This window comes from Magnolia sinica, chromosome 2 (genome assembly GCF_029962835.1).
Source record: "Magnolia sinica isolate HGM2019 chromosome 2, MsV1, whole genome shotgun sequence".
Lineage (NCBI taxonomy): Eukaryota > Viridiplantae > Streptophyta > Magnoliopsida > Magnoliales > Magnoliaceae > Magnolia > Magnolia sinica.
Genome location: NC_080574.1, coordinates 135,966,893 through 136,038,981, shown reverse-complemented (window position 1 = coordinate 136,038,981; position 72,089 = coordinate 135,966,893). Strand labels below are relative to the sequence as shown.

The 72,089-nt window shown below is 41.6% G+C and overlaps 2 protein-coding genes and 1 long non-coding RNA gene across 3 annotated transcripts; 2 read left to right on the top strand and 1 right to left on the bottom strand.

The window, feature by feature from the left end:
• The first annotated feature begins 19,890 nt into the window (after positions 1-19,890).
• On the top strand, positions 19,891-46,395 carry LOC131237799 (uncharacterized). The gene is made up of 4 exons (XM_058235793.1): positions 19,891-20,088; positions 20,867-21,456; positions 21,557-21,676; positions 46,159-46,395. The coding sequence occupies exons 1-2, from the start codon at positions 19,891-19,893 to the stop codon at positions 21,413-21,415; spliced, it is 747 nt and encodes a 248-aa protein (XP_058091776.1). The 3' UTR covers positions 21,416-21,456; positions 21,557-21,676; positions 46,159-46,395.
• Positions 19,955-46,395, top strand: LOC131237800 (uncharacterized). The gene is made up of 3 exons (XM_058235794.1): positions 19,955-20,088; positions 43,377-43,567; positions 45,314-46,395. Exons 2-3 carry the CDS (start codon positions 43,406-43,408, stop codon positions 45,863-45,865), a joined length of 714 nt encoding a protein of 237 aa, XP_058091777.1. The 5' UTR covers positions 19,955-20,088; positions 43,377-43,405; the 3' UTR covers positions 45,866-46,395.
• An 11,267-nt stretch (positions 46,396-57,662) lies between these two features.
• Positions 57,663-58,929, bottom strand: LOC131230723 (uncharacterized). Its single transcript, XR_009164071.1, has 2 exons — positions 58,047-58,929; positions 57,663-57,973 (listed from the first exon to the last, which is right to left on the bottom strand). It is a non-coding gene; the product is annotated as an uncharacterized LOC131230723 (long non-coding RNA).
• Positions 58,930-72,089: the final 13,160 nt, after the last annotated feature.

The window sequence follows — 72,089 nt, the reverse complement described above, 5'->3', positions numbered from 1 at the left end:
CATGAAGTTTTTAATGGTAAGCATTCAATCACCGTTGTTTTTTGTGGTGTGGTCCACTTGAACTTTGGATCTACCTCATTCTATGGCTCATGCCCTCAAAATGATCTCTCCAAATGGATGGATGGTGTGGATACAACACATACATCATGGTGAAGTTAATCTGACTAAATTGAGGGCACGATGCTTGATATACTCTAACTGCCTATGACGCTTGATACGCTGGTGCAAAGAAATTGTACACTAGGGTACATTCAATTAAACTGACTAAATTGTGGAATCCATTATCGCTAATTTATGTTCCCAAATAGGACACTTGTTTGGTTAAATATGACCTTTGGATATTTTCATTTTTAACCGTCCAATAAATCTAATAGTAGAATAATCAAATAAGCATTATTTTTGGTTCATTTCACACTTAAGTTAGGACCAGTAATTTGGAGAATTTAATTTGAATTATTGTATGCCACGTATGCAATTTGTAAGTAATTCCTAAGTGCTCGAGTATCATCCATCAGGCATTGCCAGAGTATCAAAGTTTTTCACTATCAAAATTTTGCAAGTTAGTTGTGAAGCATTGAATATCAGTACATATAATAGGCTGTGCTATGGACGTTAATAACACCTGTCTGGTGATCCTAGCCACGGATTGAATATTTTTTTATTTAAAAAAGGACGGTTAGGATATGTCCAGGCAGTAATTGATAGGTGGGTGAAGAATCCGGATGTCATGTAGGAAGTTAATTACTTGATATCTGAGATATTGCGTGGACCCTAATCCACGTGCCAATAAGTGATGGGGTTTTCCTCCTCAGTTCATAGGAGAGGTTGTGCATCACATATGTCCTAAATCTTGTTGGACTGTGTTGCTCGACCGGTCAATGGGGCCTGCTTGACTGGTCGAGGGTCGCTCGACTCAAAGTTCAGCAAGCCATGATTTTTGGCCTCGACCAGTCAGGTTCTGTTCGACCAATCGAGGCTCTGGCTCGACTAGTCGAGGGTTACGCAAATTCAGTCCGGATTTGGTGTGGACTGCGTAAATTTGAGGCGATTTTCGCAGAGGTGCGGAAGGAAAGTTGCCTAAACTATAAATAGGGATCCCTAGGAATTTTCTAGGGTATTAAGAAGGATTTCTAAGCTATTTTGCTAAGGTGTTTCACGGCCAAGGTGAGAGAGAGAAAAGAGAGAGAGGAAGCTTGTGGAAGGGAGGATTCTGCTCGTAGAGGTGATCTACTGCGCAATTGACGTCTCAGCGCTTCTACGGCCTCGTGATCGGTGAGATCTCTTCATTTTTTTTATTCTCTTAATATTCATCCACTCCTATGTGAGTGAAAAAGGTTTGATTCAAGTAGGGTGTGCTTGTGATCGGTTGTAACACATCTTAGTGTGGATATCAGCCCGCAGTCCTTCTGAAAACCGCCGCATTCTCATCGGCTCATTCGCTAGGATCGATGGAGCATATCTAGCTAGCTCCGTGGAGCAGTTCTTGTATTCAACCACAGTCATTCCTCCTTATCGGAGGTAGAAAAACTCACCCTCATTTTCATTATGTTAAGTGAGGTGGAAGTACTTTTCATGGAAACGAGTTTCGAACGTGTCCCACATCCACACATGTCACGCGGGGACGGTTCATAAGATGTTATCCCACCAAAGACTAGCCTCCTTTTTGAACATATACATAACCAGCTCGACTTGCTCTGCTTAAGTATAGTGCAACTGCCTCGACATCTTGGACATGCGATCCAACCAGTACTCAACCTCCTCGGGTCTATGAGTACCCGCAAAAGTAAGAGGGCGAAAGCGCTCAACTAAGCCACTAGTATTCACAATTCCAGTGGGCTTCACGGGTGGCATAGGCGGGACCATGTTCATGTTTTGGGCAATGGCCCCCGCAATAGTGGTAAAAAACTGTTGTTGTTGCTACATCAGGAGTATCATTTGCTCTAACCTATCAGGGGGAGAGGCCGCCTGAGGCATGTGTGGCGTCGATGTAGACGTGCGGTTCTATCTCAGAACTGGTGGTGCACTAGGTGTTGGCTCATTGGTGGGGCTAGTGGCCGGCTGTGAATCCAACATTGTCTCAATATTCGGGCCCAAACTGGGGTCCGTATGGCTATCGCTCGGGGGAGGTGCCCAGTCAATTGATCCGCCAAGTGGGAGACGTGCCATATTCTAAGTGGTTTTAGGAGGCATTCCCTATATGCAACATAGGGTACACTGTGTGTAAGATTTGGATAATATTACCTGCTTTTCCCAAACACTCTATACATTTCATATCAAAAGACGCTTCACGCATTTCATTTAACCAAAATTTGTCACGATACATATGATGTAGCATTACATGAATTATGACAGAGAATGCATATGAGGTAATTTAATAAAAAGTGTTAACACTGAGTAACCTAACATCCAACTAAGCCTACCATGGCTATTTCAAAGAAAATAAGAAACAACAACAATACATAACTAGTCCTCCGACTCTGGCGAAGGCGGAGGTGCACCCTTATCCTGCATACAGCACAGGAGGGCCTTCAGGGTGCGAGACATTCTTTTGAACTTTTGTTTCAGATAGGCAACCTTTTGCTTCAACTGGGCCTGATTTTCTTCCATCTTGGCCATGCGGGCTTCCAGGGTGGCTCGATCATGGCGGTCTCCATGTGTAGTAGGAAGTCCCCCATCTGAATCTTGGGCCTCCTCTTCTTCTTCCTGCTCTTCCTCCTCACTGCCTTCCTCCTCACTACCTTCCTCACCATTTCCTTCCTCATCCTCACTGCCTTCTTCCTCTCCATTTCCTTCCTCATCTTCACTACCTTCTTCCTCTTCACTCTCTTCTTCTATTTCATCCCCGTACTCATCGAGTCGGGCTTGGCGTTACCTAGGGCCAATTCCCATATTATTGACCGTAGTCTCACTGATAAAGTGGATTGACGCAAGATTATCCATATGAAGTCTGAAGCCAAAATTTCAAGCGATCTTGCAGATGAGTCGGCCAAAAGGGAGTGAGGTGTCTCCCTAGTAGATCGTGCGGTCCTAATTATCTGAGATAAGGCGAGTGTAGGTGGGCATACGTTTTCCCCTTGTCCAACTCTGTACAAGAAGTCCACCATGAAGCGAGTGCATTCTGTGTGATTACTCCACCTAGGATACACGTTATACGTGCATATGTGGTGGAGTAGGCAGAAGTCTGCTATCATGCGTGTTAATGCAAGGCTATTTTCTCGCCTCCAATGAGTTAATCGGCTGCAAAGGAAACGTGTGTGGCGATCTTTCTCTCGTCCACTAGCGAGATGAGTTCCACTAGCATGTACCACCCCACGTTCAATTCCCATGATACGGGCCATCACATCCACATTGACTACGGCTCCCTGCCTCCCCAAGGGGATAGTAAACTGAAGAGGCTCCAGAATCGGGTTCCGTACGTGGGTATAGAAGGCTCGTACAGTGCCTTCACTTGCATGAGCCTTTCCTTCAAACATGGGACCCCACTCGGTATCCAACAAAAGGTCAATAACTGGATACAACTCAAATAGTTTCTCATCAATATGAGCTTTAAATACAACTTTGCAGTCGTGGAACTTACCAAGTCTGGCACCCGTCGGTAGAGACCTTTCCAACTGGATTTGAGGATTGAGGTCCCATTTCGATCTTTGCTCGGCACTTGCACTAGTCTCAACGCTCACCTTCTTCTTAGATCAGCTTGGACAACTAGGCCCGGCCTCCTCCGGGGTTGCTCTCTTCTTTCTCATAAGGGAAAGGAGCGTTGAGATTGAGAAAATGACGATGACAAGCTCAAAGAGTGCCATGGAAGTGGAGAAGCTTGGAGAATGGGGTGGACTTGAAGGTTTGAAGGTTATGAGACACAAAACGTGGGTTTTGTGCCCAAAGGAGTGAAAATAATGAAGGTGGAGAGTTGTAAGAGATAGATTTAGGGGAATGGTGGTGGATGAGTGTAAGATGTGGAAGAAATGAAAGGTTTGAGTGTATAGGAAATGAAATTTAAGAGGGAAAAAGAATTTTTTGAGGGTTTGGAGGTGTTGGAGGGTTAGAAGTGGGGTGAAATGAGCAAAGGGGAAAGGAGAGGGGTTAAATGGGTGGTCTCACACGCGGGAGGGCCCCACATGGGCGGCCAGTCGGTGGACGCCGCCGCGCCCCCTTGGGGTGTCCGGCAGTGGCTCCGCCCTGGGGCAGTGGCCACTTCCTCCCGGGGTGTCGTATGCATAGGTGGGACCCCTGGGCCCCACCGGAATTTGTGGTTTGGGTCCCTAGGCCCGTAGGTCACTTTCTCGGTCCAACAAGCTTGTATGCGTGCCCTTTGGCCTGTTTCAGGTTGGGATTCACTAACTTATAGTTCAAACCTGTCGATTGACGGCTTAAAAAGGACTGAGATCAATTCACATGATCTTGGACGCGTAAAGGCTACGCTACAGTACTCAATCTCGGCCGTCGACGAGATTTTGGGATCATATAATCGTTTCTAAATTCCATCGCCCCCTTCCTAAGCCATAGTGCATTAGAGTACATTGTGTTACCTATAACCCAGGTCCGATTTTATCCAAATTATGCTCTGATACCAACTTATAACGCCCCAGATTTCGAGGGTCGAGCAAAGCTCTACTCCTGAGATCCAACACATCACTTATGTAACATGGATGATGATGTTCAGATTGCGTCCATATGAATGAGTTAAACATGAGTGAGATTATACTAAAACGATACATCATACTCTAGAGATAATTTAATTTAAGCAAGCAGAAGACTGAAACATATATATTTAAGTATGTAAGTGTTTTACAACCTCCAGAGTATGAGTATGTTACCGGGCCAAATATATACATGTATTATTCCAAAACTGATAAAATATCAAAATGTAAAGTGTCCAACTAATCCATATGTCCCTATAATCCCGTTGAATCAGCACGAGGTCTATATAGACCCGCCTGAGAGCTGAACGTAGGAGAATTCTTCCTCCTCATCTATGAAGTCCAACTCTGCTGCATAGGCTTCCCCATCACCTACATTTAAACCAAAGTCTGATTGGTGTTTTAAAACACCGTCCTAGGGTGGGAGTGAGTGATTAACTCAGTGGTATTATAAGACAAAGGTTAACATGTTATCAAGTCAATCAAGCAGTAATGATAAAGCAATACAATAATCACTTCCTAACTACTCTTGTTAATGCAGGAATGAAGTGCAGTAATGATGCATGCCCTTGCACAAAGCTCCCTCACAAGTGACTCCAGTAACTAAGTTCGCGCATGACAACCTCCCTAGAGTGCACCTTCCTCGCCAAAGCACATGCAATGCGGTGCATGGTCGTGTTAGCCGAGTACTTAATTAGGCTCATTCATACAACAGATTTGGGAAGCTAAGGTACCTCCCTTTATATCATTAACCCAAACAGTGGATCCATCTAGGGTCATCAATCCTAGTTAACCACATACGATAGACAAGTTATAGGGCATCACTTCTAATAAAAAGCAATCGATAGACAAATTCAAAAGTTTATACTTGCGGTCACTACGGGAAGGCTCGTCACCTCAGCGTAGGCCGACAGCTCGAACACGGTGTCCTATACCACCATGCCCGGCTCACGAGTTTGGGTTGCTCACTGATCACTATGGGGAGCCTCGTCACCCCAGCGTAGGCCGACAGCTCGACTAAGGTGTCCCATACCACCATGCCCGACTCATGAGTCTTAGAGGATCGTGGTACCATGGTTGAAATGGGCTTTTATATTGGTAAGTGGTACTTTAGATTTAAGCAGTGATATCCATATATGGTAAGCACATAATAGGTCAATCAGTTGGTTTGGCAAATTCGATTGGTACGAGCACACATTGACTTAATTGACATGGAGCGCATAAGCACCCCCTGTGGCCTAACCACTGTCGACAATCGTCGTGCGACCCGGATTCATCGAGTTACCCAATGTGGTGAGACTACTTCGGCCACCTGTACATGGACTGTTACCGATTGCCTGGGCTACATTGTAGCCCCAATCTTACTCAAATGAAATAGATAGATACATGTGATAATCATATCAACATTTAACAAACAATCCAAATCAATTCTTCATTTGAGCATTTCATCAAATACATTGATCATGTTACCAAATACTAGCATTTTATCAATCATTTGCATAAATGCGAAAATGATTACATGAAAGAAACTATACATATGATTATGGTGATCAAGAATCCTATCTTAATACTCTTAATAAATACAAATCATCAACATCTTCTCATTTAGACAATTTATCAAACATCTAGGCTACGCCTCACCAAATATATAGACTAGGTTAGTTACAACATATATTTTTGCAAATTCTTATACAAAGAGGTTAGCATGCATATGGTAACAATGAATCCTAGATTAGTAGGCATAGAAAATACAAATCATGTTTACATGTTCATTCAAACATTTCAACAAATACATGGGATGCATCTTTTATTCAACATAGTTCAGCATGTATGTTATATCGATCGAAAACGTCATATCTAAGACAATATGGTAGCAATCAAGTCAGACATAAATCATTAGCTGACATTGAAAGCATTGAAAATCATAACCTAAACATTTATAGTCCGCGCCTTCCGTCGGAATACTCGATTCGGACTCGGTTCGAATTCTACGTTCCCGAAAACAAAACGTCAATCACCTAAACAACAAAATAGGTTAGCTAGTTCATTGATTTCGCTATCTGGATTTCTAAATCAAGATTAGGGTTAGATTTTTTTATTCAAATTGTAGCTGAAACGGATCGTGTAGCTAAATGGGGAGGTGATTTGGTGCATAGAGTTGTGGGAAGGAATCCCAGCAACGATCTCCCAAAATCTCTCTCCTCTCTTTCCTCTTTTCTCTCTTCTCTCTCCTAGGTTTTGGAGAAATTCGTATGGAATAGAAATGGGGTGAAATAAGGGCTATATATAGGCCCAGAAGTAATGCAAATGGCCCTACGGCCCTGGTATACTTAGTTTATAACCAAAGGGCGTCTGTTTTCGACAAACAGGGTACATAGGGAGGCCCATTATTCACTTACGGCCTAGGGTAAGTTTCCTGACAATGGATCTATGCCAGGATATGATTTCGACACGATTGGATAGGCTGATCGACCGTGAAGGACCCGTGTTAAATCAATGGTCGAACTTACTCGATCAGGGCGACAAGTATACAGATTTGTGTAACGAAATTTTCCCTTTCCATGGGTGAAGTTTGCTCAGAAACTGACGGTTCAAAATCTTCAATTTCACCCGGAAGCGAATGACCCAATTTACTTAAGTTTCATTTCCTTTTCTAAAGATATTCGCGTTTCTCACACACTTTAATCAAGGCTCAAGTTGTGCGTTTTTGGACACCATTTTGGGCTCGATCCCGCGATGGTTGTCAAGCCTAGTAGGATGGATATAACCTTATAGTTTTGCGGTCATCGGACTTTCGACATACGGTCTAGGTCTGATACGGAGTTTCAATGTACTCTCGAGAGCGATAGGATCACGGGATTTCTCCTAGGTTTTTACGTAGTGTTGAGTTAGCGATTTTGATGGTTCTGGGTCTTACCATTTGTGTAAATGGTGGTTTGAGCTAAATCCACCGATTATTTAGTTTTGCACTTAACTTATTTTCGCATAAATTTCTATGGGATACGATCCTTAGGTATTTTTGTCTGAGGTGGTACTCGGGCCTTTGTACGGATTTTTCCGAGACGTTATACAGGAGCAGCATGTGGTCTATTGCGATAGTCAAAGTGCTATACACTCAATCAAAAATTCAAGTCGGCACTCCAAGTCGAAGCACAAAGAGATTCGGTATCACTGGATCAGGGATACTTTAGAATAGAAGGTGTTACAGCTTTAGAAGGTCCACACGAACGATAATGGATCAGATATGATGACCAAGGCATTGCTTAAGGGTAAGTTTGAGGTTTGTAAAAACCTGCATGGCTTGAAGAAGGTGAATTCCTCCTGAGTTGGAAAGGGAGAAATTTGATGGAGTTTTCCTCCTCAGTTCAGAGGAGAGGTTGTGCAGCGCAGATGTCCTAAATCTTGGTGGACCGCACTGCTCCATCGGTCGAGTAGCCTGCTTGATCGGTCGAAGGTGCCTGCTCGACTCAAAGTCCAGTAAGCCATGATTTTTAGCCTTCACCAGTCGAGGTTCCGCTCAACCAGTCGAGGCTCTGTCTCGACTAGTCGAGGGTTACGCAGATTCAGTCTGGATTTGGTGCGGACTGCGTAAATTTGAGGCGGCTTTCGTAGAGGTGCAGAAGGGAAGTTGCCTAAACTATAAATAGGGATCCCTAAGACTTTTTTAGGGTATTGAGAAGGCTTTTTAAGCTATAGTGCTAAGGTGTTTTCACGGCCATAGAGAGAGAGAGAGAGAGAGAGAGAGAGAGAGAGAGAGAGAGAGAGGAAGCTTGTGGAAGGGAAGATTCTGATTGTAGAGGTGATCTATTGCGCAATCGACGTCTCAATGCTTCTACGTCCTCGTGATCGGTGAGATCTCTCCGTTTTCTTTATTCTCTTATTGTTCATCCACTCCTGCGTGAGTAAAGAAGGTTTGAACCAAGCAGAGTGTACTTGTGATCGGTTGTAACGTTCTACTTTATAGTGAATTGTTGCTCTGGACTAAGTCCCGTGGTTTTTACATCTTTGAGGGTTTTCCACGTAAAATCTCTTGTGTCGTGTGGTTTATGCTTTGATTTATTTCATTGCTTTATTATATCCCATAATTCTAGTGTTTTGGGAGGCGAGATCCTAAGGTTTGTGTGCAATGCTCCTAACAATAAAAACATTTGTACTTGCTTGCCCAAGCTCGACTCGATTCGGATCGAACCCAACTTGAATCAAACTTGGATCGATTCAGTTCGGTGACTCGGTTACTTTGATATTGCTGTTACTCATCAAGTGTTTGATGAAATGACTCATTGAAGTATGGTTGGTGGCAAGGAAGGTATGTATATGAAACAAATACCCATTTTTTTCTTGATTTTTATGTTGTTTACAAGGCATTTGATGAAATACTTGTAAATTCATTGCTGCTATTTTACATACAACCAAATTTTGAAAGTGTAGTGAACTCGGCTCGATCTTAGCTCGAACTCAGCTTGAACTGGCCCGAGCTGCTGACTGAACCGAGCTGAGTTGGCCAGTTAGGCTCGAGGACTGAGCCGAGCCAAGTTCGAGCTGAGGTCAGCAAGTGGCCGATCCGAGTCAAGCTGTGCCAAGTTCGACTCGGATCGACTCGTGTACACCTCTACTTAACCCAGATCGAAGATTTACATGATGTGACCCCACACCTTCAAGATCATATGGCCGAAAAATCAGGCCTGTTCACTCTAATGTCAGCCATCGCACACAAAGGGAATGGACGGCGAGAAAAATTTCATTTAGTTGTCCATTTGTTTTGAGGACTCTTGCTTACCTTAGGAGGGAAAGTTGCCTCATTTTTGTGCTAGATAATCAAAACAATGTGGCCCATCTCATGGACGGCCTGTATATTGGACATTCAGTTTAGTAATTCATGCAACCTTTGTCACCAACGAAAGTACTCCTTCCATTTTATAAATCACACGAACACCTTAGTTTTCTTCGCTGCTCAATGTTTGCGTGCCCAACCGTTAGTCAACCGATGACTATAAAAGTGGACAGTGTATTTAGGACGCCTATCTCTTGCGAAAACCTTTAGCATGAAGTTCCCACCATGTTTGTGGGAAATCCACCCGTTCATCTGTTTGGCCAGTTCAGTTAAGGACACGCGGATAAAAATGAGGTGGATCCAAAACTCGAATGGGTCACACGAGAAAAAACTGAGAAAAGAAATACCTACCATTGAAACCTTCTTGGGCTCTGCTTTTATGTTTATATGCCATCTAAACCGTTTATAAGGTCACTACCACTGGGATGAAGGAATATACAAAAAAATTTATCCTGACACAATGCTTTTATCGCTACAAGAATGTTTCAACGGTTCTCACTCAATTTCCACTGTTTCCTCTCGTGTGGCCCACTTGAGTTTTAGATCTACCTCATTTTTTAATTGCATATACTAAAATGGGCTCTCCAAACAGGTGAACAGGTAGATTTCTCAAAAACATGGTGGTGGGCCCCACCCAACATCCTCACGCAGAAACTTCCTGGAAAAGGCTTGAGCAGAAAATCCGCCTCCCGGTATTAATTATGCCTGAAAAGTTACGCTCATTGGTGCATGAATGGTAACTTTTGCTTCCCACGGATGGAAAATATTTGTTTGTTGCAATGTGATTGAACCACATCATTATATACAAAATTTAACGCAGCATTGTTAACAATGTTAGCGATGATGTAACCAATCACAACACATAACTAAAACAACCTGTTGTTTGTGGCAAGCAGATAATCCGGATTATGTAAGAATCATACAATGTGTGAGGCTTAAAACAAGTCATCAGGGGACCATTCTTTATTTTAAATAAAAGTTATAGAGTAATATCACAAGGTTAGTGTTATTATATACAGTGTATAAAATATAAAGATTGCAAGAATTATAGATTGTAAAGTATCTAAAGAGAGCAGAAATTAAATTCCAAAGTTGTTTGAACAATTGCCGATTGAGGAGAGTAAAATCAGACCACTGATACCACTAGCAGAGAAAGACATTAACATTTCTCAATACTTTAGAATCTTGTTTTATAAGGTTAAGACTGTTTGTGGTGAGAAATGGCAACGGAATCTTGTCGTTTGGCTCGACCGTAGTCGCAAATTCGAAAAATGCTTTTAGTACAAGTTCAAACAAATGCAAGTCCAATCAACAACGTGTCCGGGATTAACTTTATTTCTGCTAATGTCTCCCGTTGATGGCAGATCCGGTCCGTGAAAATGGTGGGGCATACCTTGAAGATCACCTGACAGAAAAATTGGCATAATTCGCACATTAGATGGGCCATTCATGTCAATTGAGTTCTAACATAAGATGTCCACAGTGTAGCCTACCTGATGAATTGGTCATCCTGGTTTTTATTCCAGGTGATCTTGATGATTCGTCCCACCATTTGAACAGCTCAGATGTTATCAGCAAATGGCGAATTGGTGGGGAAGAGACCAAATTGCTCACTTAAATGTCTGTATGTAAGTTATTTATTTATTTATTTTACACACACTCGCACCCCCACACACCCATGCTCTCACACCATGGTGGTTTTTCACCCTCATTTGATGCATTATACATTTATAAGGTTGTGCAAAACATGTGTCCCACCACGAACTTGTGCATTGCAAAAACCATAGTGACAAATCTCATTGGAGGAAATTTCTCCCGAGATTTCGATGGTTTTCTAGGAATATGATAAAAAATAGTCAAAAATAAAATATTTAAATAATTATTAAATAAAATTAACATATAAATATACATTAACCTTTTTTAAAAAGTTTTTACTATTTTTCGAGTTAATAAGATCTTGTTGGAATAAAAACACCGTGGCTTGAAGCTTAGCCTCTAATGTATTTCTCATGATATTACTGTAAGATTTTCAAAATCTTCACTTCTCCCAAAAGGTTTTGGGCAGAGCTGTACATGAGTCAAGTTAGCTTGGTCAACTTGCTCGACCCGACTCAAAAGAGCTTGACTTGCCTTGGCTTGAAACTAGATTTAGTTAGAGTTGAGCTAGCTCTTGGAGCTCGGAAAAATTTCGAGTCGAGTTCAACTTGGCACAGTTTGAACCCTAATGTGAATAGACTCGGATTGAATCGGCCCAATGGCTCGATCATTTTGATCTTAATACTACTTGTTAAGTGTTTAATAAAATGTCTCAATGAGGTGTTGTTTCTTTTTCTGTCATTATATCAGGGTATTCCCAAAATGGGTATATGAGAGAAGATTGAAGAAATTAAATTCTTGTAAAAAAAAAGAAAGACTTTACAATATCGAACTGTCCTCGTATCTTGATCTTAATGTTGCTTGCCGAGTGTTTGATGAAATGCCTGCGAAATGTTTTTATTGATTTACATTCAAAGTGTGGAAGATTAAATATGCAGTATATGTATTTGAAAAAATGTCATACATGCTCGAACTCGGCTTGAATTGGGTGAGCTGAGTTTGCACTAGGGTTGGTTGTTAAACTCGACTCGAATCAACTCATATACAACTCTAGTTTTGGGTACCATTTTCCATAAGGTCAAGTTCTAAGGCCCGTGGGGTCATCATGATGTGTGTTGAACATTTGCCGGATATTTTATATGAACATCTCATGATGGGCCACGGGCCCAAAAATAAGGCTAACGCCTTAGGAATAATTTAGAATAAATGTTGACCCATTAAAACCTTCCTAATTGTTTGTGGAGCTACTAAGATGTGCTTGATATCCTTCCTCTCTATTGTGGATGCCCACGTGGACGAGGTTCACAGAAAATTTATGCTATTTCAAAACTCAAGTGGACTCCATAAGTGATTTTAGATGTTTCAGGCATAATTTCACACCATTCCAAATGGTGTGGCCCATTGAGTTTTGGAATAGTCTGAAAATTTTGGACATCCCATGACATGGAGGGGACTGGACAATTGCACGGTTCAGATGTCCTACATACATCATGATGGGGCCCACAGAATTGATCAACCTTATGGTACTTTTTTGCAAATATAACCATGCACCAAACCACCAAATACATGTTTTCTTTTGTTTTTTTGGCTGAGGTGGGTCTTAGCATCACACGTGTGACACATGTGGATGTTTGAAGATGAACACAACACATATTGCCGATGTGGTATGTTATTAATAAATATTAACACATCTGAAACGTTTAAAGATGGATAATGGTTTGTATAGAGCCGGGCAGAATCCGACTTGATTCGGCGAATCTGACCCGATCCGAACCGAAGGCCTGGATCGGTGCGGATTGAGTAGGACCACTCAGATCCGATCGTACATTGGATCGAGTTCGGATCGTCGTCAATCCGGACCGATCCGATTTGAAATCCGAACGAACCCTAACCCCTTTTTCTCTATCCGAAAGAGGCGCCGCACCCACCCATCTCTCCTCCTTTCTCTCTCGATTTCTCTCCTCTCCTTCATTGTCTCCTCCTTTCTCTCCTTCTTTCTCTCCCGGTTTTCCACATCTCCTTCTTTCTCTCTTCCTTTCTCTCCCTCTCTCTCCGTAGACCCAACTCGATCAGACTAGATTCGGTTTCCCAAACCGAGTCGGACTCAGTTCGAGTTAGGCCAGCAAGGATTCGGACCGGATCGAGTCAGCCTTGCTGGACTCAGTCCCGGATCGGATCAAGTTTGGGTCAGGTTCTCGAAAAATCGGATCCGAGTCAAGTTGATCCAATCCGGTCCGACTCGACTCATGCCCACCTCTATATGTATGATCCAGTGCGGCTGGAAAATCTGAAAAGCAAACAAAAGAAGCGGCGTTTACATGAAAACAACATTTGCCAGAACATGTTTCCACGAATCCAAAAAGTCTCCAGATTGAAATTCAAGCCCGCAAGCTGCGCCCCATGGATTGTTATATATATGGTCCACTTCAACAGAAAGGCCCATCATTAGATTGGCTATAGAAAATCTATCAACGGGCCATCGAGATTCATTGACGGTCCTAAATAAAGGCCATAAAACACACAAAACAAAGATATAAAACCTCATCCTATCAAACCACTTAAAGGAGTTACATAATTACATATAAATAACATGACATTAGACCCTCCTGGGATAAATTGCACCATGGGTGCACATCCATCAGTAGGGTGGAGGATAAAATCCTGGCGGAGGGGGAGCATATGGATCAAACCGTTGGGGTGGCGGTGGGCCCGGTGGACCTGGCGGAGGTGGGGGACAGACGAAAGGACCAAAAATTGGAGGTGGTGGATCACGTGGGCCAGGTGGCGGCGGCGGAGCGTAGGGACCAGGAGGCCCTGGAGGTGGTGGCGGACCGTATGGGCCTGGTGGCCCTGGTGGGGGTGGTGGAACATATGGGCCTGGAGGTCCAGGTGGGGGTGGATGGCTGTGGTGGGGCATGTCACCAAAGTACGGTGATGGTGGGGGTGGCGGACCAGGTGGGGGTGGATGCCTGTGGTGGGGCATGGCACCGATGTACGGTAATGGTGATGATGGGAGAAGAAATGTTGTAGTAGAGGATGTGAAGATGGATGGCTGTTTATAAAGGGTGGTTGAGACTGTTGTAGGATTTTATGAATGGTAGTTGGTTGAAGACTATCCGGTCTGAAACGTGACCATCTTTTCTTTCGACCATGACCGTTGAAATATGATACAGTTTCTAGTAGAGTACCTTGATTGCGAAGTGTAGCACACTGCACCGACGTTGGGGCTGTTTGTTGCTGAAAAAGCTCTGTGGGCCCCACCATGATGTAGGTGTTTCATCTACACCATCCATCCATTTTGCCAGCTAATTTTAGTGCACGACTTGAAAATGAGGCAGATCCAATCTCAGGCAGACCACACCATAGGAAACTGTGGTGATTGAACGACCACCGTTAAAAACTTCTTAGCGACTTGATATTTGTGTTTTATGTTCATCCAGGTCTATGTGACCTAATCAACAGGTTGGATGGCAGGTAAACGTTACAGTGGGCCCTATGAAGTTTTTAATGGTAGGCGTTCAATTACTAGAGTTTCCGGTGGTGTGTTCGAATTGAGTATTGCATCTGATTCATTTTTGGTATAATTAACTAAAATGAGCGTAAAAAATAGATGGACGGCGTGGATAGAACACATACATAATGGTGGAGCCCATAGAACATATCCAGCGGTACCCAGTACTGACGCCGGTGCTGTGTGCTACACTACGCAATCTGGGTCCAAGTTGGAGTTGAAGGTTTGCTAGTCGCAGACGCACCCCTTCCACACGCTCTCTACACACGGCATTCGGGAAAACTAGGAACGTGTGTGGGACATCCGAGCAATTAGTAAGGTGGCCCCGAGATTAAATTAGCTCATCAAGAAGGCCACGTGTATTTTGAAATTGAACCAATTGCAATTTATTTTAAACCGTTCATTCTTCTTTTACAGACACGGCTCATCCGTTGGGTGGAACGGCCAGATCTTTATACCGGGTGGGGGCACCTTATGGACGGTTCATATATGTTACACGCTTCGGAATGTGCTGTGGGTGTATGTGCAGACATAGCATGTGGGCCTGCATCCCCCTTAAACTCGAGAAGAAAGGAACTTTAGTTGGGCGCTTATATCTTAGTTATTAAGCATTCCATTTTCGCAAAAGTAGCATATATCTACCAAATCCAGACTGTTCATCTACTGGTCTTACCATCGACGGTCATACTTCAACCACGCTAGTGTGGATGATCTTAGCCATTCAATGACCTCCCATGAATTACGAGTGGACGTTTAAAAAGGGCCAAAAAATGGCAAACTTCAAAGGGCAGAAACATTTAAATCAGCACATAGGATCGTCTATTCATGCAAGCGGCCAGATTTCGCTACAACACATGTTCTACGCAGGGGTTACGGCACCAGACCTTTATGGGGCCCACAGTGTTGCGTGTGTGCCATTTACTCCGTCAATCAGGTATGTTATTTGATACTAGGCCATGGAGATAACAATCAGTCAATCAACACTCAGGTGAGCCACACCACAAGAAACCATAGTCAGGAGTCTCCACTCGGCAAGTCGACACGACCTGATTTGCGAAGATATTACTCCTCATTGGTTCGTGTGGATTGTTCTTATGTTTCTCGTCATTGTATTCGATGATTTGTGTGGTGTAGTTTACTTGATCTTTGTATCTACCTTATTTTTTGTCCATGCCCTAAATTAATCTCCGAAAATTGGATATACAGTACGATATGATACAACTTAGCAATCTCAACACACCATGCACCACACATTTGGCTTCCATCCCCGGTGACCTAACGGGGGAACATGTTATGTGACACATGGATGAACGTGATGGGGTCGATCACCGTCTTCCTTAAGGGGATAACTACTCCGAATCCACGAAGCTTCTCTGGACTCCGCAATGGAGACTTCTCGAATCTACGGGAAAAAAAAGAAGTAAATAGAAATAAAATTTATAAAATTCGTAATTTAATTGATGAATGAAATAAATGAGTTCACAACCCTTTAAATCAAGATATTAAGTCATGAGATAAGTTTCGGAATCAAACATTAACTAAAATTCTTAGAATATTTCTTAACTTATTATAAATAGTAAACTTATTATTTATATAGATGGTGGTGATGTTTACAAATGGGTATGGTTTTCGGTCAAAAATAGTAAGTTTCCTATTTGGCTGAATCATGACGTTCTCCTAATTATTCTAAGCATTTTCATGTTGGGCACAATTTTTAAAGCCCAATAGATGAAGAGTTATACTCAAGCTAAAACTTACTAAAAGTAGTAAAAATGAAAATAAAACGAAAATTCGACCATTGATTTGATTGTATTTCTCAAATTCAACATGCGCAACCTAGCATAGTAGGGTTGGGTGGCTAAAGTAGCTTATCCTACCCCAAAATTATGTATGGTATGCCGAATAACTCATTTCGGATTGTGAGATACACCCGATTTAAAGTCCTGACGGTCTGGATCACTTCCGTTTGCAATCGAGCTTCTTCTGATCCATCTTGGCCATGAAACTGTCTGCGACCTACTCTACATCATTACACTATTAAAGAGGGGACGCGGATGGGATGCTACCTCGATCAAGAGGATACCAAGGGATGTACTGGTAGGGACTCTGTTGGGCCCACCATGATATATGTATTTTATTCAAGATATTCATCTATTTTAAAATATCATTTCAGGGCAAGAGTATTAAAAAGTAAAATAAAATAGATGCAACAAGTGGAGCACTGACAATTGCATCCACTGTTGAAACCATCCTAGGGCTCACTGTGATATTTATTTGTCATCCAACCTATTCATAAGGTCACGTAAACTTGGACTAAAGAAGACAAAAATATTAGCTTGGCCCAAAACCTACCTCAATTTTAGGCTAATGCCCTAAATTGAAGTGCTAAAAATTCGTGGACAGCTTGGATAAAACACATGCATCGTACTAAGCCCAAAAATACTTGTTCAGGTCACTACGGTAGTACAGCCCCTTTCAAGGACGTGGATTGGGTACTACCCCCACTATAGCCTAGCTAGAAACTGATCATGCCAGCCCCAAGGCAATCACCCGATGTATGTGTTTTATCCGTACCGTCAGCAGTTCGTATTGCTAACTTAATTCATGGCATGAGCTTAAAATTGAAGTATACCCGAAGCTTAAGTGGACCCACCACAGTAAAAGTGGAGATTGAACATACGCCATTGAAAACTTCATAGGTAAGATGATACTATGGGCCTTAGGAAGTGGACGTCATTATCGTTACTGTCCAACGTGAGACTGGCTGGACGTATACGTGTGATTTCAACGTGGTATGAATAAACTAAAGGGAACCCACAAACGGTGGAATTGTCAATCAATCAAAATCGGACGTCCGTGGTTGGTGGACAGTTGTTTAATAAAAATGTCTGCCTCGCTGAGAGTTAGATAATCAAATAAAAGATATTTTCGTTCATGATACATCTAGCTGCCCTCCGCTGGATGATAATCCATCTAGGCCGGGTTCTGTGGAGCACATCGTGGTGCATGGATTTTATCCATGCGGTCCATTCATTTTATTTATTTTTTTCAGGTTAATTAGTTTAGCCTATGAACCGTAAAATGGGGCAGATTCAAAGCTCAAGTGGACCACAAAATTGGGGATTGAATGCCCGCCATTAAAAACTTCTTGGGAGCGGTAGAAGATTCAGATCAACTTGACATTTGTGTTTTCCTCCATCTATATGACATTATGAATGGGTTGAATGGCAAATAAACATTACTGTAATCTCTAATAAGGTTTCAACCATGGGTGTAGTTGTCTGTGGTGCGGTCTACTTAAGTTTTATTATTATTTATTTATTTATTTATTTATTTTAAATTTATTTATTTAAGATGATAATGTAAAATTATATGAGAAAATTAGATGAATATAGTTCATAAAACCATACATCACGTTGGCCCCATAGAGCCTATGTTTGGACAGATCGAAATCCACCTACTCCGGGTAAACCCAGTTTGAATGGGCGTGGATTGGGTACCACCTCCCCCACGACCTGGCTAGAGATACAGTTGAAGTGGACCACACCAAACCACAGGGGGTGAGAATTTGAAAGCCCAACGTTGAAAACTTCTCACGGGGCACAAAAGTTTTGTATCAAGTTGATATTTATGATTTCCTTTTATGCAGGTCTAGGTGGCCTTGTGAACAAATTGGATGGAAAATAAAGATAATAGAGTGACTAGCAAGTTTTCAACGGTAAGAATTCAATCAATAATGCTTCGTGTGGTGTGGTCCACTATAGCATTCAATTTTACTCATCTTCCAGTTCATTCTTAAAATGATATTTCAAAATGAATAGACGGTGTGGATGAAACATAGACATCATGGTGGGCCCATAGATCCCTTTTACAAGACCGTCCGCCTCTAGCTATTAATGGTGGAGGTCGTTGCCAATCGGCACCCGTCGGATCCGTTTACTTCAGCTCATGTATATTTATAACTATTTGAGTTCTTGCGTGTAATCCATCTACTTATCAAACTGTTAAAGTTCCTCTTTAAAAGAGTGGTTATCGACCGGAGACGACACGTGTAGTTGTAAGAACAGCAATGCGTGACCGGAGACGACACGTGTATCCGAAGAGCACAAGTGGCAGGATCACGTATAACACGAGGCTTTCCCATCTGGTGGGCCCCGTCATAGATGGCTTATGATTCAAAAATCAAATCTTCAGACCATCTGGTGTATCCGCCATGGTCAATTTTCCGTACTCATGTTTAACGGTCAATAGCTTTTTTTTTTTTGTACCGTTTATTTGAAGGAAACCGAGCCAACGGATGGGATCATTTGTTCTTTTCATTTTTCAAAAAAAATTATGTTTCCATCTACAGTAGGGTAAACAAAATGGACGGCTCCGATTGATAACTTAGCCCTGTCAGATGTGCTGTGAAGATACGACTCTACCGGATTCTGCGTCCGCCGGTTCTACATTATCATCTCCCGAGTCGAATAAGTGCGTGGGGCCCATTTCTGGTCCTTTACTTTTCGGCATTTGGAAGGGACTCTTAAGTGTGTGTTTACCACAAGTTTATTAAATTGCCAGAGTTCATCCAATCCCACATGTCATACAAGCACATCAATCCAAACCGTCCATATAGGGACCCTGTCATCCGTGAAGCATGAAAGAAACACCAACCATGGAATCTTGATATTCACCATTAAGTTAATAAAACAACTGAACATTTGTTTCTAATCATTCAGTTGCCATGAAGCAGAAGGTGTGATCATCCATCATGGGGCCCACTGTTTGGACGGTTTAGATCGCCGAATGTGTTCTGCATAAAAGGGCGTATGAGCTGCCACTTGTAAATTATAATAAGCTGAGGCGTTAGTAAACGTTATAGGATTCTTTATCGTGGAGGAGTTGTAGGATACTCTGGCTGCGTACGACACTTGATACACAGGCACTCGGAATCTTTACACGTGGCATGCATTAACTCTAAGTTGGAATCAACTTTCATGAGTCACAGTTCCGAAATCAGACTGATGATCAATGGTAAATTGAGATTCGTTGACATCTGTTTGTGGAAAAAGATCATCGAATATCTTTTCATATTAACCATACAATAAATGTCCACCAATCCGACGGTCAGATTAAAGAAAAAGCATAACCTTTTTTGCTCGTAGTGCATCTAATCGAGGAAGCATAATTTGGACAGTTTAATTTGATTTGTTTGCCACGTATGCAATTTGCAAGCGCCTGCGCGTCATCCGTCAGATTCTTCCGGAGTATCAAAGTTTATCTCTGTCGGGAAGATGGTATTATTGGTATATATGGAATTGCACAGAGATCACATGTGGAGATGGGGAAATGCTAAAAAGCGCCGATCGATGGAGGAGCGGCGCCTCGACCTGGTGCTGGTACCCTTGGGACTTTTGGTGATGGCCGTGTACCATGGATGGCTTCTATTCACTTTCATTCACAACCCGAAACGCACTGTAATCGGCCTCAACGCCCACGCCAGACAGAGATGGGTCAGATCCATGATGGCTGTAAGCTTTCTCTCTCTCTCTCTCTCTCTCTCTCTCTCTCTCTCTCTCTCATGGCAGTTCAATAGTCATTGGTGAGCCATGGCCCAAAATTAGGTCGATCAGATGGCCGCTACCGTTTGATTTGGGACAGAGCCCTGAAAAGCTTATTAGGTTTTGTATGGTTATCCATACTCTTGCTCGGGTGGTAGACTCTCAGGAGTTTCAACACCCGGTCAAGGGTTCGAGTATCCATAGGTGGTGAAATCCCACTACGGCGTGAGTGTGTGGGGGTGTGTATGCGTGTGTGAAAAAAAAGAAGAAGATGACTTTAAAAAAAAAAAGGCAGGTGGGACCCGACCCGACGACAAACCCGAAAAAAATGATACTGATAAGCACAGATACATGTCCGACCCGCTTCTGAGGCCGCTTTCGGGCCAAGCTAGATGGGTGGGGAACAGGTTAGAAAATGTTGCGTGTTTAAGTAGATGGGTTGGATACGGGTTAGAAAATGTAGCCCGTTTCCGTATACGGCTAATTTTTGGGATATCCCATAACCTAAAGGAGACCCATCAAATGCACGGTGTTGATGTTCGACACACATCACGGTGGGTCCTAAACAGCTCGACCCACACCACTCTTAGTCGTGGTGGGTGGAGTGGGTTTGGTCTTGTCTGATCCAATTACAATTAAATATTTTGGGTAGGGTCGAGCTTGGGCTTGTTTTAGGAGTGTCAATAGGGCTACATGGTAATGGTTCATGAGCCATGACGCTCAAGACGTTTCTCTTCATTTTGGGCAGGATCCCTTGAAAAATGGAGTCCTAGCCGTCCAAACCATACGCAACAACATAATGGCATCGACCCTACTCGCGACCACAGCAATCACCCTCAGTTCGCTTATAAGCGTTGTCGTGAGCAGTGCATCGTCCGAATCATCATCCTACTTAGTCTACGGCAACAAGACGCCGCTCGTCTCATCAATCAAGTACTTCTCCATCTTGGTCTGCTTTCTCGTAGCATTCCTCTGCAATGTCCAGTCCATCCGATACTATGCGCACGTTAGCTTCCTTGTGTCAGTAGCCCCACCTAAGAACACCCCAGGGGCTGTCTCATACGTCGGACGTTGCCTGAACCGTGGCAGCTTCTTCTGGACCCTTGGATTGCGGGCCTTCTACGTATCCTTCTCCCTCTTCCTTTGGATCTTCGGTCCCATACCCATGTTTTCGTGCTGCTGCGTCATGTCCTGTTTGTTGTATTTTCTTGATTCTACGGCGGATTTCACCCTGCATTTCTCTGATCACTTGGGTGGGATGGAGGATCTCAAAATGAATGACGTTGAATCCCAATGATTATGCCCTGCAAAAAATGTGGGCCCCACCTCGAAGATCCGGTACAGCGAAAATCAGGCAGGCCAGCTGAACTTTAGTTCATGTCTACGTGTAGTAGCATAAGATAAGTTGTATATTGAGCTGACGTTCAAGCGGTTGAAGGCGATTGTTAAGTTGGTTGTAATGAGAAATGATCTGATACAACAGCTGTAGCATATGTTATGATACAGTCGTTCTTTTAGGTTCATATGCCACGTGTAGAATATCTAATCCGAGGAAAATGTGGGTCACACATATGACATGTTGGAGGGAAAGAAATGGCTGTAAGATAACTTATGATACAACCACTGCATTGGATCGTTTATTAGCCATGTATGTGAGTTTCTGTGATATGGGTGTATGCTAATTTAGAATAAGAAATTATTAGCTATCTTTCAATGGTTGGATTTTACCAGATTATGACATGTCCATGATGGGCCCATTGGATGGTAGATCGTGATCGAATTCGGCATGATCATGTGGGGCACCACTAAGATTGGAACACGTCCATCAATATGGGCTACTTAGTGTAAATCCCAAGGATGAAAGTGGGCCTTATGTTAGGTCCAATAACCAGTTTCTGGGCCTGTGATTTCATCAGACTATTGACTGAAGGGCTGTCCTTGCAGGATCTGTTCTAATGTAGCACGTGTATTAGGTTATGCATATTCATTAGGTGGGCCCCACCGTAACATAAACCTAGGCCAAATAAGAAAAAAGGGTTTGTCCGTTCATCAGGTGGGCCGGGTGTGTATAAATGTGGGCTATTCGTCATGTTTTTAAACTGTTAGCTTTTTGTCGCTTTTGTGCCCAACAGCTGCTATGCTAGCCTATTTTGGGTTGATGAGATGTTTATAGAGTGCGTGCCTAGCCTGATGAACGGTCTGGATCCTGCACGTGTTTGCCATATCAGCATTGAGAACCTATGCAGTGCTCATTACAGATACATTCCAATGTGTAAGCTGAGTCATGAGTGTGAGATCAGGTCCATTCATCAGGCGGATAACACCATGGACGGTGCTTCTGGATATCACTGTTGAAAGTGGATTGCGTGGTGTGACAGCATGCGTTGACTTCATCAAGTTATGTAGGCCTACCTCTTATATCCACGCCGTCCATCCATTTTCTGAGACCATTATAGGGGATGAGAGGCAAAATGAGACAGATCCAAAGCTAAAGTAGACCACATCCGAGAAAGCAGCAGGGGCTATAGAAGCTGATTTTTGTGTTTTCCCTTCATCCATATGTGTGACCTTACAAACAAGTTGAGTGGCAAAAAAACATTATAGTGGGCCTTAGGAAGGTTTCAATGGTGGGTGTCATCATCCCCACTGCTTTATGCAGTGCGGTTCACCTGATCTTTTGTAACTCATATGAATTTTCTGATCTGGATGCACCTGTGGCCCAGTTACACCATGCCCAATGTAAGACTGGGCTCAGATATGAATCATATTGTGGATTTACGTCCGCTTTCGTTTGGGCTTTTTTCGGTCCATTTGGCCCAGGAATAGGTCCGCGACCCGCTCTACATCAACCTAACAACAGATGGTTGGTCATGGCAGGAGCTACGTGATGCCCACTGGTGTTTTTATCTAATCTATTCATCTATTTTTTTACCAATCATTTTAGGGCATGAGCCCAAGCAGTGGTGTCGATGGCCTCCATTGTTGAAAGCAACCTAGGGCTCATCAGGATATTTATTTGGCATCGGACCTGTTTATAAGGTCATGTAGATCTGGATGAAGGGAAAACATAAATATTAGCTTGACTCAAAACTTCCATGGCTTCCCATAAGTCTTCAACAGTAGACATTAAATCCCAGCTAGTTCCTATATATGGTGTAGTCTAATAGAGTGTTGATCCATCTAGGTTTTGGGCTCATGCCCTACAATGATCTGCAAAAGTGGATGGATGGTTGGATAAAACACATACATTACGGTGGGCCTCATAAAGCCTCTACCAAGATTGTCCATCTCTAGCTAGGTCCCACCGAAGGTAGCAACCCAATCGGTGTCCTAGAAAGGGGCTATCCCAGGGTAGTGATGAAATCAGATTGCCTTCAGTATGCATTTATTGTACCAAGTGAGCTTTGTTAGTCTCACCATGAATGTATATGGTTTATTTACGCTATCTATCCATTTTTTTAGTTCATTTCAGGGTTGAGCCCAAATTTAAAGTATATCTAAAGTTGAAACCTTGATACGGGACCAACGTGATGTTTATTTGTCAAGATCACACAAACATGGATGAAGGGAAAACACGAACATCAACATGGTCCAAAAACTTATGTAGCCCTCAAGAAAATTTTAATAGTAGATATTCAATTCAAACTATTTCCTTTAGTGTGATCTACTTGCACATTGGATATGTTTCATTTTTGGACTTCAACTCTAAAATTATCTCATAAAATGGATGGACATAGTGGATAAAATACATAAATCTTGATAAAATATATAAATCAAGATAGACCCCACAAAATTTACTCGGTACACAATCCACTTCCCATAATGAAACGAGTAAATAAACTACATAAATCACGGGAGACCCCACATAATTTACTCAGTACACAATCTGCTTCAAATATTAATTCCAGTTAGCACTGTGGGGCTCACCATAATGTATATGTTTTCTTGGTGCCATTGGTTTGCATTGCCGCTTAGGACATGACCTCAAAATTAAATCATATCCTTAGAACAAGTGGACCCCACTGGAGGAAAAGTGGAGTTGAAAACTTCTTAGAAGCAGAAGAAGTTTTGGATTGAGCTGGTATTTGTGTTTTCTCTTTGTAGCCGATGATCAATAGGTAAGATGACACTCTTTTCAACAGTGTATGTCATTTTCCTATTGAGAAATTATACAGAAATAATATTTTCTGTAAAATATGGAAACCGAAAAACCAAAATTATCTGGAAATAAGGACAAGCTGAAGCATGTTTGGAACACTGTCCTTAAAGCGTTATTTGCCCTTACTTAAGTAAATTAAGTATGCTGAAAAGGTTACAGACAAATTGCTTTTAGGATACGACGAGCTTAGTGTGGGTTTGCGTTCAGCAAACATGAAGACCCACGAATTGAACTCTGTTACACAATATCTGACAGAAATTAAAAGAAAAATCCCAGTAAAGAAAGAAGAAGAAGAAGTGTGAATTGGACCACTGCACTGGTCTATTCTTTAGCTAATGGTTCGGATGAATCGTTCTAGACTAGACTATTGGTCTGATCTTCAGGCAATGGTTCAAATGAACTTTGCTGTCTTGCTGGAATTTGTGGTCTATAGGAGTGGAGTGGCTATGGTTCGTATGAGTTCTGCTGGAGTGAGTTGTGATGGATTGGAAACCCATCTAGGCCTTGTTTATATATGCAATGGTGGCTGAGGGTGGTGGTCCAGAGAAATAAATCCCATTGACCGTTTTCTAGTTGTTGGAGAAACTAGCCGCTATTGACAGTTTCTAGCTGTTGTGCATGAGCCATAACAGCTGCTGCATGATGACTGTTGTGAGATACTGGCTAGCCGTTTTTAGCTGTTGGGCTAGCCACATGCAGCAGTTTCTGCATTGTCTACAATGAATTGCATGAGTTACACCTCCCTGCAACAGTCATATTTCCAGCCTTTATATATACTGAGGAACCTCATTTAGTCTTCTTAGTCTTCCAGCCAGCCATATGCCTTAGCGTGCGAAGTGCAAAGTGCACCACTAGCGCCTCTACAATCAAATTGCTTTACATACCCACGCCCTCACACCGAGCCCGAGTGCGAGCGTGAGCGCCCGCACGAGTGCAATCCTAATTCTTCTCGGACTAGGTGGTAAACATTACAATACTCCACCATCCTCATTTAAACAAAAAAATCTTCTTCTCTTTTTCCAATGTGGGACTATTCTCAAAACCCATAAAAAAGGTATTTTTACAAACATTTATATATATATATATATAATATAATATTTTCGTTTATTAAAATATATTAAAAAATCAATATATATTAACAATCCCCCACTTAATTTTTTAAAATATATTTTTCAAAAAAATATTTCTGCTAGAATAAACAACTTATATGTATAAAGAAAGATATTTTTTAATTTGAATCTTCCCTTAGTGTAAGTATCTTAAAGCTCTATCGAAATGATTGGTAATCATATTGTTGAACCAGTTATTCTTAGATCACAGTTGCACACTATGTGTTTATTACAGTTTCCACAATCTTTCTCAGCACAATTAATGGCCTTGTGCTTATCCTATTTCGTGAACGATCCCGAGAAAAAGCTCCAACTCTCATGAGAAACGTCACTATCTCTACATTTATATAGGTGAAATCCTTCTAGCGTCTTCGTTACTTTAAGACACTTATCCTTTAGACTGAATTTTATTAAGAGTTATAAGACTCAACTCTCTTTCATAACGCTCAGCACTTGTCTATTATGGATGAGGTCGTAAATAATTTAGTGCTAAAAACTTTTCACATGTCAGTAATTTGTTTTTACCCGTTAAATTTGAAATTAGAGATTTTCTAATTTTAGGTTAGGTTACCATCACTGATGGAATTTTGGTTAAAGAGTTTCAACCCATCCCTCTAGATGCAGCCTTTACTACTTCTCTTCAAAGAGTTTTAGTAAAAGAGTCCGCTAAATTATTGCTTGATTTCACATAGGAAATAGTAATGATTCCATCTCGAATCAATTGTCTGACATAATCATGTTGAAGACTAATATGTCTAGATTTACCATTATATATACCGTTATAGGCTCTAGCTAATGTGGCTTCACTATCACATTGTAGTTATACATCCGATATAGGCTTTACACAAAAATATATTTCTAATAAAAGATCCCTGAGCCACTTAGCCTCTTTGCCTGTTGCAGTCAGGGCTATAAATTCAGACTCCATAATCGAGTGCATTATGCAGGTTTGTTTTTTGGATCCCCAAGATACAGCTATACATTCTAAGGTGAATACCCTCCTTGTAGTAGCCTTGTTGTCCCTTTTACTCAATATCCAACTTACATCGGTATATCCTTCCAATACGGCATGAAACTCTGAATAAAATAGTCTCATTGGTTGCTTTTAAGTAACCAAAGACTCTACTGATTGCATTTCAGTGTTCAGTACTGGGGTTACTAGTAAACCTACTAAGTTTACTCACAACATATGCGATATCAGGTCTAGTGCATTGTATAGCATACATAAGACTCTCTATAGTACTTGCATATTCTAACTGTGCAACTGTTCTTCCGTTATTCTCCTTTAACTTGATACTTGGATCAAATGGGATTTTTGCTTCTTTTATATTTATATGGTCAAACTTGTTTAATATCTTTTCAATATAATGAGATTGACACAAAGCATAACCCCCACAATATTTTTTTAACTTTGATACCTAGGATGGTATCTACTTATCTAAGATCCTTTATTTTGAATACGGAAGATAAAAACGTATTTGTTTTAGTCACACCTTTCATTTTATTACTAATTATTAACATGTCATTAACATACAAACAAATAATAATTATACAGTTACCATTTACTTTATAATATATGTATTTATCAGATACATTATGCATTAAACCATGAGATAGTATTTTGAAATCAAACTTCTTATGCCATTACTTGGGTGCTTGTTTTAATCCATACAGAGATTTAATTAATTTACATACTTTATTTTCATTTCCTGGTAGAATAAATCCTTCAAGTTATTCAATGTATACCTCCTCATTGAGGTCACCATTCAGAAATGCAGTCTTTACATATATTTGGTAGATATGAAGATGATGTATGGAAGTTAGCGAAAATAATATCCTAATGGATGTTATCTTAGTTACATGAGAATATGTGTCAAAATAATCTATTCATTCTTTTTGTCTAAAACCCTTAGCTACTAATCGGGCTTTAAAGGTTTGGATAGTCCCATCAGTGTGATATTTCTTCCTAAATACCCACTTGTAACTTATGGGTCTAAAACTTGGAGGTAAGTTTACTAGTTCTTATGTTTGATTTAATATTATAGATTCCATTTCATCATTAATAGCTTCTTTCAAGAAAACTGAGTCTTTAGAGGATACAGTCTCTTTATATGTTTTAGCATCATCTTTTATAATCATCACTATAGGTATTTTTCATATAACATTTTTTCTATCTCCTTCTATAAGATGGAAAAAGATGCGTTGAGAGTTTATATAGTCATCACTTAGACTCTTTTTTATTCTTGTCTTTTGATTCCTAAGAAGTTCAATAGGAGCTTCCACTACTGGTGGAGTTGTAGTATCTAGTTCTCTATTAAGAGTTTGGACTTTATTATCCTTTGACTCCAAGGATAGTAAGTTCCTAAAGAACTCAACGTCTTTTGATTCTATTATGGTATTAGACTCTAGATCTAGAAGTTTATAAGCTTTACTATTTTGTGCATACCCTACGAAGGGGCACTTAATAGCTCTGGGTCCTAAATTATTATTTTTTGAATAGGGAGTTCTGCAATATGCAAGACACCTCCACACTTTAAAATATCATAGATTAGGTTTTCTACTTTTCCATGTTTCATATGAAGATATTTTATATTTTTTAGACAGAATTCTGTTTAATATATGACACGCTTTTAGTAGTACCTCACCCTATAGACTGAGTGACAACTTTGCTCTGATTAGTATTGAATTGACCATCTCTACTAATGTTCTATTTTTCCTTTTTGCCATTCCGTTTTGTAGAGGTGTGTATGGCCCAGTATATTGATGTATTATTCCATGTTCTTCACAGAAGTTATCGAATTCATTAGAGAAGTATTTTCCTCCTCTATCGCTACGAAGAGAATTTTTATCTTCTTGTTTAGTTGATTTTCTACTTCTGCTTTATATACCTTAAATATGTTCAATGCTTCATCTTTGCTCTTTAACATGTATACATACACATATCTAGAACAATCATTAATAAAGATTATAAAGTACCTTTTACCTACATGAGTAAGAATGCCGTTTAACTCACAGATATTACTGTGCACAAGATCCAATATTTGAGATGATCTCTTGATACTTGAAAAATATTTCTTTATCATTTTGGTTCGTATGCATACTTCACATTTATCTGTTTCATTTTCTATGTATGAGATTATTAGCCATGAACTTCAAGGTATTATACCCTAGATGGGCTAGTCTATCATGCTATAGTCCAACATATTCAACCATATACACAGAAGTGCTACTTTCATTTAGAGAAAACTTGACCATATATACCGTTACAAACATATCCCTTTCTAACAAAGTTTCCATTTTTAAATAGAATCAGTTTTTCTAACTCATACACCATCCTTATTCCTAGTTTGCCCAGAAATCTCTAGAAACTAAGTTTCGTCTCATGTCTGGGACGTCCAGGACGTTTGTCAGAATCACTTTCTTTTCAGAAGTGAATATCAATTCAACGGTTCCTTTGCCGACGACCTTCGATCGGACTTCATTACCCATTTGGACTTCTTATCGGACTTCATTACCCATTTGGACTTCTTAACCATTGGTCAATTCCTCACAGATTTTGAAGGCTGATCTGTCGTAGCACATATGTATAGTAGCGACAGTATTGTACCACCAACTGGGAACCTTTCCTTGAATGATATTCACCTCAGTGATCATCGCTACAATATCACCTTCTTCTACTGCACTTCTTTTTTAAATTTGTGATATCGGCAAACTCGAGTATAGTGCCCGATTTTTCCACAGACATGGCATGAGCCTTTGAACTTTTTGTTCTTCTTTTGAGTGTTTTTCTTGAATTTTCCTTTATTGGGTTTTAGGGAATCATCATTCTCGAGATTCTTGTGATTTGTATTTTCTACTATGTGTACTTTGGACGAGGAATTCTCGTTGTCATTCTTTTTATCGCGGTTGCGAGATTTTTCCTTAATTCTGAGATATTTCTTGATTTGTTCTAGTGTGTAGTCCTCAATTTTATGTAGTAATTTCTTTCTATAGTCTTTCCACATGAGGGGCAATTTAGCGATAATAGCCCCGACTTGGAATGATTCAGGAAGATCAATATCAATGGCTTTGATTTTTTTAACTATTAGCTACAGTTCTTGGATATGGGATAGCAGTGGTTTATTATCTACTATGTTATAGTCGAAGTACCTGGCAATCAGAAACTTTTTGGTACCTTCTTCTTCAGCCTTCTATTTGAACTTCAGAGTGGACCGGATTTCTTTTGCTGATGATGTTTGTGTGTACAGATCATACAGACGGTCGGAGAGGGCATTCAGAATGTGTCCAGGACATATGAGTTCGTCTTCAACTCGTTTGGTGTGGGGCAACAACTTATTCAGGTGTGTTTTTATCAGATGCTTCAGGCAACGACTGCAAATTCAGATCTGAGATGTAGAAGATCTTCAGCACTGTCAGAAGAAACTTGAGTTTGTCTTGCCATCTAGTAAAATTGGTTCCATCGAACCAAACAAGACGAATCAAGTCTTGATTCATTAACTTGATAGATGATACACTATTGGCTTCCATAAAAAATAACGCTTTGAGATTGTTGAGAAATTATATAGAAATAATATTTTCTGTAAAATATAGAAACCAAAAAACTAAAATTATTTGAGAATAAGGATAGACTGAAGCACGTTTGGAACACTGTCCTTAAAGCGTTATTTGCCCCTACTCAAGTAAATTGAGTATGTTGAAAAAGTTACAGGTAAATTGCTTCTAGGATACGAAGAGCCTGGTGTGGGTCTGCGTTCAACAAACACGAAGGATCTCCGTTGTACATTTCTAATAGGATTAATGTTGAGATTCAAGGATCTTTTTTTTTTACACATGCACACACACCCCACACACTCACGCTAGTGGAATTTCACCACCTATGGGTACTCGAACCCTTGACCGGGAGTTGAAACTCCTGAGAGTCTACCACCCGGGCAAGAGTAAGGACCCTGCACTGGTTTGTTCTTTAGTTAATGGTTCAGATGAACCGTTCTAAACTACACAACTGGTCTGATCTTTAGCTAATGGTTTAGATGAACATTGTTGTCTTGCTAAAATTTGTGGTCTATAGGAGTGGAGTGGCTATGGTTTGTATGGGTTTTGCTGGAGTGAGTTGTGATAGATTGGAAACCCATCCAGGCCCTGTTTATATAGGCAATGGTGGCTGGGGGTTATGGTTTAGCGAAATATATTCCATTGACCGTTTTCTAGCTGTTGAAGAAACTAGCCGTTATTGGTAGTTTCTAGCTATTGTGCATAAGTCATAACAACTGCTGCATGATGATATTGTGAGATACAGGCTAGCCGTTTCTAGCTATTGGGCGAGCCACATGTAGCAATTTCTGCATTGTTTGCAAAAGTGCACCACTGGCACCCTACAGCCACAATGTCACATGCCCACGCTCTCGCACCGAGCCCGCGACAGAACCCAAGCGTTCCCAATCCCGATTCTCCTCGGACTAGATGGGAAAACATTACAATACTCCATTGTCCTCATTTAAACAAAAAAAAAATAAATCTTCTTCTCTTTTTCTAACTTTGGGACTATGGCTAATACCCTAAAATGATTTGCCAAAACAGATGTAGGCATAGATATAGAATACATATTGTTGGGGGCAAAAATACACAAGTCCGAAGACTCGGACTTAATGCCTCGGGACTCGGACTTAATACCTCGGGTCACCGAGGGATGTGTCGAATCCGATGCATGGTTCGCTAAACCGAGATAATGGTTGAGTCGGTTCGGACGACTTATCAGCGTTCCGGGCATGTGTCGGGCGGACCACCTTGCAAGACCGACCGTCGCTAGGTCAGATCTCATCCCGGATATCTTGGGATAAGATCTCCGACCCCGAAGCTCACGGGATCGGTGATACCAGGAGAAGATCCCGCGCTCAATATCAGGAGGAAAATCCTTGCGCGACTAAGGCCCCAGCAGCTATAAAAGAAGGATCCCTGACCCCTTGAGAGGTACGAAAAAATTCCTTCAAGAAAACCTTTCAATACATTTAGACCCAGAGTCCAGGCCCGACTTTGGCATCGGAGGGTCCCCTGCTCGAGCCAGGGTCTCCTTTGTCCTCTTTCGGTGCAGGCATATAAGGGTCTGGAGGACGAACCAGACTCAGTGCATCAACAGTTTGGCGCCGTTTGTGGGAACCGTAGAAGAATGCCACCTCGTATCACTATATTGATTCCAATGGTGATGACTAGAAGGACGGTCCCAGAGGAAGATTTAAATGAGATTGAAGGACCGGTGGGTCCAGTCGCGGCAGCCCAGAACCCACCTAACAACCGCCAACGAGGAGCGGCCAGAACAAGCAACAATCAGCGGGGTCGCAACGATGGGCGGTTGGACCAGGAGGTTCAAGAAATCCGGTCTGATATGAATATGATGAAGCAGATACTTTGGAACGAATGTATCAGCAACAAATGCAGCCGCTCCCTCATCCTCAAGGGGAGACGGCACGGGCTCCAGCTACGGCTACGGCGGTTGATCCTCAACCTCCCGCGCCGCAGTCTGTCCGTCCAAGCCAACCCCAAGGGACAGAACCATCTCCAGCGCAGTCGGCCAACGCTTTCCTGTCCCCGACCGATCTTGCACGAAATAGAGCGAAGAAGGCGCAATCGCCCTTCCATGGAAGGCACGGCGCGGCGAACCTTGGAAAGCCGACATTCAAAATTTCAAAAAGAAGTGCGGGAAGAGTGGCAAAAGAGATGGCGGACATAAAGCACGGGAATGTATATTCAACCGGTCCGGCGAAGGCATCCCCTTTGTGGACTCGATCAAGGCCCGATTGCCCGAGAGGTTTCGATTACATCAAATCACTCCTTTCACCGGCAAGCCGACCCGACCGAGCATATCGAGTGCTTCAGACCTATATGGAACTTCACGATGCCTCGGATGCGTAATGTGTCGGGCCTTTTCTCTTACATTGGCCGATGTAGCTCGATGTGGTTCAAACAATTTGAAACCAAAGTCCATCAGTTCATTCGTTGAGTTGAGCGACGCCTTCCTCACCAACCGTCGGTGGAAAGAAGAAATTGAAGCCCCCGGCACATCTGAATAAAAAGAAGAATCGGGAGAGCTATTGAAAGATTACATCAAGCGTTTTAATTTCGAATCCCTTCAAGTTCGAAAACATTCGGAAGAAACGGCCCTCAATGCGCTCATGCAAGGAGTCAGAGATAAGCCATTCTTGGCTTCTCTAGACAAAACTCCGCCCGATACTCTGGCAGAGTTCATGGCACGGTCCGATAAATATGCCAACGCCGAGGAAGCACGAATCCTGCGTGAAACTAAAACCTTGGCCAAAGAGTCGGCCAAAAAAGAGGCCGACTCGGCCGGAGGGAGGAAACGCAAAGAGGATCAAGCGCGTGACGAGCGAAGGTCAGGAAAACGGCCGGATCGAAGATTTTCCACATATACTCCCCTGAATAAGACTCGGGAAGAGGTACTGATGGAAATAAAAAACGAAGGCTTTGTTAGCTGGCCCAGTAAGCTCAGGAGTAATCCTAATTGGCGGGACAAGGATAAATACTGCCATTATCACCGCGATCACGGGCATAACACAAGTGATTGCCGTCACTTAAAAGAAGAGATCGAACGACTCATAAAAGACGGCCGACTCAGAGAACATATGGTCAAAGCTGGGGCAGCTGAGGCGCGCCCGACCGAGAGTCAGCCTATGGAAGAAATCCGGACGATTATCGGCGGTCCACAATGTGGGGGCGACTCAAACAACGCGCGAAGGAATCATGCACGAAAACTTAGTCAGCCTCAGTCCGAGCTCATGATTATAGATCGGCCATCAAAGGAAAAGAAAAGAGAAAAATATTGCATATCGTTCACTGAGGAAGACGCCCGAGGTATCCATCACCCCCACGATGATGCGTTGATCGTCTCCTTGGCGATCGCTAACCGAAAAGTGTTCCGAATACTCGTCGATACAGGATCATCTGCAGACGTATTGTTTACTGGGGCGTTCGACAAAATGGGGATCGAACGATCCGCGTTACGCCCGGTTCGGACCCCATTGATCGGTTTTTCCGGAGGACAAGTACTGCCCGAGGGGACTGTCTCATTACCACTCACTGCTGGCAATGCCCCACATCAGACGACGATGATGGTTGACTTCCTGGTCGTCGATCAACCCTCGGTATACAACGCGATACTCGGCCGACCTTCATTGAGTCTCCTCCAGGCCGTGGTATCCACATACCATCTTACAATGAAATTCCTGACCGAGTCAGGAGTCGGAATTGTCAAAGGAGACCAGCAAGACGCGAGGCGATGTTACATGATAGCTGTAAAAGGAGCCGCCGACAAGAATCCGACCAACATATTAACAATCGAATCGTTGGACCCTCGGGGCGAGAATTATGAACGAGGACAGCCGGTCGAAGATCTTGTCTCAATCGCCTTAGTCGAAACAGATGGATCCAAGACAGTGCGAATTGGCTCATCTCTGCAGTTGCCTTTGAGAGAAAAGCTGATCGCCCTGCTCCGAAGATACGCCGACGTATTTGCTTGGAGTCATGAAGATATGCAAGGGATCGACCCATCCGTGGTAACTCACCGACTTAACGTCGATCCGTCATATCGACCGATCCGACAGAAGCGACGACCACTCGGCCCTGAACGATACGCCATCATTGAGAAAGAAGTCAACAAACTACTCCAGGCTAATTTCATAGAAGAAATATACTATCCAGAGTGGGTTGCGAATGTCGTGCTTGTAAAGAAGTCCAACGGGAAGTGGCGAGTCTGTATTGACTATACCGACTTAAATAAAGCCTGCCCCAAAGATAGCTTTCCGCTTCCGAGGATAGACCAGCTAGTAGATAGTACAGCCGGTCATGAGCTCCTTAGCTTCATGGATGCATATTCGGGATATAATCAAATTGTAATGCATCAAACAGATAAATCAAAAATTACCTTTGTCACCGACAAAGGCCTTTATTGTTACCGAGTGATGCCATTTGGTCTGAAGAATGCCGGTGCAACTTATCAAAGGTTAGTTAACAAAATCTTTGCTCGACTTATAGGCCGAACCATGGAAGTATACATCGATGACATGCTCATCAAGAGCATACACGCGGCAGATCATGTGAATGATTTGGAAGAAATGTTTCTAATCCTGCGGAAGTTCCGGATGAAGCTAAATCCAAGTAAATGTGCTTTTGGAGTAGGCTCCGGAAAATTGCTCGGTTTCTTGGTCAGTCAACGAGGAATAGAGGCAAACCCTGAGAAGATAAAGGCTCTGATTGATATGGAATCCCCCAAAACCATTAAGGATGTCCAACGGTTGACCGGACGAGTCGCAGCACTTAATCGATTCCTCTCCAGAGCAACGGATAAATGTCTCCCTTTCTTCAAACAATTGAAAGGAAGACAAGCGATGGGTTGGACGGAAGAGTGTGAAGCGACATTCCAACAATTAAAATCATATCTCGATTCTCCACCTCTTATCAAAACCCGAATCAGGGGAGTCCCTGCTCCTTTACCTAGTAGTATCCGAGGCAGCGATTAGCTCGGCTTTGATACGAGAATCCGAAGGAAAGCAACTGCCGGTTTATTACGTCAGCAAAGCGTTATTGCCAGTAGAAACGAGATAACCAAGCTTGGAAAAAGTAGCTTTGGCTTTAATAACTTCCTCTCGCCGACTCAGGCCGTATTTCCATGCCCATACCATCATCGTGGTGACCGATCTTCCGCTTCGCCAGGTACTGAAGCTTCCTACCGACTCACCAAATGGGCTATCGAGTGAGTGAGTTTGATATTCAATACCGACCAAAGGCGGCAATCAAGGGCAAGCCGTAGCTGATTTTATCGCCGAGGAACGTCTTCAACCGAACTTTCGGTAAATGATACACCGAAAGACGGTGCAGTTCCGACTTCAACCGCTCCCACTTGTCCTATTCCGTGAATCTGTATGTCGACGGTTCTTCCAACTCGAAGGCAGGTGGGGCTGGGGTTTTTGAAACCCCGATCATACCTATATACAGTATGCCTTACGACTCGGATTCCAAGCATCCAACAATACGGCGGAATACGAAGCGTTGTTACTCGGCCTCCGACTCGCCGCTAGCATGGAAGTAACGCACCTGAGTGTTTTCAGCGACTCTCAGTTGGTCATTAACCAAGTTACCGGTGTATACCAGACACGGAAAGACCGGCTAAGGGCTTACATGGAGAAAGCGAAAGAACTTATCAACGGATTTCAATTCTGTCGTGTGACTCGGATCCCTCGCACGGAAAACAGCAAAGCCGATTTGCTAGCGAAGCTCGCCTCGGACAAAGAAGATGAAATACCCAGGTCCGTCCCTGTCGAATACGTTGACAAGCCAAGCATAGAGGAGCCAATTAGCGAGGCCGTCAATACAATCGACTCGGAACCTTCCTGGATTGATCCAATCCGCCAATACCTTGATGAAGGAAAATTGCCCGATGATCATGCCGAGGCCCGACGAATTAAAATTCGAGCCTCCCGCTATACCATATTCAACGGAACCCTCTACAAGAGAGGTTACTACGCCCCGTTGCTGCGGTGCCTCAAACCCAGCGAGGCAAACTATGTGTTGCGGGAAATTCATGAAGGAATCTGCGGAAACCACTCTGGAGGGCGATCCCTTGCCTACAAGGTCCTACGACAGGGATATTACTGGCCCACTATCCAACACGACGCTCGCGAGCTCGTTCAAAAATGCGACAGATGCCAACGGTTCGCGTCAATTCCGAGGCAAGCACCCGAAGCACTAACGCCGATGACTGGTCCCTGGCCTTTCGCACAGTGGGGCGTGGACATCATAGGACCGCTCCCTACGGGAAAAGGTCAGACCAAGTTTGCTGTGGTAGCGGTGGACTATTTCACGAAGTGGGCCGAGGCAGAACCATTAGCTAAAATAACCGAGCAGAAGATCACTGAATTTGTATGGAAAAACATTATCTGCCGATTCGGGGTGCCCCGTACCATTGTTACAGACAATGGAAGGCAATTTGATAACAGAAGCTTTCGCGGGATGTGCGACAACCTCGGAATCAGAAACGTTTACTCTTCGCCTCATCATCCTCAAACCAACGGACAAGTTGAAGCGGTTAATAAGATTATCAAGCAACATCTTCGGACCAAGCTTGGCCGAGCCAAAGGAGCGTGGGCCGAAGAGCTCCCGAAAATTCTTTGGGCCTACCGAACCACCGCTCGAACAGCCACGGGGGAGACTCCATTTTCACTAGCCTATGGCTCGGAAGCCGTCACTCCCGTTGAAATCGGATTACCTTCGGCTCGGATCACCACATTCAATGCAGAAGCAAACGAAGAACTCCTTGCACTCGGACTTGACCTTCTGGACGAACAAAGAGAAGTGGCACGGCTGCGCGCGGAGGCGCGGCAGCGACAAGTGGCTCGGTTCTACAATACCCGAGTTAGGATTAGAAGATTTCGAATGGGGGATATGGTTCTTCGAAAAGTGTTTTCTAACACCAAGGAATTTGGTTCGGGTACACTGGGACCCAACTGGGAAGGACCCTACATCGTCTCGGGCACCATTAGACCGGGAACGTATCAGCTAGAAGACCTAAACGGACAACCGTTGCCCCACCCTTGGAACGCTGAACACCTCAAAGTTTATTATCCCTAGTTCTATCTTCAACGATTAAAGACTCTGAACTAAGAAAGGATAAAGCCAAGTCGAATAAGTAAAACTTAGGCATTTCTCTTTCATTCATCAAAACATATGTAAGTACAAAGCAAGTGAATACATCAAAAAAAAAAATATACATATATGTGTCCAAGGGTCCCGGTAACGGTCCTCATGCGCCGGCCTCGTCCCCAGCAGTATCTTCAGCAGTGGCGTCCGGGTTCTCGGATCCCGAGGCTGCTCCACCCTCGATTTCTGAAAGGTCAAGGTCAGGGAAGGATTTCTTTATGTCCTTGACGCATTCCAGATATCCGCTTTGGAACAAGCGGTCCCTTTCATCCTCGAACTCCGCCGACTCGAGGAATGCTTGGACGGCTTGGTCCCTGGCCCTCTCGACCTCCCGAGTCTTCTCGTCGGCCTGCTGAATGAGCTCCGCCGCCTCAAGCTTAGCCCGAGCTAAGTCATCCGCGCACGAAGCATGGACTGCCAGAACTCGCTGATTCTCCTCTTCAGCTTTGGAGAGTCGAACCAGTGCCTGAGCGACCTCTGCCTTCGCTTCGTCCAGGGCTCTTCTGGAAGAAGCCGCCTCTGCCCTCGCGTCTTCGGCAGCTTTCCGGGCAAGGGACGCCTCGCCTGTCAGGACGCCGACCCGGATCTCGGCCTCCTCACGTCGACCGTCGGCCTCAGACAGAAGAGCCTGCAGCCGATGAGTTGAGGATAGCTCCTTGCTGGCCTTGATTAAGCAAGGAGCGAGTTCAAAAAGCATCCGGGCAGTGTAGCTGACGGTCTGCGACGACGGGGCGTTGTAGAGTTTCACGAACTCTCTTTCACACCCGTGGGCCAGGGCCCAAGGAACCATCCCCGACACCACTTGCTGCAGGATTGACGGCCCCTCCTGGTCCGTCTCCTCCCCTCGGGAGGACGCGGTCCTCGTCTCTCCCTCCCCTCTGGAGGACGCGGCCCCGGCCTCTTCTTCCCGACTCGGCACAGCCGTCTCAACGCGTGCCGAGTCAGGTGCCGCCTGAGGCTCCGAAGCAGCAATCGCCGTCTCTTCCGCCCTTTCGTCCGGGTCGGGAATCACGACGACGGAAGGGGCAGAAGAGCTTGCTGGCTCTTTCTCCTTCCACAGCACCCTTTGCCTCTTCGGCGGCCGAGGTTCCGAAAGAAGAACTGACCGCGGAGGAGCCTTCAACTTCGTGACTGGCCTAAGGGCAGGACGAGCTCCAGTCATCTCCGGTTCGGGGACAATCCTTAGGTTGGGACGAGCTTCGGGCAGATCTGCAAAAAAAAAAAAAAAAAAGGGAGAATAAGGCGAAGTAAGTCGGGGGAAGTTTGGAAAATCCAGAAGATTCGTTCTTAATTACCTGTAACTTCCGAGTCCAGACCTGCAAGGTGAAGGCGCTCCGGCTGTAGAAGCACCTTCCAAGACCTGTCCCTCGGATCCAACGACCTCAACTCTTTGATCCGAGCCGAGGCAGTGGTGCCGAGCTTCGGCCTCTTCTTCGGAATATCTGCCGAACACAAGCTCGTCACATTCAGGGTATTACAAAAAAAAAAAAAAAAAAAAAAAAAAAATCGAAGTCACCTGCTCTTTGGAAAGCCCGAGGGACACGAGCCTCGTGGGACCCGGACTCATCCGTCTCCCAGCGACCACATGCCCAAAACCAACGCTCTCTCCAGTGTTTGTTGGAAGTGGGAGGGTCGGTTATCAGGGAACCGCCTCCGCCTCTCCAGGCAGCGAAGACGTAGAAGCCGGGATAGTTCGGATTTACCCGCACTTGATACAGGTGGAGAAATTCGTCGACTGTAAGCGGTGGCTGTTCCATCTCAGCCCACAACACCGCACATCCGAGTAAGTTCCTCCACCCATTCGGGACTATCTGCCCCGGGGCAATCTGAATGCGGGACAGGACCCCCCGGACGATGGCCTGAGGCCGACGCAAGCCGCATTGCATCGACACTTGGTAAATCGCGACTGCCCCGGCCGGAGGGTGATCCGGCAAGTCATTCGGACGGGGGAGATAGGTGATGACCGACTCGGGAATATGGTACCCGACTCGGATTCTGTCCAAATCCGTCTCAGTCATGACTGAGGGAACCGGACCGCTTAAATCTTCCCCCGATCCTTCTTCTTCAGACTCGGCCTGCGCCGATTCACCAACGGGAGCAAGATCAGGGGTTCCTTTGGCGATTAAAATTTCATCTCCTTCCTCCTCATCCTCCTCCATGTCCCTTGGCAAGTTAGGCCTTCCCGGGCGGGTTAATAGAGACGACCCGCCCCGAGAAGGAACGACGGAAGCTGGGCGCTCCGCCGGAGCTTCGGTGACTCTCTCAGATAGAAACGCAGCGTTGGCCTGCTATCTCCGTCAGTAAAGAAGGCGATTCCGCAACGTTCCAAAAACGTTGCGCTTCGCCTTCGTCTCCAGAAGCTCCCCCCTGAGGACTTTGAGAACTCCTATCCGCCATTATTACCTAATAAAGAGGAAGGAGAAACTCACCGGAGGGAGAAAGGAAAACGGAAATGGCGGAAAGAGGCACCGACGGTTAAGAGAAAGGAAAGGAAGGAGATGAAAGGCTATGCGAACCCCAAAGAAAATGCGAAGCGGGAATGGCAAGAGCAGTAAAAGTTTAAAGTGCGGGGCCCCTGACGTTATATAAGGTCGCCATACGGCGGAGACAATTAATGGGGAAATGATTCGACGCCTGCATCGATTCCCTCACTCGACACGTGGCGCACGTCGACTGGCGACAATAATACCTTTGCTACGTGTCCAATCTTCGTTGGCGGGATGTGCGATTTGACGGCTGACGGCGCATGCGATGTCAGGAGCTGAACCGTCCCCCATCAAAGGCCTTACGGAATGCATTTAATGACCACGACTCATCTCGGACTGAGGTACGAACCGACTCCAAACTCGCTACTCCTCAGTGCCATATGAAGCACACGGAGTAAGGGGGCTTACTGTTGGGGGCAAAAATACAAGTCCGAAGATTCGGACTTAATGCATCGGGACTCGGACTTAATACCTCGGGTCTCCGAAGGATGTGTCAAATCCGAGGCATGGTTCGCTAAACCGAGACAATGGTTGAGTCGGTTCGGACGACTTATCAGCGTTCCGGGCATGTGTCGGGCGGACCACCTTGCAAGACCGATCGTCGCTAGGTCAGATCTCATCCCGGATATCTTGGGATAAGATCTCCGACCCCGAAGCTCACGGGATCGGATGACGGTTCGAGACGGGCACGATCCTATCTCCGTGATACCAGGAGAAGATCCCGCGCTCAATATCAGGAGGACCCCAGCAGCTATAAAAGGAGGACCCCTGTCACCTTGAGAGGTACGAAAACAAATTCCCTCTAAAAAAACCTTTCAATACTTTGAGACCCCGAGTCCAGGCCTGACTTTGGCATCGGAGGGTCCCCTGCTCGAGCCAGGGTCTCCTTTGTCCTCTTTTTGCAAACATTATATATAATAATAATAATAATATTTTTGTTTATTAAAATATATTAAAAAATCAATATATAATAACATTTCCTTTATGTCCAACGTTGGACGGGTTGAGCATATACACGCAATTTCCACGTGGCATAAATTAACTAAAATAAAACCCACTAAAAGGTGGGATGTCACGTCCGCCAAAATCGACCGTCCGTGATTCGCCTACACTTGTTTAATAAAATGTCTACCAAGAGGTCAAATGATAAAATAAGAAATATTCTCGTTCGTGATACATGTAGCTGTTACCGCATGGATGTTAATCAATTCAAGCAGAGCTATGTGAAGTCCATCTTGATGTATGGGTTTCATCCACGCCGTTCATCCATTTTTTCAGGTTATTTTAGTTAATGAACCCAAAAATGGAGCTGATCGAAGTCTCAAGTGGACCACACATTGGGGATTAAACACTCACCGTTAAAAACTTCTCGGGAGCAGTAGAAGTTTTAGATCAAGTTGATATTTGTTTTTCCCTTCATCCATGTCCATATGACCTTATGAACGGGTTTGATGGAAAATAAAAATAACGGTGACCCCAGGAAAGTTTTCAACGGTGGGTGTCATCATCCTGTGGTGTGGTCCATTTGAGCTTTGGATCTGCCTCATTTAAGGCTTCATATCCAAAAATGAGACCTGAAAAAATGGATGGCCGGAATGGATAAAACCTACACATAACGGTGGGGCCCACATATCCCCTGCCTGGACGGGGAAGGACGCAATCCGGTTCCGCCTAAGAAACCCAATCTGAACCGTTCGCTTTCGCTGGATAATTCTAATTATTTCTACCCTTCGTTCTTGCGTATACTCCATTCGCTCTTTCACATTATTAAAGTTCCTTCTATGAACTGTAGATACCGTCATACCGACACAAGCTTACACGGTGTAGTCGGAAGAACAGCAATACGGTAGAGCCGTCTCTGCCTAGCATACGTGGCAGGATGATGTATATCACGAGGCTGTCCATCTAGTGGGCCCCGCCACTGATGGCTTATGTTTCAACCACATCTTCGGACCATCCAATCTATCCGCTATATTCACTTTCCTGTACTCACGTATAACAGTCAATTCTTTCTTTTGTACCGTTTATTTGAAGGAAACAACGGATCCAACGGATAGGATTATCTGATCTTTACTTTTTCAATTATTTTATCATCTACAGTAGATTAAACAAAATGGACGGTTCCGATTGATAACTTATCCCTGGAAGATGTGTTGTTAAGATACGGCTCTACCATATTCTGGTTCTGCCGGTTCTACATTATCATCTCAACAAAACTCCTCAGTGTGTGTTTGCCACAAGTTAAATATATTGCTACGGTTCACCCAATCTCACATGCCATATAAGCACATCAATCCAGACCGTCAAAATAGGGACCCTGTCATCCGTGAAGCATGAAAGAAACACCGATCACGGAATCTTGATATTCTAATTTTGTCCGTTAAGTTAATAAAATCACTAAACATTTATTTCTAATCACGTACTTGTTGTTAGCACAGTTCAATCAAACACCGTATGCCAGCGAGGGTCAATAACGTGTGGGATTAGGATAGTGTGAGTGTGCCAGGGCTATACCTAACTCAAATTTAATTGAAAGTTGGTGACGCAGTGTCGAAATAAACATTTTAAAACCCAGTTCGAGGACTTCGCTGCCCTTTCAAACATCACTTGTAACAACAATAAATTGATATGCAGGAGGATAGTGGTTAGCTCTTCTTGATGAATTCTTTTTGTTTCAATTTTTTTAAGATTTATGCTTTCACTAGTATTGATTTATGATTAATGCCTAATACAATTGATAGAAAAACAAATAAAAGATGAAAGATAAATACCTGAATTGTCAAATAATCAAAGTGAATGGTCAAGGAGATGTAGCTTGTATTTGATTTTCAAGGATTTAGTTGGTTTGAACCTAACAATGGAATGTTGTGAATATTTATACTAATAATAGGTGTATTATAACAATGGCATTGAACAATATCGATTTAAACTTAACTTAAATCTTAAACATTTTGCAGCATAGTTGGACAAAGTAAAGTAACCAAAATTAGGCTAAGATAAAAAGTAGCATTGTGCTTAATAGATTGATTGTATTTAGGATGGGCTTTAAGCTCGTCACCCCATTGTCTTTTTTATAACTTTGGGAGGTGACAAAACTCCAATCAAGTTTCATTGTTAATCTAAGATTTTTTACATTCTTCTTGCTCAATTGTTCTTTGATCACTTCCCGGCTCAAAAGATCTTTAGATATTCAAAACTATTTTCGGATCTTTTGCTAGCGTGGACATGGAGATCCTTGGATCTTATAGCATCAATTTCGTTGTATTCAGATCAACGCCCAAGCCATTGGTTCTCATCCGCTCTAATGTTAATATTATCATTGAATATTGGTAATCATTGCAGGGGCATTGAACGTCTTTAGAGAGACGTCTTATTTTCGAAGAATTAAGAGGGATTACTTTACCAAGCATATGTGGATCTTTGATAAATTCCGTGTGTTAAACATGCTGCCTTGATCACACGTGCCTTAGAAATTAATAATACATATCTAAACGATTCTTAATCCTAAAGGAGTTATATGATACTCAGGTGCGTATGCCTTGTTTGTGGAAATAAGATTATATCTTTTCATTTTAACCGTACAATAAATGCCCACCAATTCAACGGTCAGATTACAAAAAAAAAGCGTAATTTTCGGTTCATAATACATGTACATTGGGAAAAATAATTTGGACGGTTTAATTTGACTTCTATGCCACGTATGCAATTGTAAACGCGTGCGCGTCATCCGTGAGACAGTGCCAGAGTATCAAAGTTTTCCAATTTGTCTTGACTTACGATGGTATTGAATTACACCGACAGCAGTGGTGGGGAAATGCTAAAGAGCGCCGATGGAGGAGGGGCACCTCGATCTGGTGCTGGTACCCTTGGGACTTTTGGTGATGATCGTCTACCATGGATGGCTCCTTTTCACTTTCATTCGCAACCCGAAATGCACTGTAATCGGCCTCAACGCCTTCGCCAGACAGAGATGGGTCAGATCCATGATGACTGTATGCTCTCTCTCTCTCTCTCTCTCTCTCTCTCTCTCTCTCTCTCTCATGGCAGTCCAATAGTCATTGGTGGGCCATCGCCCAAAATTAGGTTGATCGGATGGCCACAACCGCTTGATTTGGGACGGAGCTCTTAAAAGCTCAGTGGGTTTGGCTTGGTTTTTTTTTTTTTTTTTTGTTTTTTTTTGTTTTTGTTTTTGTTTTTGTTTTTGCCCCTCTTTTCTTTTTCCGTTTTTCGTTATCCATATCGGGCGGGTGGGACCCAACCCGACTACAAATCCGAAACAAAAAGATAGTGATAAGCACAGATACATGTCCCATACTTGTAGTCGGATCTGGTCCCGCGGGTCAACTGGCCCGAAATGCTTCTGAGGCTGGTTTTGGACAGAGCTGACCATATCTTTAGCCCCATATTCGATGCTGAAACCAATGTATGGTGGTGCTGGGTCGGGTCGACTTTGGTCCAGAACAACTCGATTACAGTTAAATGGGTCAGGTCGGGTGTGGGTCCAGCCACCGGTAAGGTTTGTGCTGTTATTCTTCCCCTGTTTAGTAAGCTAACCTGACCCGATACCAACCCAACCCACAGCCACCCTTTTTTTGGTTGGGTGGGTCAGGTAGGGCCACAGGGTAATGGGTCATGGGCTGGGTTCCTGCTAGAATTCGCAGCCTTTTTGATAAATGGGTCAGGCTTGGGTTGACCTTGAGAACCTGACTCAATGCCGCTCCTGGTGAGATGGTGGGCCCATCCGGGCTGAACTTAGCTTCCTGAATGCGTTGTGCCTGCAAGTCCTTAACCGTATGGTCTGCAAGCTTATCCTATCCACCACCAAGGGAAAGGCAAAGCTCATCGTACCGAGTGATTCAATACAACTACTCTGTATTACACTACGATGCAACGGTCCTGCCCATGGTGTCTACCAGTACGGTCCTTCTTGATCTGAACCTTCCATTGACGGATCGTCCTCCAACCCTAGGTGGGCCCTACGGAATTGACGGTCTGTCTGTCCAATTCATGGACACTCGATTAGACTACTATGCGTAGGAAATTATTGGATCATTTCTCACATGTCACCCATAAGGAAGGCGGACCCGGTTTGTCTAGTGTCGCTGCCACCAGCCCGGTGGCTAGTAGTCGGTGTTCTGTGGACCCCACTATGAAGTATATGTTTTATCCATGCCGTCCATCTTTTTTAACAGATCATTTTATGGCTTGATCCCAAAAATAATGGGAATATAAATCTCAGGTGGACCACACCACAGGAAAAAGGTAGTGATTGAATACACACCATTAAAATCCTCCTAAGGCCCATTGTCTTGTTTATTTGACATCCAATCTGTTGATTAGGTCATGCAGACCTAGATGAAGGTCAAAAAACAAAGATCAGCTTGATCCAATACTTTTATGGCCCCCAAGAAGTTTTTAATGGTGGACGTTCAATCAACACTGTTTCCTGTGATGTGGTCCATTTGAAATAGAGATACACCGCATTTTTGGGATCATACCATAAAATGATCTAGAAAAATAGATGAACAACATGGATGAAACAAATACATCATGGTGGGGCCCACAGAGCACCGACCACTAGCCATTGGCTAGTGGGAGGGTCCCTAGCCAATCTGCTCTCCTGGAAGGCATACTTACCTGCACGGGCCCGATCTTGATTGGGCTACGGTTCCCACGGCCCACCACCTGGTCCGTTCCACAAGAGCCATGGCACTCAGATGTCTCTTCACTTTGGTCAGGATCCCCTGAAAAATGGAGTCCTAGCCGTCCAAACCATACGCAACAACATAATGGCATCGACCCTACTTGCGACGATGGCGATCACGCTCAGTTCGCTTATAAGCGTTGTCATCAGCAGCGCATCGTCCAAATCATCGTCCTCCTTAATCTACGGCAACAAGACACCGCTCGTCTCATCAATCAAGTACTTCTCCATCTTGGTCTGCTTTCTCGTAGCATTCCTCTGCAATGTCCAGTCCATCCGATACTACGCGCACGTTAGCTTCCTTATATCGGTGGCCCCACCTAAAAACAACCCGGAGGCCGTCTCATACGTCGGACGGTGCCTGAACCGTGGCAGCTTCTTCTGGACCCTTGGATTGCGGGCCTTCTACGTATCCTTCTCCCTCTTCCTTTGGATCTTCGGACCCATACCCATGTTTACATGCTGCTGCGTCATGTCCTGTTTGTTGTATTTCCTTGATTCCACGGTGGATTTCACCCCGCATTTCCCTGATCACTTGGGTGGGATGGATGAGCTCAAAATGCATGATGTTGAATCCCCTCCATGAAATGATTAAGCCGTTCAAAAATGTGGCCCCCACTGAAAATCAAGCTAGCCCACTTGATCATATAGACCAGTACCGTATGGCTGGGCCAGCCTGAATTTTAGGTCAGGTCTACAAGGTGGGGCCATCTTTTGCACGGCTTGAATTTCCCACGCACGTGACAAGTAGCCGATTGTTAAGCTGGTTGTAATGAGAAATGATCCAACACAATAGCTGTATCATATGTTATGATACAGCCATTTTTATTTTTTTTCCGGATCATATGCCACGTGTAGAATATCTAATCCGAGGAAAAGGTGGGCCGCATCATCATTGTCAGCTGATATGAAAATCAGGACGATCCACTCATTGGTGGGTCACGCAATACGCTACTCTGATGGGATGTTCACACATATGACGTTGGATGGAAAAAATGGCTGTAACGTAACTTATGATACAACCGCTGCATTGGATTGTTTATCTGTCATGTATGTGAGTTTATGCGATGTGGGTGTATGCTAATGTGGAATAAGAACTTTTTAGCCTTCTTTCAATGGTTGGATTTTACTGTATGGCGTGTCCATGATGGGGCCCATTGGATGGAAGATCGTGATCGAATTCGACATGATCATGTGGGGCACCACTTAGATTGGAACACGTCCATCAATATGGGCCCATCGTAAGGCCTCATTGGGCCTCAGTGTTAGCCAGTTTCTGGGCCTCTGATTTCATCAGACTATTGAACCAAGGGCTGTCCTTGCAGGATCTTTTTTAATGTAGCACGTGTATGAGGTTATGGATATTCAATAGGTGGGCCCCACCGAAACATAAACCTAGACAAAAGAAGAAAAAAGGTTTGTCCGCTCATCAGATGGGCCGGGTGTGTATGAATGTGGGCCATTCGTATTTTGGGTGGATGGCATGTTTATAAAGTGCGTGCCTGGCCTTATGAACGGTCTGGATCCTGCACATGTTTGCCATATCAGCGTTGAGAGCCGAGGCAGTTCTCATTACAGATTCATTCCCATGTGTAAGGTGAGCGTGAGATCAGGTCCATTCATCAGGTGGATAACACCATGGAAATGCCCTTGCGCGAAAGTCAGGGCGGTCCATTCTTCAGCTGGGCCGTACTTTCATGAGAAAAAATGGACGGGTTTATATTCATGATAAAACAAACAAGATCAGGACCGTCGACGGGCATCCATGAAATTAGTAATGATAGAAGAAGTGCACGAATTTTTGTCCACAGCCAGAAATTCATTAAGAGGAATGCTCCTATGCTATCAGAGCACTTTAACTTGGACAGTCTAATCAATCGATCTGAACTGTCCATTAAATCTTGAACACGCTCTGATGCAAAAATTGCACTGATCAGATGATCTAGTCCATTCTTAACGTGTCCCTTTTTTAAATTTTTTTTTTTTTTTGTAACCATCCTTTTTCATCCATGGCTACAATTGTCTAACAAATGTGATTCTTCAGAATGATGAGTATTCATGGTGGGCCTATAGATGGGTCAAATTGATGATTGGATCTATTTTTGTGTAAACTATCTTGACCGTCCATATTAAATGCCATTGATCAAATTGTTAATTTTTGCCAAATAATTGTTACGTTTGCATGGTAGTCCATGAATTGCGTGTTGGACTTATTGGACGGTCTAGATTAATAGATTGGAGTTGGAGTGTGTTACCAATGCACCTAAAAGCACCATAACTTATACTACTGTAAGAGCACTAGTACATTTCTGTAATTAAAATTCTTACATTAAATAAATAGTGCTTCTAGTTGCATTGGGATACTTTAACTATTAAATCCGTTGATCTGGACTGTTCAATAGGCCCAACGCACATTTCATGGGCAACAATGCAAGCATCAATCGAATCTGACAAATATTAACCATTCGATCAATCATCTTTAATATGGACGGTCAAGATCATTTGCACGAAAATAGATCTAATATACAGTCTGATCTATATATTTATTGGGGACCATTATGGATTGCTTATGATTCTAAATAATCACTTTTCTCAGGCAATCGTACCCATCCCATTCATGGGTTGGAAAGCGGATGAATGTAGAAAATAAGGCCAAACCAAGGATGGATTAGATTGTCTAATTAGAGCAACCTTTATGTGGTAGCCTTAAAAATTCATTCTAGACTTAATGGACGGTTCAGATCAATCTATTATACTGTCTAACTGAAATTTGCAACTAGGAGCACTATAATTTATAGTGCAGTAAAAAGTACTGGATCATTTCTCTGAACGAATAAACAGCCGACCGTGTGCTGGAAGCGGATTCTGTTAGGATTTTCCAGGTGTACGGTGCACGGTGCAGGTGAAGCAAAGTGGGATAAAAATAAAAAGAGAGATTCGGCGGATAAACAGGGGAGAGGTGGAGGGAGATATGAGTGCTTTGAAAAACGTGTAACCAAGTCTGTGGGGTCCACCATATTTTAAGTGTAAAATCTACTCCACTCATCTGATTCTATACTCAATGTTAGCTATTCATGTAAAAAATTCGGCAATACTTACCATTCAAATGAGCCACACCACATGGAGCAGTGTAAATGGATGCCAATTATAGGTTTATTTGGGCACATGCGGTATATCTTTCATCAAACTTGTTAATCAAACTTGTTAATTAGGAGAAGATACACAAATCATCCTATCAAAAGAGCCACACCATGTGAACGTAGCAGTTTTGAGAGTAACTTTACATTGTTTACATATGTGTGGTCCATGTAAGTATTTTATTAGGCTCATATTTTATACATATAATTCAATTAATGGTTTTCACATGAATGAATGATTTTGTGAATTTTACATGGATAACACGTACCATTGCACAATCTATTATTCATTTGGCTCCATGCAAGAAAGAAAATAAATCACTGTGGGATATATACACAGAGGAGATGTATTTCTGTACATGATATTGTATTAAAATATGTAAAGGAAGCGAGCTACATCTTAACCAATGAGTGGCATCTATGGGTCTATTAATATATGTAAAGGAAGGAGGGCTAAATCTTAATTGTTAAGTCGCATTTGTAGGTAAATATTAACTGCTTGTAGTTGTTGTTAGGCATACACATTTTCAAATTTCCAAAATGCCCATGACTTATTTTAAACAACTATTTATAAAACCCCTTAAATATAAAGGTTTCTCCTGATGAAAACTGATTGTGGGGCAGAATGTCCAATGCTTTTGGCATTATATATAGTAGAGATATAATCACACATTGAGGGTGGGCCATCCTAGAAGAGATCTTCCATGTTAATTAGAAGATCTCAGCCACTTACCTGGGTCTCACTTTGGTCTTCTTAGCCTTTGATTTTCAAGCAACATATTGGAAGGTTTGTATTGCCTCATCAAGAAAATTTTCAAGGAATGATCCACTTATAATTTTCCCATAATTTGGAATTAAACCATGGGACCCACCGATAGAAACTAAAGAGAGGACTATATAACCAACCTAAGATGTCATACATAGGGGCTCCATGAACTTGAGGTGGTGACCGGGACGGTTCATCAACTGGTGGACCCAAGTTTTGCTAGTTGAATGAAAGATGTAGCAATGGTGCTTTTCAATACACGTCCTTATCACTTTACTCATTGTACGGCGTGCATTTTGAGCCTTTTTTGAATTTGCACCATGGATTGCTCATCAAAACGGTTGGACGTGAATTTCTTACATAAAGCTTTGTATAAGCTACCTTTATTGCTTGAGTGGTATCTACTTAGTTAATCAATTACGCCCCCTCATGATAAGACATGAGCTCGAAAGTCAAGCATATCCAAAACTCAAATAAGCTACATTACAAGAAATATGGATGGGATGGTTGTTGTTGAAACTTTCATAGGACCCACCATGATGTGTATATGCCATCAAACCGTACATAAGGTGAGTCCACCTTATGCCATCCACCTTTAATGCTTAGGTGGTATCTACTTAGTTAATCGTCCTCGCTCATGATAAGACATGAGCTCAAAGGTCAAGCATATCCAAAACTCAAATAAGCTAAATTACAAGAAACATGGATGGGACGGTTGTTGTTGAAACTTTCATAGGACCCACCATGATGTGTATATGCCATCAAACCGTTCATAAGGTGACTCCACCTTATGCCATCCACCTTTAATGCTCAGGTGGTATCTACTTAGTTAATCAATTGTGCTCGCTCATGATAAGACATGAGCTTGAAGGTCAAGCATATCCAAAACTCAAATAAGCTACATTACAAGAAATATGGATGGGATGGTTGTTGTTGAAACTTTCATAGGGCCTACCATGATGTGTATGTGCCATCAAACCATTCATAAGGTGAGTCCACCTTATGCCATCCACCTTTAATACTTAGGTGATATCTACTTAGTTAATCAATTGCGCTCGCTCATGATAAGATATGAGCTCGAAGGTCAAGCATATCCAAAACTCAAATAAGTTACACTACAAGAAACATGGATGGGATGGTTGTTGTTGAAACTTTCATAGGACCCACCATGATGTGTATATGCCATCAAACCGTTCATAAGGTGAGTCCTACCATGGTCAAGAGAAAATACACACCAACCTTATCCAAAACTTCTATGGGTTGGGACTAAAAAAGGTGTCAGTGTGGGTGTCTCTATCTCTACTATTTGTTTCTTGTGTTGCGACCTACTTAAGTTTTGATTAGTCCGTATATTTTTTAAGTTGCTGGTTGGCAAAGTTAGCGGATGGAATGGAGTAGATCCCTACTTATGAGTCCACTATGATGTATGTGCCTTACATTTATGCTTTTCATCTGTTTTGACAAATCATTTTAGGGCATAATTTTAAAAATGAAGCATATCCAAATCTTAAGTGGACCACACCATAGAAAACAATAGTGATTGAATACTCACCGTTAAAAATTAACTAGGGTTACTTTGAATGTTTATTTTCCATCCAACTTGTTGATAAGACCATAAAGACCAAGATGAAGTTACCACAAAAATATCAACTCAATCCAAATTAAAACTTTTGTAGCACACCCAGGACTTTTTATTGCTTCGAGTGGTGTGATCCTCCTGAGATTTGGATCGGCTTCATTTTCTAGATCATGCCTTAAAATGACCTATCAAAATGGATGAACAATGTAGACATAAGGAATATACGTCATGGTGGGTCCCACAGTCAGGGATCCACTAAAGCTGCGTCAGAAATGGACATTAACAAATACTACAGTGAGCCCCATAAAGCTTTTTGTTGCACAAGCCACCAAGAACACTTGGAAGTAGGAAATTTCCCTTTGGTAGGATTTTTCACTGTGGCGCCCACCTGATAAAACTTCTGTTATCGAGCATGGACCCCTGCATCAAGCAGACTATAAATGCTAAAATAATGTAGATTCTGATTAACGGTGAGCATTATTCTCATGGGGACCACCATCATCTCTATTAAGATAGGCTACTTTTCTTTTTTATTCAATCTCCACATGAAGAAAAGGAGTGCCCAAGGCCACGCCTTCTAGCTTTTCCCGCATGGGCTCTCTCTATTCCCCCCTCCTCATCTTCAACCGCTCACCATATACAAATGCCCCACACGTGCCAAAATGGAACACATAACCCACATGTAAGGGATCCACACCGGTGGCTCGATGGTGCCTTCAGTGCATGTACCCTATCTTAAAAATCAGGCTGGCCTACTCATCAGGTGGCCACTCATACATCTCGAATTTAAAACCGTTGGTTATTGTTTTCCTAACCATCCATTTCTTTATATATGTTTGGTGCACCTGAAAAAATGGACTGACTGGATTTTGGGGCTAGGAAACTTTCAGTTGGGGACCACTCTGTAAATGGTCCAGAGCTTGCACGCATGTATCATTTAGAAGTGTAGGGAAATGTGCATTTTGTGAGTGCTGTTACAAGAACGGCTGGTAAATGGGTGTGCCGAGATTGAGTAATCATACGAATTTGAAAAAGATGAACCGCCCAACTGTGGGTTGTATCAAATGCAATTGGGATAGCTACACGAATTGTTTTAATTGTCTTTTGCTTTTATTTCAAGGTTTCATGACACATAACACCCTCTCTTCTAGTTCAAAGACAAATAACACCTTTATTGAGAGTAAGTTAGGTGGAGGCCTTATCTTAATGTGTATGTAATATATCCAATCCGTCCATCTGTTTTATTAGCTCATTTTAGAATATGGGCTCAGAAATGAACAGGATGAGAGTCTCAGGTGAACCCCACCATAGAAAATAGCGGTGATTGAACACCCACCATTAAAAACTTCCTAGAACCCATTTTAATGTTTATTTGCCATCCAACCTGTTGGTATGGTCACCTAAACTTGGATGAAGGAAAAAAAAAAAACTAATATCACCTTGATACAAAACTTTTGTGGCCCACAAGAAGTTTTTAATGATTTTTTCCTACTGTTTTCTATAGTGTGGTCTACTTGAGATTTAGATCTGCTTCAATTTTTGCCTCGCATCCTAAAATGATTTGGAAAAACAGATGGATGGCATGGATATACTACATACATCAAGATGGGCCCTACATTCATGGGCACATCATGTTGGGTGAGATTAGGGCTCCCATCCTTATCCACCTTTTGTTTTCCATATCTGGTCAAAAGCTATCCCTTGCCACTCAAGTAGGTAGGGTAAGGGTAAGGTTAAGGGTCAACCTGATACTAGCCTGACCTCTAGAGGACTCAATCCATGAGAACCAGTTCTAATGGCATCTCCAGAGCACTTTTTGACATGTGATGTGTGCTTAAAATCTGAACGGTTCATTACATTTTTTTCTTTGTCAGCTTGCTAGTACACCCCACTGTTAGTACACACTCCTCCTCTGTTAGCCACCCCCACTAGGAATCGATACCAAGACCTTAGTGTTGAAATGAGGTATTTTCACTCAATCTGTCACTTGAGCTATGGATCAGGGTGTAAACGGTTAGCACGATCTAAAAACTTAGTGGGCTATATCAAAGTAAGAGGTAATTTCCTCCCTTGATTTGCTTCTCAGTTTGTTACGATCCACTAGATTTTTGGATCATGCTAACTTTTGGATTATGAAAGTTTCAGTAAGATGTCTGCTTGGATTGTATATAAACATCATATGAGATGTGTTCTAGCATTCCCAACCTGCCCTATAACCTGAATTTGCTCAACTCAAACCAACTAATTCAAATTAAAATCAGGTTGGCATTTTCTAACCCAAACCCACTTCGAGGACCTAGACATTTTCAACCTCATGAACACAGGTTGGTTTTGGCAAGAACTAAAAGATGGGGTCGGCAGACAGAGTTAGGGTTAGGGTTTTGGACAGATGGTTAATGTTTTTATTTTTTAAAATATTTTACTAATCCAACCATGGTTAGTTTTCCTATCTAAAATATCAGCAGCATGGTTCTTTTTTACCATATTAAGAGAAACAGAAGGCGCTATTTGTAAAATCCATAAGGGTGGTATTTATTTTGGCGAAAAAGAGGGTAGCATGTGTCAAAGTCTTTCATTTCTTTTATTTTTTTCTTTTGGAAGTTTGGAAAAGTGCTGTAGTGATGATATAACCAACCATCCATCATGCATGGGCCATGATTTTCAACCTATGAGTTGAGATTCTCTTTATCAATGGGTCTCATGCTCATTTTATGATTTGAGAGTGACGTATATCTATATCTTTTTAAAAAAAAAAAAATAATTTTGTTAGTTAAAGGCATGCAATGTGTAAGGTAGATTAGGTAGATGCAGGTAGATGCCACACGTGTGCCATCATGCACTTGGGGTAACAAATCCAATCCATCCATCAAAGAGGTTGTACTATGAGCATTCCCTGATCCAAGAATCAAGCTGCTGGTCTATGAGTCACGTGGGCCACAGATTATGGGGAAAAGTGTACGGCTGAGAAAGAACCATGATGGAGCTTCCTAAATCATCTGCCTATTTCTAATACAGTGGTCCACCTGATGAGTGTGCCAGATTTATTTTCGGGTGAGGACATCTACATGGTCGGCCCACTTGATGGATGGCTTGGATATTCTCCTGTGAACATATGCCTCCTGGTGGGGTGTAGATGGTATTCCTTGTTTACGCATGTGAACTCCCTCGTGGATAGGGTTGCGCTGGAAATATTCCATTTTGCGAGATCCAGACCCTTAAACGAAGAAAATATATAAAGCAACGGTGTACATTCAAAAGAAGAATGGTCATATATTCAACCGTTGGGACTTCATATATAGGATGCTTCAGGACACCCCTGTCATATCAACGGTTTGGATCCCTGCATGATTGGGTCTGGTGCAAGGAATCTCGCATTTTGGATGCTACATTTCCCATCTCTATATCAAGTGCAAAGACTCCGTGAATGTCGGTGACGCATCCTATTCACACATGGCACACGTGTACGGCCATCCAGACCTTCCAAATTGTGGGGCACACCCTTGATGGAACATACCTCGAAAATATTAATCGTGAAATCCTGACCATCAAAGGAACAAAATTCAATAGGAAAACCGAGATGGCTACTATCATCTGCTCCCACGAATGGGTTGGCAATCTGGACGGTTTAGATTGCATCACGTGTATGCCACGTTTATGGTGGATGAGTCACCACTATCTTTTAAACGGTGGTGAACCATCCAACGAGTCTGAGCCCTTGATCTAAGAAGATAAGATGATCACGAAGGAATCCACAGTGGAGGCAGAAGAATCGGATACGGTAAACCCGGCAGGGTGATGTGCAAATCGGGTCCAAACATATGAAGGAGCCCAACTATCCTATCCATCTGATCTGTGTCCACTAAATAGACGGTGGAGAACAGAAACACGTGAAGAGGCCCAACAACCATATCAAGATTTTATTGCATCATATATCAATCATGAAATGTGGGCCCACCTTAAGGACCCATCTGCTCCAATCAACATCACCAGGCCATGCTGCATCACATGGGAGTCAATATCAAACAGTGATGGGATGCATGGATGAACTGAAATCCCTATCACTAGGTGGGCCCCACATTGCATCACACCCCCAATGTGGGTGCCGTGATGATGCGACGGGTATTGCAACAAATGCGGTGCTGCCACATGTATCCGAACATTGACCGGTGACACTACACTATACCGCAGCAATTTTCCGTCGTCATGCTACGAATCGGGTCCCACCAATCCGTCTGGATTGGACGATTGAGATGTCAGAATCCTTTTGATTGGCCCACCTTGTAGACTATCATGTGCTCAATCATGACACGTTGCTATGCTCATATTGTCAGCTTTGTAAGGTGTGTGGCCCACTTGCCTTAAGCATCACAGACATCTTCCTTTGGTGCACTGTTCTGTTCCTGTACACTTGTAAAAGGTTTCGGTACCGACGTGCTGTATCATGGAGGGCAGTTCATCGCCCAGTATGGCAATGGATCCAGACCGTCCCTCTGGTCAGAGAAAATTTGTATGTTGTACCAGCCAGACTATTCTATCCATATCAATAGAGTCCTTTAAATGACGGTCTGGATGAAAATAGATCGAGTAAATGAGATTCATGTATGGAATCTTCTGTTTGAAATGATTTTCAACTGAGAGCCATCTAAGGAGAGGATCCACTAGTTGGATGGTCAGGATCCATGTACAATTGCCACGTGTTATTTCTTACGTTGACGACTAACTCTCATGATCTAGTCCGACGGATCAATGTCGGTGTGGCAGATCTGGCCCACCTGGGTTCTTGACTATGATCAACTTGAATTCGCGTTTGTCGACCGCGTAGACGAAAATTACTTACACCTCTTCTGCTTTTTGATGCTTTTAGATTTCGTGACACGGCAATACCATTTTTAAACGGTCGAGATTACACTGTGCAGTTGGCACATTTTATTACATTGTGGTAACTTATCCACAGCTTACATGCATACATGAACGACGATCCAATCGGTCAATGTAAAAAAATATCACTCATCCTATGATCTTAACCATTGGATTCTGTCAGTTGAGTTTGGATAGCCATTCATTTTCTTTTCGATTTTTCAATTAATGGCCATCAATTGTATTGCTGGTATCTTTCAATTAGGGAATATATAGGAGCTTGTAAACGAAGGTAAATGGAATTCATTTCACATGTACTCCACATGTACTCCACATGTACTCAATTTTAAGTGTAAATGACATAAGGAGTAAATCATGAAATGCATTTAAATCTAAATATTTTATTTGGACAGAGTAAATGTGAAATGGAATGCTTTGAAAAATTTCAAGAATGTATATGACATTCCAAATCATCTTTAATATCTTAAATTATTGTACATATGTGATATTAGACTGAATAATTGTAATAATCAAATTAAAATATATATATTTTAGCTAAAAATGAGGAAATTTCATGCCTTATATCTCACAAACATAAGGCTCACAAATAAATAACTTGCCAACATATTAACCGTCCATTATATAGCCAGCGTTTTGATGGTTTAGATAATTTTATTAGTGTGAATTTTAGTGATGTGGCTGCCAATGATATGCCATGTTGTACGGCAGATTACAGCGGATAACAGCTTTGTTCACCCGTTGCTTGCATGTCACCCAATTTACTTCCAAATCTCTTTTCTTCCTTGAGATTTCAAATCAATCTCGTTTACTCTTAATTTTATTTACTTATATTTTCTCTCTCACTCAAAACACCTCTTACTCGAATTTACTTCAAATTCATCCCTGTTATTCTTTGGCCCCACCACAACGAGGCCCACGATTTGAACAGTATTGATTAGTGTTATTACATGCATGTATGAACTCACCAGTAATATATTTATTGAATTTAAGCATATGCAAAGATCATTAGCAAATGCAGCGGAATTATTTGATACTCTTGCATGGAGGGTTGATATGTAGGCGATCTTAATGTGCAAATTCAAATTACATATTCAAAATTACAATACACACTTTAGATAGGCCACCTAAGAGTCGATGATGGATTAGAAAATCGTAATTATATCATTGATAGGCATCTATTTGTTGATTTTCAACCGCTGACTATTTTTAATTTCAGCCGTCCTCTAAATGTTGACCAATCAGACAGCTAAAAGTCAAATCAGTGTCATTTCTGATTTACCAACCACCTAAAGTGGGACCCACCATTTGGACGGTTTAATTTCAGTTGCATATATACTACCCATGCAATATCTTAGTGCATATGTGTGCCAGAGTATCAAAGCTGCTGCTTTTTTTTCACATTCTAAATTGCTAGATTCTTCTAGTGAAAAGTCACCAGAAATTGGCGGATTTGGTTGGAAAAATCTCCTAAAAGATGCAGTTATCTCCCAATCCTTCATTTCTCTGTTTACAAAATCAATCTCAATGCCAATTTATTGGTGGTTTGATTCAAAGAAGCTATTGAGTGGGCTACCCAATGTTGCTTCTCATTTCCCCAAACGGCTCCCAATTTGAATATCAATGGTCTATTTGAAGCACACAATGCACCAAGCTTGGGCGAGTGGCCGCCTTCATTTGATTGTGGTTCAACTGCCATTGCATGAGAGGGTTTCAGATTATGAACCAACTTGAGATGATCATGGCCCACTTCACATGATTCCTCAAACAAGATCATTCTGAACCAGCGACGATCAGTTTTCAGTTGAGTAGTAAATGTTGGAGATTATAAAATGGGCTAACGCGCATTGGTGGTCATGATTGTTGGTGCAAAATCATAGACTAATTGAAAGTTTTTGGTTGTGGAGAGCTGGTATGCAAATGAAATGGCTGCTAATCTCTTTCAGTTTTAATCATCTCTATCCAGGTTGGAGTGTAGTAAACATAAATAAAACCCTAAATCCATATACAAATTTTAAGAAAAGAAAAATAAATAAAGAATAGTCACAATCTTTGTATTTCAAGTCAGTTATAGATTAAAAGTTACACCGCGATTGAAATTCAGAACCCATGAATAAACAAACAAAAAAGAACTCTTAATGTACTGTTTAAGTCACAAATTTGTTGTCTTTCATACATTAAAAAAAATTGCGTTTTACAATTGAAATTCAAAATCATAAGAACAGCTCTTCATACAATCATCAATAGCTTGTTGAATATGTGCATCTCCTTGAATCAGAGACTTGAGGACCCATCTGAACTGTGACATACATGCCAATGTATCTTCAGCGACCTGACCTGGCAAACACATTCCATTGCCAAAAATTAATTTTGGCCAAAAATAGAAAAGAATGTACAATTGAAAATTTACCAAGAAGTATGAACCACGCAATCATCCTCCTTACAATCTTTTTATCTCTATAATTGATTGGGCAGTTCTTACTGAGGTTGCACAGCCTACTAGAGTCAACAAAATGACTTATGTACCAGACTATGTCTGCCAGATCTGTAGATACAAAGCAAAAAATTTTAAAAATAAAAATAAAACAATCATGTTATAACAAATGGATTAATGCTACATATAAAATCTATGACAATGAGAAGAATTAAATTAGAGAGATAAGAATGGGTTGGGGAAGGGGTTGAATGTGATGACAGAAGCATAGAGAGCACAAAGGAGTGAGATGCAAACGGCTGTGCATATCATCATCTGTGCTCTCTATCTTCTGTCAACAACATCACTCATGTCTCCTCTTTACTTTGTGTGTGAGAGAGAGGGAATAACCCATGCCTCCTCTCTCTTTATGTGGAGAGAGGGAGGAGGAAATTAGAGAGGGTTATAAGGAAAAATTGGATTGTGTGTGTGTGAGAAAGATAGATTAATAAAAAAGTAATGAGACTGTGAGAGAGAGAAGGAAATTAGAGAGAGGGCTTTAAAGAAGCAATGAGATTTTGAGAGAGACGGAAATTAGAGAGGGCTATAAAGGGAGAGAGAGAAAGGAAACAAGAGGAAGGGGGAGAGGATAAAGGAGGAAACAAGAGCTACAAGGGATATTACAAGGACTCTTCCCTCTCCCTATTTATAGAAATATGTGGGGTTCTTCTGGGGTACTCACGTCCTTTTCACTCCTACTCCCACACCTGTAACCGTTTTCTCGCGATATGCCAGCGATCATACGATTTATCTCCTATCCTCTCCCCCAATCATTACTAGCTCCACTACTCCCTATCCTCACACGTGTAAAAGGGACACTCGTGTGATTTATCTGAGCCTCTCATCAGTCTCTCTCCTAGATGCCATTTCTCAGTAATTAGGCACGTGAGCAGTACATGCACAAGTCAGAATGAATTCAACTGCTGGCCCTATCAAGGATAAGCTTATGTTTCAAAAATGAAACCTAGTTTACAATTGTACCCTCTATTTTTCTTGGACCACTTACTATTTTCATTCTCTGGTGTCCTTTTAATGGCCACCAATCAATGGATGAGATTATCTAGCAAGTGCAATTTTTTAATAGATGTGCCATTCATGCGAAACCCAATATATGAATGGACTCTATTCCTACTAATTACTCAAAGCAGTTACAAACATATCTCTTTATTTCTCTTCAAGGAATACATTCTATGGTATTGATATGAGATGCATGCCATTTTTACCAGATAGGTCTCATTTTTCTATATGTATGATTTTCCTCTCCATTGATTAAGGTCATCTAGAAAAACCCTTTGATTATTTAAAACTTAAGTAGCCTAACCATTTTCAGAAAAAAGAGTTAAAATTATCAAAAGGTTAAAATATTCCAATGTGAGAATTCTTAATTTTTATTATCCATCCTTCAAGTTGAGAACTATCGTATTAATGGTTTGGATCATTGAAAGATGCATCCATGCGTAGTTGTATTACTTGACTTAGGAAAATGAGAGACTTAGATTGGTAGATAGATAGGTTCATTTACTTATTTGTTCTTCTTAAATAGTTTTTCTATAATAGCATTTCAAACAATTGGGAAACCTAAAAGGCAAAAGGTGTGAAATCACTATACTAGATAAGGCTAAAATTCCAATGCATTGTATACCAATACTCCAGGGTGTATATTCAAGCAAACCACATCTCTTTTATAAAAAGTAGTAGATATGCACATACAACCCCCACAATTAGTGGGTTGCAAGACGTGGGGGAAGGGTAGACGAGAATATGCAAAAGGGAAGTTATTTGATACTCTGGTAGAGAACTATACATTTGGTAAGGTAGGTTAGATAATCTACCGTTGCTCATGGGTCCTTTCAATGACTAAAACCCTTTATTTATTGTACGCCGCTAATTTGGTGGATCCCTGACTATGGGGCCCACCATGATGTTTGTCTTATATCCATGTTGTACATTCGTTTCACCAAATTATTTTATGGTATGAGCCCAAAATGCAGCATATCCGAATCTATAGTGGACTGCACCGCAGGAAACAGTGGTGATTAACATTAAAAACTTCTCGGGGCCATAAAAGTTGTGGATCAAGCTGATATTTATGTGGTCCTGTCGTACCAAACTTTGTGACCTTATCAACTGTTTGGATGGCAAATAAACATTCTCGTGACTGTTAAGAAGTTTTTAACGATGTGTGCCTTCAATCACCAACCACTATTCTTATGGTGTAGTCAACTTGAGATTTAAATCTACTCCATTTTTTGGGCTCATATCCTAAAATGATGTGGAGAAACAGATGGATGACATGGATATAACACATACATCAGAGTGAACTCCGTAGTCAAAGATCCACCAAAGCTACGTGCTCATGTCATAAGCCTAATAGTGGGTGGGTTATAGCCAAACAACTCTCGAATTAAATATTTGAATGCTCTAATTGGTTAAAGAAGGTGGAGACTTTGAATTTTGAGTCCTCAAATAAGTTAAAGATTATAAAGACCATTCAAATTCAAAGCAAAAGAGTCAAACTGATCAAAGAATATATATTTTTATCTAAAAAATTTATTTTTTTAATCCTAACTGAATAAAATATGAGGACCCTATATCCAAATATTAAAGTCTAAATGTATCTTATAGCCATACATGAAGATGCACTCTAGCAAACCTCTTCTTAGTATATGTTGTCATGTAGGCTGTTTCGCATAAAAATTTAAAATCATAAAATATATTCCCATACCAGTGGATTGGATAAAATCTAGGTGGGTGATGGGTTTTTAGTGCACAAATTCTACATAGTTTGTTGTTAAATAGTAGTACACCTTCACATTACTTTATTTATATTTTAACTATATTCCCATGTCCTTTGAAATTTAAATTTTGGGTGCTATGATAATTGTTAAATCTTACGTGATTAATCTCAATTTTGTATTTTTTTATTTCTCATGCATATTAAAGGTAAATTAGCCATTATTAGATGAATTTTTCATTGTACAGAGGATTGTTGAAGTACAAGATGGTCTAAGTTGTTCATGAAGTTCAAAGTCCAAAAAAGACTAGGATGGAGTGTGTTGAAGTCACGAGGAATTTGAGTTTGGAATATCAAAAGAATTAGATACTTTCTATGGTGGAGATAGTCGATCGTGCACCTTCAATTCATGTCCAAAAAGAGAGACTTCGATTCGATCAATGGGATTATCAATTTGATTGATTGGTTATCAATTGTTGTCAATTCTTCTTGATTTGATTAAGAATTTTTTGAAAATTTAAATTTGGTAGCCGGATGTTTTCGGGCACTTACAATTCAATCGACAAAGAGGCTTCGATTCAATCGATGGTTTGTTGATTGCTATTGATTTGATCGAAAGTTAGATTGATGATGCACGCGAAATTATGTACATGCGGAATTTACTTATAAGTTGGTCGGTACCTCTATTAGATAATCCATTTTTATGATGGACGGAGAGAGAGCAAAGGCGGAGAATCTTCTTCTTCATTGTTTTCTTCTTCCTCTTCATTTTTTAGTTTATATTTTTCATGTTTTTACCATTAAGATTAGTTCTTCTTAGCATTATGGTTGGCTAATCTCTTAGCTAAGACTAAGGGGTGAATCTTTTGATAAATTCTTAATGTTTAATTTATTTTAATTCAATATTAGATATTTGAATGATGAATTTTAATTGATTTGATTGATTATTTGTTTTGTGAAAGTTTTTTTATTTGTAAAAATTATTGATCTATTATTATCTACAGGTGCAGTAAATGCTTGAAATTCCTTGCGATCAACTGCTTATTTCTTTAGTATTAGATCGATTAATTGAGATTTATATCTTTGTTGGAAATTATAAGTTGATTTAATTATTTCACATTCCAATTGGAATGGATCCTTATTTGATTTCGAATGAGTTATAAGGTTTTATATTCTAATTGGAATGAATATTTATTTGATTCCAATTAAGTTATAAGGTTCGACTAATAAATTACGCATCAAGGATTGATTAAAGGAAAATCTTTAGAGCTTTAGTTTTCTCATGTTAATTGTTTTACACACTTTAATTTGCTAGAGTGAAAAACTCAGTTTTCTTCTTCTCGTTCTGCTTATGTTGTTATTCCCAGTCGTTGTGGATTTACCTTGGATTCACTGATTACTTTACTACTTTGCTGCATGCACTTGGGTGTACAATTTTAAAATTGTACCATGATCTTAGTTAGAAACTAACTGTAAGAATAAAAAAATTCCCTAACTATATATATTAAAGATTAAAAAGAAAAATAGAAGAAGAAAAGAAGAAAATAGAAAGAAGAAAGTAAAGAACTTGGAAACCGGTAAAATTCAATTTCCTTATTTGAGAGGTAGGATAGTTTTTGGGTGGAAATGCTTTTGAAGAAAATGACATTTTTTATCAATTAGGAAATCACTTTTTACTAGAAAACACTTTTCAAGAATGTGTTTTCATACTTGAAAAAGTCTCTCCAATTGATTTCCTCTCTTTCTAGAGTTTTTGAACATGTAATATTAAAATAGATAGATCACGCAATATGAGCCAATTCACATTTGTATGGGCCTAGTTTTTAAGAGATGCCATCTACGGCTTGGATTGCCTCATGAGAACCTCGGATTTGGAATACACGGTCTCATTTCCACTTGTGCTCGTCATTTATTATCATTGTCAAAAGATCCCCAGCGGCACCACATCCTGTGAAATATTGTACATCTTTCTTCCCAACAGATCTGGTTTGTCCTTTCACCATACGGTGATATCGGTGGGGACAACCGACGGTCATAAAGCTGTCACCCACCCAGTGAGTGGATCAGTCTGATTTTCAAGAAGGGTCGTCTTCATGGTAGGGTCCACCATTTTCACCCTACAGGTGTTCATGCATACACGGCAGGGGTTCTGTGGGGCCGACCCTGCTGTGTATGCTTTATCCACGCCATCCTTACATTTTACGAGATGCATGCATGAGCCCGAAAAGGTGTCAGATAACACCCAAATGTATAGCTTAAGTGGTAGACTGAGTGAAAGACACCTCGTTTCAACACGAGGTCTTGGCACCGATTCCTAGTGGGGGTGGACTGTAAATTTATCATAACTTTTGATCTGGATATTGTTACGGTTATTGAAATGGGCCATATGAGGTGAATCGACTCACAAAGTGGGTCGCATCTCTCCATTTCGCCAAAAAAAATGTGCTTTCCACTCAAAAACAATTTTTTAGAAAAAATGTTATTTTTAGTAATTTTAATTTTTTTTAATATTTTTCAATTTTTCTTTAGAAACTATGCTTTAGAAGAGTCTTATTAGAATTATAATTTTTATTAGAGATAGAGTTTTACTATTTTTATTAATTACAAATTTTAGTTTATTTTTTCTTTATTAATAATGTAAGGGAACACATTATGATAATTCACCAATCAATTTATGAATTTATTTTTATTTTCTTACTTTCTTTTCTAGTGGATTCAATAATTCTACACGAGGAGTCCAGGGAAGTTCCGGGTATTCCTAACTGCTATTCTCTCGTGGAAGAGAGGCTCGACCTCACGTCCTCCCCGCATCAGGATTGAACAGGTTGGATGACATTTAAACATTACGGTGGGCCATAGGAAGGTTAGCACCTGCCATGTCTACTTGAGCGTTGTATCTGACTCTTATTTATTTATTTATTTTTCTTTGTTAGCTTGTTAGTACGTCCACATTCTTTTGGCCCAACTATCCTAGGAGTGTATTTGTGACACGTTTTACATTAAATCCCCACTGTATGGTCCACTTGAGCCTTGAATCTGACTCAATTTTGGGCTCATACCGTAACATGATCCGGAAAAATGGATGGACGTCGTGGATGAAACCAAGATATCATAGCAGCCCCACGGAGTCCCTGCCAGGACGAGTCCGTATTCGCAGGGGCAGGACGCAGTCCGCATCCGTTGTACAGAAGGGGCACTTGGGCGGGAAAGATAGTACGGTACCACAAGTTGCGGTGCTCTTGGCTGTAAGTGATCTGTACTGACATGTTCTCTTTTATAAATTTTACTATTTCTCTGGAGATCCATATCAACAGGTCTGGTACGGTACATCCCCACGTAATGTTATTGCTACGTTGGGATTTTAGCTGAGATCTACGGTCATGTTGCAATGATCCAAACCGTTTATATCATGGGCCTCATCTTCGATGGTGGAGATTAAGGAAAAAACTCTCAGGTTAGAATATTTTTATCATTTGCTCATTGTACTCTTTTTGTTTGAACATGGAGTACTATATCTTTTTTGTCCAAACTTCTTTCTTCTTCTTCTTCTTTTCTTGCCTAATCACCAATCGCGTTAGGTCCATCATATAAACGGTTTGGATCATTTCAACATGACCACAGATATTGCTCAGGCGATCTTGCAAATGATACCATAAAAACTCTGTCCATCGCCGTCCAAATTCTTATTCCAATGAGAGATACTTTGATACTCTGGTAGGGAGTGATAGTTGATGCGCAGGCGGTAGTGAATGTAACCGTCCAATATTTATTATTTCTAGTTACAAAATGATTCTATTTCCAAAAACGGAAAATGAGCCCATGGAATTTGGATGACCTCTGAAGGCCCAAATGTGCCGATATGTCAAGTCATGAGAAATGTGTGTCATCCAAAAAATATTAGAGCACATAGAGACATACTGAGGAATGAAATTCTAGAGGTGATCATTTTCTTAGAAACACGTTATTAGAAGATATAAGCCTCACACACAATGTATAGATAGGGGTGTACACTGACTTGAACTGGCCTCAACTCGACTTGGCTTGGCCACTAGCTGACCCTAGCTCGAACTCGACTCTGCTTAGTCCTTGATTATGATTGGCTAGCTCGGCTTGGTTGGGTCAGCACCTTAGGCCAGTTCGAGCTGAGTTCGATTGTGCAACATTTTCACAAACACATGGACTGCACATTGAAAATCTCACTGTATGTAAAACAACAACAGTGGTTTTGCAGATATTTTATCTAACATCTTCTAAGCAACATAAAAATAAAGAAAAAAAGGGTATTTGTTTCATATCCATATCTTCTTTGCCACCTGCCACGCATCGTTGAGTCATTTCATCAAACACTAGGTGAGCAATATCAATATCAAAGTAACCAAGTCACCGAACTGGTTCGATCCAAGTTGGGTTCAATCCAAGTCGAGTCGAGCTGGGGTCAGCTCAAACTCGGCTCGAACTCATTTTCGAGCTCAAAATATCAGCTCGACTTGGCTTGAACTCAGCTTCAAATCGAGCTTTTTTGAGTCGAGTCGAGTCAAGCTAACCGAGCTAGCTCGATTCGTGTACACCCCTATGTATAGAAAGCATAAGTAACTTAAGCGTAATGCTTAAGTGGTGATATCCGAAGATACATGATCATATTTAATAGGTAATGTACATTTATAAACTACTAAACAATACGCTAAAAAGAGAAAGTCATCTGAAAATGAAAATATAAACAAACAAGATAGCTTAATAGTTCACTGACCTCTTCTCAAAATAGAAGTGCGTTAAGTCAAGATTGCCTAACTCAAGTTTATAAAAGCAACAGGGAAAGAAGAGCTTTAGGCCATTGTCAATCCAATCAAACAAGCCTCAATCTTATTTAACCTAACGTTGTCTATCAAATCATTTTGTCCAACATGAATACCTACCTTAGCTTAATTTAGCCTCTTCACTTTTATGTAACACCATGCTATAACAAATTCAGATCAATTAATGTAGCTAAGTTAATCTCTTCACTTCTGTCTAGTGAATTGTTACTAGAGGTGTACATGAACCGAATTAGCTCGGTTAGCTTGCTCGACTCGACTCGAAAAAGCTTGATTCGACTCGGTTCGAAGCTGAGTTTGAGTAGAGTCGAGTTGAATTTTTGAGCTCGAAAATGAGTTCGAGCCGAGTTTGAGCTGGCCCTAGCTCGACTCAACTCGGATCGAACCCGGCTCGAATCGAACTTGGATCGAACCAGTTCGGTGACTCGGTTACTTTGATATTGATGTTGCTCACCAAGTGTTTGATGAAATGACTTAAAGAAGTGTGGCTGGTGGCAAGGAAGGTATGTATATGAAACCAACACCTTTTTTTTCTTGATTTTTATGTTGCTTAGAAGGTGTTTGATAAAATACTTGTAAAACCATTGCTGCTATGTCAAATACAGTGAGATTTTGAAGGTACAATCTAGATGTTTGTGAAACTGCTGCAATGGCAAACTCGGCTCGAACTCGCCCGAGCTGCTGACTGAACCGAGCCGAGCTGGACAGTTAGGCTCAAGGACCGACTTGAGCCGAGTTCGAGCTGATGTTAGCTAGTGGCCGAGCTGAGGCTAGCTCAACTCGGTTCGACTCGATGTACACCCCTAATTGTTACAATAAGTTGAAATTAACTTAAATCATTCACAACCTTGTTATTATACTTCAAATTCCTAAGCGTTTACTTAGTGATTCTCCGTACCATAATTTGTTGGCTAAACTATAACAGTCTCATGGCCATGTAGGTTCAAAGGACTCTTAACCATCTAAGATAGCTTTGCCCGCTCAAATTTGTAGTTAGTAAATTTTTTTGCTTTTTTTTTTTTCCTGATTGTATTGCATTTGTATTCAATTAAATAAATTTGACTCTTGATCTTATATGATCTCGTTTCTTATCTAAGTACTTACTTTATTAGTAAATGCAACAGAGCTATTATCATCATTGTAATAAAAGTATTTATTTCTAAGGTAAAAACAACTCATCTGTTGGACTTAACCTCCACTTCATAAATTATATGATTCCTTGTCAAGTGATGGCTGAGAGAATGTTTTTAGTTTGCTAATTCATTTCCTTTATAGGAGATCCTGGTGGGACCCACAACGAATTTGCAGTGTAATACAGTGGATGGGATGGAATATCTTTTGTTATAAATAGAAGTCAAATATGATATAGAAAGGTCATATAGAATGTGATCAAACATGGCCCACTCCAGAAATAAACCGGATCACTTCCCTACAAAGAGCCATGCACATTCATATGGTAGACTAGCGTGTAGGTTAATTTGGCTAACTGGACACCATGTGGATGGAACTTTCATGAGATCCACACCATCCATCAGGCACGCCAACTCCTGTTCATCTTGTATGACAAAAATCGTGGCCATCCAAAACTCGTGCAGGCCACAACATAAGAAAAAGGTTGGGATGGGATGGCTATCATAACTTGTGTAGGGCCATCCGTTTCATTCATATAACGTTACTCATCAGGATGAGAGAATTACCCAAAACTCACTGTATTTCAGAACTCAGGTGGCCCATGCCACATGATATAATTTTATGTATGGCCCACCGGATCGTTGAATCAATCAAGGCTAAAAACAGGGTGGTGTACCTGATGGATGAGGTGGATTTCATTAACTTTATGCATGGCCCACCAGAGTGTTGAGTTTTGGAAGAATATACTTCCAATCTGCAGACCTGATGAGAGGCGCGGATGCAGGTAACTGCATTGAAAACTTTTTGAGATTATCCTAAACATTTGAACAATGGCTGACAAAACAACGGTTAATGAGACTATCCAGGGAAAAGAACTAAATGACCAAAGCGTTAAAAACGAATTCTAATTTGAGCCTTTGATTTTTATTTTATTTTTTTTCTCATTTTAATGGTTTGGATCAAGGCCCACGACCTTGTATCCATCCCAACAGCTAACCTGATGTATGGCCTATTGCAGTTTGCAGTGCAACTCGGCCGGATCAGCTCAGTCTGAGGATTAACCCAAACCCAACATGACCTCAAGAGGAGTTAGCCGAAGACCAACCAAAGCCATGCAACTCGGGTCCAAGGAAAGGTATTGAAATCAACTTTAAGATGGGTCATTTTGGCTAAAAACTCTTTACTGATATAAAGTTTTATCCTATCTAGAAATGAATTGGGTGGAAAGTCATGCCCTCGGGTACTTTTGATAGAAGGTTGGTATGAGTTGGGCCAGGATACCACAAGCCATGACCCAAGCCCAGCCAACCCTAGGGTCAGGTTGAAGATTTTTAGCCTCGGCCTAACCAGACTTAGAGATGGATTCTATGTGGGAGTGCAAATTGGGTAAGGCAGGTTTGAGTTAGGGTCAACCAAGAGCCAGCCAACTTCAAGAGGAGTTGGTCCATGGCTCAACCCAAGTGGTCCAACCTAAGCGAACCGGAGGTATAGAATAATCAACCCCAAATGCATTTTAGGTTGGATCCGGTTAACACATAAAATTGAACATCTAGTCATCAATAACACCATTAAGGTTACATATATAAGCATTCAAACAACATTGGTATAATAAAGCCTACAATCACCACTCATGAGCAAATAAAAGTAAAGAAATATATTAAAAACCTTAGCAAGTGGGCCCTAGGTTAGTTATGTTCATGAACCCTATTTCCCAAGCATGGATAGTTCCAAATTGACCCTACATAGCACAAGGTATATAATATAAATATGAACCTTAATTTTCACTTAATCAATGATCATACATTTATATCTTGCATATTAACTCATATGCACATGTACTACATATAAGTTTGGTTCGAGTTGCCTGAGGCCCCAACTTGATGTCATGTTGAAAATTTCCAATTTGAGCCCTGTTAGGTGTTGGGTTTTTTCAAAAAACATAATATTAAAAAAGAAAAAAGAAAAAGAGTAACTTTTGATGATTGGTGGTGACAATTCATTTATGAATGGTTATACTTTTGGTGAATGAAGTAACTTTTAATTTTGAAATAACGGTGAGAGAATGTAATGAAGAGTCGCTATCTTTTTTTCTTTTTTTTTTTCAAGTAAATATAAAAAAGGCATGTGCATGCTTCTAATGAAATAGGCTCTTTAATGTCTCTTGAAACTTTATAAAACTTCATCTTTGGATCATTTTTAAATCACAACATCTCAGGCATGCAGTCTCCTCTTTCCTCTTTTGATCTGTTTTTCATTTTGGCAAAAGTTGCAAAGATTGTAAATTTTTCTGGCAATAAATGGCAAATGATTCAAAAATTAGGGAGTAAATTATAATAACAAAGAAGTCGGATGTAAGCTACAATAGTGCATTCGGGGTGCAATTTTTTTAAAGTTTTGTAGGCCAAAGCTCACATTTCACCGATTTAGGAGAAGTAACTTATTATATCCTCTTCCAAATTGATTTAACCCAGCAGAGTATGATATTGCCTTGAAGACAACAACGTCATAATGTACCTTAAGCCTATGTTTGAGTTAGGGTTTTTTTTTTTTTTTTTATTAACCTTTATGCCTCACTTCTTCATCAGGTTCAACTTAAACCCAACCCTAGTTACACCCTTAATACCACCAAATCTTTAAGAGTAGCAATGCACTAGGCTACCTAACACTTTTACCTAATCAAACTAAAAACAACTAGACACCCAGATCCATAGCTCAAGTGGTAGACTGAGTGAAAGATACCTCGTTTCAACATTGAGGTCTTGGTATCGATTCCCTAGTGGGGGTGGCTAACAGTGAAGTGTCAATTGACAATGAGTGTACTAACAAGTAAAAAAAAAGAAGAAGAAACAACTACATCAACAACTAGACAATGAGTTAGGGCCAACACCATGATGAAACGACTGAAATGATTATAAGTTTGAAATAATCTAATTTAAGAATTCCTAGGTATCTCCTTTTATCTATAATAGTCCAATCATATACATGATTTTGATCATTGAAAACATAACTCCAGATCCAAAAACACCTTTTAACTAAATATGCACATTGAATGAAAAAAAACTCAGAAGTGTAGTTAAACCACCCATACTTTTTATATAATAGCGTCCTTAGGCCCAACATGGGACCTAGATTTCAAACCCGAGCCTGCCCTCAGCTAGGTTTGACCCCATTGCCATCGAGCAGGTTTGATCCAGCCTACAATAACCCAAAACTCTTTATTCACAATTGGGTCTAACTAGACCTAAGACCAATCCATTTTTCAAATCGGGCTAGAGTTATCCAATATTAGGCGGACCCATTATAGGTCGGGTTGATCCGAACCCAAGTTGTAGGTAGAGGTGGGCAAAATAGATCCAATCCGGTGGATTCGACCCGATCCGACCCAAACCGACGGTCTGGATCGAGTTGGGTATTTCAGATCCGAACAAATTTCGAATCGAATTTGGATCTTGCTGGATCTAGACTGACGACCTGACCCGATCCGGAATCGGGTATATATAAAGGCATCTTATTTTTTACTCTAACCTAAAATCGCTATGTCTCTCTCTCGCTCTCTCTCTCTCTCTCTCTCTCAATGCTCCAAACCCCACCGTCCGCCGATTCCCTCTCCCAAACCCTCACACTCCAACCCCCGCCTACTCTCTCTCTCTCTCTCTCTCTCTCTCTCTCTCTCTCTAAGCTCCAACCCCCGCCTCCTATGCCGATGCATGTAAGGTGCAACACCGTTTGGAAGGTGACCCTGCATCGGCCAGCTAGCTGGCGTCAAAGCTCTCTGGCCCACCATGATGTATTTTTAAATCCACACCGTTCAAAGCTCTCACACACCATCATGCATCAGGTATTTTTCTCCCATTCTCTCTCTATCTCTCATTCTCTCAAGTGCAAAAATTGGAGAGTTAGAGCTTCCAATTTTCGGAGTTTTAGGGCAACAGATTTAGAGTTTTTATGGTTATGGAATCCATCATTCAATAGTGATTTTAGGGTTTTGAGATAGAATTTAGAGTTTTCTTTAGAGTTTTAGAGTCACAAATTTAAGGTCTTGAGATTGAATTTAAGGCCATAGATTTAAAGCTTTCTTTTCTTCTTTTCTACTACTTCTTCTTCTTCTTCTCTTTGTCTGTGATTTTAAAGTTTTAAGATAGGATTTTAGTCGGACTCGGATTGGATCAGCTCATGCACATCTCGGATCTGTTTGATTTAGGTGACCTGGACTCAGTCCCGGATCGGAATGAGTTCGGGTCAGGTTATCAAGATTTCGGATCGGGTCGAGTTGGACCCAATCCGATCCGACTCGGTCCGATGCCCAGCTCTAGTTGTAGGGCTAATTGTCATCCTTGCCCTTGAGATATTTTGTTAGGGTTCGAACAGTTCAATTTCACGTGAGAGAATAATTTCTCATGAGACGATAAAATGAAGAGAAAATGGTCAAGCGACAGGGCCTATGCATACGTTTGCAAGTGTGCAACTTGCCAGGAAGCATGGAGATGAAAGAAAGAAGAGAATTTCGAAGCATTCCCAAGCACATACTCCTTATCTTCTCTCCCAACAAACGTCAAATTGACGACTTGGATTTCTCTGTTAGTATGTCACCATCTTATGAACAGCGGTGATGACTCCACTGCATACATGGCGTAATCCAAACCGTCCAAATCACTGGATTTATTGTTGGTCGATCATCTATGGTTTTAAAAGAGTCTGAGTAGATTATGGAAACAGTCTGATTTGGCTCGCCGAATTAAGACTGCTTACTATTCATTTGATAGTCACCAATTGGATGGTTAGGATTTCTCAATGGATTCTTCTTTCAATATTGTGTTTATTCGCTTTGTGTTCCACAATTTGGATGGTCCGGATAGATGTACGTATGTGACATAAGTAAGGGCGATGAATCACCAGCATTTTAAAATGGTGGTGAACTAGCATAAGATTGTAACTCGATGGGATAACTCACTTCCTATTGGAAGAGAGAGAGAAAGAGAAAGTGAGTTTCGATTAATGGGGCGGTGGTTGATTTGTTTGGCGGCTATCCATCCACGTGGCATTGCCCCATGGCTCCATTTCTTGCCCTAAATGGTCTTGTGGGCCACGACGTGGGCCCCACCGAAGAGGGTCTTGATGGATTGCTTCTACCACTATCCATCCACGTGTCGAGCCCCCCATGGCTCCTTTTTGGTGAGTCTAACCAAAAGTGGGCCACCTTTGGTGGGCCCCACCGAGGATTGTGATGCATATTTTTGGAATGATATGGTCCCGTCGATGCTGCGCCGCTGCTTTCCAATTATGGATATTGGAATTTTGTGACAT

Bases quoted from the DNA above. Each gene is read 5' to 3' on its own strand.
- LOC131237799 (XM_058235793.1), top strand. From the start codon at position 19,891: ATGTGGAGATGGGGAAATGCTAAAAAGCGCCGATCGATGGAGGAGCGG. The intron at 20,089-20,866 runs GTAAGCTTTCTC...CATTTTGGGCAG, and splicing joins GGGTCAGATCCATGATGGCT to GATCCCTTGAAAAATGGAGT.
- LOC131237800 (XM_058235794.1), top strand. From the start codon at position 43,406: ATGGAGGAGGGGCACCTCGATCTGGTGCTGGTACCCTTGGGACTTTTG. The intron at 43,568-45,313 runs GTATGCTCTCTC...CACTTTGGTCAG, and splicing joins GGGTCAGATCCATGATGACT to GATCCCCTGAAAAATGGAGT.